Below are 60,948 nucleotides of genomic sequence, written 5' to 3'. Positions count from 1 at the left end.
TTGACGATTCTTCTGCCTCCTAATCCATCTACATCTCTCACAAGTACCATCCATCCCAGCCTGGATACATATTGAAGCTGCACCGAAATTGCTTGTGATGTCTGGCTGCCTGTTGGAAGGAGTACACGCTGTACACAGTGTACAGTATATCCGCGCCAAGCGCCGTACTCGGGCCAGCTAAGTTTTGGTTCTTATCTCACCAACGTTGCAGTTTTCCTTGCTGTATGCTTGCTTGCCTTCTCGTTCCTTACAACGCCATGACATCTATAAAGCACTCAATCCTACTGGCAGGCCTATGGAACATCAAAAAAGCGCAAGCTGTATTGCCACAGACCTACTTGGCACCCAATTCCACGCAATCTCATTTCGACTTCGAGTCGATTCCAAGTTCAGAAGATCTAGTCTGGTCCAAATGCTTCGACAAATTCGATTGCGCGCGACTGATTGTTCCTCTCGACTGGCGAAATGCGTCGAATCCCAACAATATCAGCCTTGCGCTGATTCGCCTGCCCGCAAAAGTGCCCGATTCTGATCCCAGCCATGGAGGCACAATCATCACGAATCCAGGAGGGCCAGGCGGACCCGGTACGCTTTGGGCGCTGGAGAATGCAGAAATGCTACAGGATCAGCTGGCTGGCACAAAACATTATGAAATTCTATCCTTTGATCCCAGAGGTGTCTTCAGCTCGACTCCGAATGCTTACTGCTTTGAGAATGCGATGCAAGCTGAGATATGGTATGATCAAAAGGCAGCCGTAGGGGGTTTGGGCTCTGGTGACTATGCATTGAAATACAACTGGGCAGCCGAGAAAGCTCGTGGGGAGCTATGTGCCAATTCCGGAAACGGCAAATACGAAAATGGCGACAATTTAAGGCAATATATGTCTACGGCGTACGTGGCACGCGACCTTCTGGAGATCGTCAACAAGATTGACCAGCATCAGCTCTCTGCGCTTCATTGGTCGCCTTCAGGCAGTCACGATGATGGGCAGCAGACACTGGCAACGGCAACCTCTCGCTCGCATTCAGCTGGAAAGCTTCAATATTTTGGGACTTCGTATGGGACATTTCTAGGACAAGCTTTTGCAGCCATGTTTCCTCAACATGTCGGTCGAATGGTCTTGGACGCGAACATTGATCCCGATAATTGGGTATCTCGGTATGAAGCTGGCATCGACGATCATAGCAAGATCCGGGACTACTTCTTCGACACATGCTTCGCCAGCCGGGCAAAATGCGACTTCTACAGAAAAGAGGATCACAGTCCCGAGGACGTCAGGAGACGTTTCAACGATCTCGTAAAGTCGCTCGGTGAGTTCCCGCAGTATGCCACTGGCAACGGTCGGGCTATGCCCATTACGACTGCAGAAATCCAGGACGGATTCTTGATGGCTACCTATCAGCCCTTGTTCTACTTCCAGCCTTTTGCAAAGTTCTTGAACGATGTCCTGTCCGACGTGAATCCAGGCATACCATTCTGGGAACGTGCAGTACCGACTAAGGATACTTTCACCGACAAATTGCTGCAACAGAAGTATCAGGGCGGCGAAGTTGGCCCGGCAGTGCATTGCAGCGATGGACCTGCACTTTCAGATGAGCCATTATCCGAGTTCAAAGCCTACTTGGGTAATTTAACTGAACGATTCGGTCTGGAATCCGCAGGATTACAAGCCGAGTACAAAATCTCTTGTTGGACGTGGCCACGGTCTTTGCGAACGAAGTGGCGATTCGCAGGACCATTCCAAGGCGATGCTAGGATCCTCTTTGTCAACAACCGATTCGATCCTGCCACTTCCGCCAAGAACGCCGAAAAGATGGCTGGCAGATTCAATGGCAGTGTCTATCTTGAGCAGGCCGGTGCTGGACATGGCTCGCTGTGGCCTCCAAGCGAATGTATGTGGAAACATGTGAAGAAGTACGTTGAAAGCGGAGAGCTACCTGCGAAAGGCACTGTCTGCGAACCTCTCTGCCGACCATTCGAACCATGTCAAGGCGTCGACAACAGCAAACTACCATAAAATTTGTGCATTATCACTATTCGACTACCCTAACCTAAGTTTTCCGACGAATTATGCCTGAACCCCACAGCTGCCTCCAACATACCCCAACAATCTATTCGCAATGTCCGCTGCATAGCACGGATTGGCTCCAGGCCCACTCAGCTCCCCATCTTCTGGTATCGAGTGCGGTCCACTATTATACATTCTCGCGGCGATGTAGTACTTGCTGACATCGCTCTTCCCACTGGCGGCTATAAGATCCTTCAAGTTCACTCCAGCTTCATTACTAGCTGTCCCGTCACTCAACATTTGGGCAATCTCTGCGTAAGGACAAGGTCTCTGGACGACGGGATCAGAACACGATCCTTTGCCTTCGTAGCTCTGCATCAATCCTGGATTCTGCACTGCGAGACTCGTGCTCTGCACACGAACGCAGCCTCGAGACTCTTCGATTATGACCGCGAGAATGAAGCGCGGGTCGACGCTTGTGCTGATCGAGACTTGATGTATGGCGCCTAGTAACCAGCCAGTCTCTGTTTCCGTGTTGTCGCAGGTTCGAGAAATTATGGCCTGTTGATTTATGAACCAGAGTTGTTGAAATGGCATCCAGGAGCTCTGTGAAGGCCAACCGGATGCTTCGGAGCCATCACCTTTGTATGGCGTGTATGGAATGCGGATCGGGTTGATGAAGTACTGGAGGAAGTGTGGTAATTGTCGACGGGAGATGTCTCTTACGCTGGGCGAAGGGATTGACGCAGTCACGGCCAGGCTGAAGAGGGCCATAACGCTGAAGAGTATCGCGGAGGACTGGCCATGTTCAGTCTGTCTTCGCGATTCTGGAGTTTGATTCTCACTTACGACATCGAATCGCATTCTGATGATGGCTTTCGTAACAGTCGAGTGTACAATCCTGCTTTTGAGGCTGCTTGAAGATTGGAGATGGTAATGAAATGCTACTTACGTCTGTCGACATCTTTCATATATACATACTGTCTGTAGTATGGATGCTGCAACGAACGGTCCCCATGTTTGACCAAGCAACCTCGTCATGACGACGAGCCAGAGACAATTGTTATGAGCTTCTCTATAGCCATCATTAGTCTTGAACTCAGGTGTAATGGCAAAAGGACGAGCGAAGGGTTGGTTGAGCGTTGTTGTATAAGGCAACGTGCCAAAGATTGCGTAAAATAAGCCGACGGCGAAAGATTCGTGGTTCCGAGAACGAATTCGCGTCCATATGAGATGAACGATCTCACCATTGCCATAACGTTCTTCACCAGTAGTACTGCTCAGCATCGTCAAGATCATGATACTGACCATTGCTGGACGTGTCGATCAACTCGGACATGGGTGGATGCTGCGACATAGTATGTCGGCGGTGAAATTGGACAGAGCACTGTCAACTCGCAATGGCCAAATCTGCACCATGATTTCTGAACTGAACGGGAATGGCCCTACTCTAGAGTATTCACCTTACTGTGAATCGTCTCAGTAGAGTACCCGATACTCCCTGCTATCTGCCGGGCCTGACAGGATCCCTTGCTGAGGAGAGACCGGATGTGCTCGCTCCGGTCCGGTCCGCACATTGAGGCTGTTCTCCCTATATCACGGTTATCACCAGTGGTGTACGTGTCTGTCTGAAAGCATCCTGCAATCGACTCTTTCGCGAAAGATTTGAGATCCGAAGCTTGCGCAATAGTGGACTTCCCGACCCTGTCACCATGGCTACGCAGAACGTTACCATCACCAAAGCCTCATCGGTGGTACCCTGGATCGGCCGGTTCCTTATCACGACTCTGGAGCCACTGTTTGCCGTTGGAGGCGTTGTCCTTTGCCTCACAAAGCCGGGAGATTATCTGTCTAGCCTCACGCGAGAGACCGTTACCAGCATTGATCCCCTCACCAAGTTTGTGTACACTGAGCTCGGCGGCGGATGGCTGGTCATCATCTTCGCCGAGGCCGTCATCATGAGGGCCGTCGACGACATACGTGTGTGGAGACTGCTTTGCGCTGCCATCTTGCTCTCGGACATCCTGTACACTCATTCTCTTGCGGAGGCCGTTGGCGGGTGGGCATCGTGGGCAGCAGTGAAGGACTGGACGGCGATGGATTGGGTTGCGACGGCGACGACGTGGCCTTTCATGTTGATCCGAGTCGCGATCGTCAGCGGGCTGTGGGGTGGTGGTGGTGGTGGTCAGAAAGCGAAGACGAGGTGAGAGCGAGGGCTGCGAGGCTGTGAATGTGTCGTTCTTCTACAGTCATGCCTCAGGTTTCTGCGGGCTCAGGCGATGCGAGAGCGACGGCCGGCGACCAGGGTGCGGAGCTTAGCTTCTTCTTCTCATGTACTGTATCGGTATCCATCCCACATCCGCGCTGCCTCTACCTCTCGTCTACAATACAACGCCGGCGCTTACTGTACTGGCCGCCACCATCCCGTCTCAACGTCACGTTCCAGAAAGTCGTCACTTGGCTCCGCCGAGCTGCGCAATGAACAAAGAATGTTGCGCTTCACATGCGTCGAACGCTTTTGGGTCTTAGCCGCTGCACTGCGCAGTGGTCTGGCTGCCGTGGTCTGACGGCCGTGGGCTCCGCGTGTACAGCACGAATCATCTGTGGAGCAGCAATTGCCAGGCGATGGGCGAAGTAATGGCCCAAGAGCGAGATGCCGCCGATGGAGCTGGAGGGGAGGGAGCGCTGCGCCTCGCTTGGTGTCACATCATCTGCAAGCAGGTGGCCACACACACACGATGCCTTCGTGCTCAAAGACTCTCCAGCAGGCCGCCGTTCAAGAGATCCATCGATATCCTAATGCAGCCTTAAGGCACGACTTCTTGAACAACTGCATAGCCGAAAAGAAAGAGGTCGTGTAACCATGGCGGGAAATCCTTCCTTCTTACGCATCGACGTGGACCTCGCCGGAGACGATGAGAATGAAATAACACCTACCACTCCCAAGAACAGTCGGAACACACCTGGATCACCGAATATGCTTGCAACTCCAACATGGAACGGACGAGACCGATCCTTAAGCGGTAGCACTCAGTCCTCGACATTGAAAGTGCCCAATTCATCGTACGGCGAGAAGGGGAGCAGCGCTTCGAGCAATTTTAGCGATCTGGAACTGGAGGATGCTCTGGAGCCGGATCCAGGCCACGAGCAGGACTTTCAAGTCAAGGAAAACAAATTCGCTTTCTCGCCAGGACAGCTCAACAAGCTCCTCAATCCCAAGTCGCTCGCAGCTTACAAGGCTCTTGGTGGTATCAGAGGTATTGAGCGTGGACTGCGAACCGACCTGCAATCCGGTCTAAGCGCCGACGAAACGACTCTCGACGGTCGAGTAACCTTTGAAGAAGCAACACAATACGGGGAGAAGACAAAGCATCTGGGATGGGACGAGGTTCCTCTCAACCCTACTGCTCACCAGGCTGCGACCGAGACTGGCCAGGGCTTGTTCACTGATCGATTGAGGGTATACAGCAACAATGCTCTACCCGAAAAGAAGGCAACGCCACTGTGGAAGCTCATGTGGATGGCGTACAACGACAAAGTCCTGATTCTGCTTACTGTTGCCGCCGCCATTTCACTCGCGTTGGGATTGTACGAAACGTTCGGTGTCGACCACCCGCCTGCTTCACCGCCACCGGTTGACTGGATAGAGGGGTGCGCCATCTGTATCGCCATCATCATTGTTGTCCTTGTCGGCTCACTCAACGACTACCAAAAGGAACGCGCTTTCGTCAAGCTCAACGCAAAGAAAGAGAATCGGGAGGTCAAAGTCATCCGATCTGGCAAATCTGTCATGATTAGTGTGCATGATGTGCTAGCAGGAGACATCATCCACCTTGAACCTGGTGATATGATTCCTGTTGACGGCATCTTTATCGGCGGACACAATGTCAAGTGCGACGAGTCTTCGGCGACCGGCGAGTCCGACGCCCTTAAGAAGGTCGGAGGAGAGCAAGTAATGCGCATGTTTGAAGAGGGCCACACGGATCTCAAGACTATGGACTGCTTCATCATCTCTGGTAGCAAGGTTCTCGAAGGCCTCGGTACCTATATGGCAACTTCTGTCGGTGTCAACTCAAGCTACGGCAAGATTTTGATGGCAATGCGTGTCGACATGCAGCCAACTCCTCTTCAGGTCAAATTGGACGGCCTTGCGACTGCAATCGCCAAGCTCGGTACTGTCAGTGCCCTGCTTCTGTTCTTCGTCTTGCTTTTCCGCTTTGTTGCTCAACTGAGTAGCGATCCGAGAACGAGCGAGCAGAAGGCGTCGGCATTTCTTGACATCCTTATTGTCGCAGTCACAGTCATTGTCGTGGCCGTTCCTGAGGGTCTGCCTCTGGCTGTCACTCTGGCACTTGCCTTCGCGACAACTCGACTTGTAAAGCTGAACAATCTGGTTCGTATTCTGAAGTCTTGCGAAACAATGGGCAACGCAACGACTGTCTGCTCCGACAAAACTGGTACTCTTACCACAAACGTCATGACCGTGGTCACTGGAACTTTCGGCGAGCGCTCCTTCGATGATAAGAACAAGACGGGCAGCGAGACCACCACTCAGGCATTTGCTCAGCAGCTCAGCAACGAAGAACGTCGTGCTTTGGCTGAAGCTATTGCAGTGAACTCGACAGCTTTTGAAAGCGACGATGGTGGCTTTGTTGGCTCCAAGACTGAGACTGCTCTACTTGCTTTCGCTCGAGTCCTCGGAATGGGACCAGTAGCAGAGGAGCGTGCCAATGCTCGCATTGTTCAGCTCATGCCCTTCGACTCTGCTCGCAAATGCATGGGTGCAGTCGTGAAGCTTGCCGATGGTTCATACAAGCTGTTCATCAAGGGTGCTTCTGAGATCCTTCTTGGCCACAGCACTCAAATTGCTCACTTCGCTGCCGTCCTTGAGCTTACAGCCGAAGACCGGGAACGTCTCGAATCTGTTATCGACTCGTACGCTCAACAGTCGCTTCGAACCATCGCTCTCATCTCCCGCAACTTTTCGCAGTGGCCACCGGTCGGTTGCGCAGTCGAGAATGACCCGAGCTCCGCTGATTTGGATCTCTGCCTCAAGGACATGACTTTCGATGGTTTGGTTGGTATTCAGGATCCAGTTCGCCCTGGTGTTCCAGAAGCTGTTGCTAAATGCCACCACGCCGGTGTGTCAGTCCGTATGGTTACTGGCGACAATGTCACTACCGCAAAGGCCATTGCTATGGAGTGTGGAATCTACACTGGAGGTGTTGTCATGGAAGGTCCCATCTTCCGTACCTTGGACGAGCAGCACATGAACGACATCCTTCCTAAGCTTCAAGTACTCGCCCGATCATCTCCTGAGGACAAACGAATCCTTGTCACAGCACTTCGCGCACAAGGAGAAATCGTCGCAGTTACGGGAGACGGGACGAACGATGGTCCTGCCCTCAAAGCTGCCGATATTGGTTTCTCTATGGGTGTCGCCGGAACTGAAGTCGCCAAAGAAGCCTCTGCAATTATCCTAATGGACGACAACTTTGCATCGATTCTAACAGCTTTGATGTGGGGTCGTGCTGTGAATGATGCTGTTCGCAAGTTCCTACAGTTCCAGATCACTGTGAATATTACGGCTGTTATTATCACTTTCGTCAGTGCGGTCGCAAATGCCGACATGAAGAGTGTCTTGACGGCAGTTCAGCTCCTCTGGATCAATCTTATCATGTACGTGTATATGTGAACGACACTGCCTAATTGATGCTGACTGTGCCAACAGGGACTCTATGGCAGCTCTTGCTTTGGCATCCGACGCACCTATTGAGGAGATCTTGGATCGCAAGCCTGAGAAACGTTCAGCTCCTCTCATCAGTGTCATCATGTGGAAGATGATCATCGGACAAGCCATCTATCAGCTTGTGGTCACTTTCATTCTTTACTACGCTGGACCAAGCATCCTGAACTACCCGGCCGATGGCTCGGAAATCCGATCCGTGGTCTTCAACACATTCGTCTGGTTCCAGGTTTTCAACATGCTCAACAACCGTCGTCTGGACAACAAGTTCAATGTCTTCGTCGGGGCGCACAGGAATTACTTCTTCCTGGGCATTCTTGCCATCATGATCGGATGCCAAGTCATGATCATGTACGTTGGTGGCCGTGCCTTCTCGATTCAGCGCCTCGATGGCCAAGACTGGGCGATCTCGATCATCCTGGGTCTGATGTCTCTCCCGTGGGCTGTGCTCGTTCGCCTCTTCCCCGATAGCTGGTTTGCGGCAATTGCGAAAGTTGTTGGCTGGCCTGTTGTTCAGACTTACCGCCCTCTCAGCCGCTGGACCCACGCGGCCTCAAGGAAGATTCGCAGTCTACGACGAAAGCGCAAGGCAAGCGAAGATGTGGCCTCTGTGGCTGAGCAGGATGAGAAGGAGGCTGGGGCCAGGGAGAAGGCCGATGTGGAGAGCAGATGAAATATCTTATATGTTTATCAGTGCGTCTTGTGCTTGGTGATAACTTAGCGGCATGGTTGGAGCGGATACGATAGAGATAGACATGATACCCATGGGTAATGGACAAGCACAAATTCACGATTTTACCGTGTGTCGCCATGCTTTCCGGATGCAGAGAGTCTACAGTCTTGCTTGCGAACGGTTTCGGTTTGCAACCCGTCGATGGCTAATCGACCTGCCCTTTCATTTGGAGGAGAACAGGTTTGCGATCGCGCAGATGTGCTCTCCGGTCGCGGTCATCAGGTGGTCCCGACCCGAGTGGGCACCGCCGACCTCTTCTCTCGCAGACCAGACCACAACAACAACAACAACATTAGCCTAGGGGCATGTGTCTATGAGGTCCAGTGTCTGTGGTTCAACGTCCAACGTCCAACGTCCGCTCCAACCTCATCTGCCGTGGAATCACGCCTTCTATTTTCCGTCGCCTCAGACATACTTCAACCTTCGATCCGTACACACCGACACATGTCTCAGGCCACAGAAGCAACTGTGTAAGCACGCAAAAGGCTCTAGAGAATGGAGCATTGTTTACATCCGAGACAAACAAAAGACGGCCACACGTTCCCGCATTGCAACGAGGTCTCATGTGAACATTCACGGGTCGCACCAGTTCGCATGCCAACGTGAATGGCCTTGTCTGGTTATTCGGCGGCGGCCTCCAGAACTAGACCGGTCGAGGCAGGGAGCGCCGAGCTCTGGAAATACTGGTCGGAGCGTTGTCAAGAAGACAACTGCTACCCATCCCACCCATACGCTGCTTTGTACTGCGAGCTTCCTTTGCTCTAGTAATCGGACACTGATTCGTGATGGCCAACAAAGGAGCAAGCGTCCAAATCGGCTAGAGATACTGAGCCAAGATTGCGTGCCAGGCTGATCAATAATAGAGCCCAGAGGTTCTCACAGCCCCATAAACATCAAATCTGGTTCTTTCTTGCCATCTTACCCCTCGTGGACCGACCACACTCAAACCACCACCGAGCGCTTGCTCAAGACCTAGCAAAGTCCCTGCCACTCTAGAAGCGTCGCTCATCTACATAACCGCGGCCTGCAAACGTTCAAACGTGAGTGGAAACCTACCTCGAATACATCCCGTTCATTGCTAACTATGTACAACCTTGTCATTATACACATTTTGTTCCTTCTGCTCCGGCAGGCCACAGCAATGCCACTGATTGTCTACCCTGGCAGCAGAATAGAAGACGTCTGGGTCAGAGATTGCAACACATTGAACGCGACTTCATGGGGAAACGAAACCCTTGCAGGAAATGCGCCTTCTAATCACAGCAACACCACGCCCGTGACGACTCCAGGTCCAGCAACCAGGATCTGGCCTAACATAACAGCCTCTGACTACTCTCAAGCACCGGCAGACTATGCCGGGGTTGAAGCTACTAGTGGAGGACGCCTGGCGATCGACATCGTCAACAAGTTGCCAAGCTCAGGAGGAAACGTATATGTATCAGGACTGGACCCGAATGGCAGACTTGTTATGCTAGGGCGGGACGGTAGTTATAAGTATCCATCGACGAGCTCAGGTACCCCGACTGCGATCACCGATCAGATCGCGATTCCGTTGGGCAAGTCGAATACGACATTATCACTCACCCTACCCGGCTATCTGGAGAGCTCGAGAATATGGATTGTGGATGGAACTCTGAAATTCTACGTTGTCGCAACACCGAACGGACCAGGTCTCGTAGAGCCTGCGTCTGTCAATGCGAATGATCCTAATTCAGCAGTCAACTATGGCTTTGCAGAATTATCATGGGCCGCTGCCTACGGATTGTACGCAGATATCACGGCTGTGGACTTCGTTGGTCTACCCCTTGGAATTGAGCTTGAAGGGCAGAACGGGCAGAAGCATACGGTGCTCGGAACTCCCGCTGATGCAGCGCCTCGTCTGTGTAAGCTGCTTAAGGCCCAGGCGCAAAAGGACGGTCGTCGATGGGATGACCTTTGCGTCTACCGGAGCAGCAACAGCCAATTGATCAGAGTCATCGCGCCATCGAACCTGATTTCGCAAAACCCGACCGCCTTTGGCGACTACTTCTCGCAATACGTCAACCGAGTCTGGACACATTACACAACGCACGACTTGATCATTAACACGCAAACGACCCCCGGCAACGTCACCTGCCGCGTATCTGGCTCTCAGCTCAAATGCGATGGCGATAATCGCAGCTACAACAAACCCAACGCCGCCGACATCTTTGGTTGCAACACAGGACCCTTCGCGGTTCAAACCGGAGACAACGCAGTCCATCTCGCTGTCGTGCCCCGATTATGCGCTGCTTTCAATCGCGCGACATTTTTCTTGGCGGGAGGAAACTTGCAACCTGGACTCCCTTCCGCCAAATACTATACTAACCCTACTTCTGGACCTAAGAATTGGTATTCGAAATTTGTGCATGAGATGGAAGTCGATGGGCGGGGATATGCTTTTTCTTACGATGATGTTGCCCCGGATTATGGGGATGATCAGAGCGGATTGGTGTCTAGTCCTAGTCCGAAGAAGTTGTCGATTTTTGTGGGAGGTTCTTAGATTTTGGAAATGTATAGCATCGGGATGTCGGGATGGGATGGGATGGGATAGGCTGTTTGGGGTTGAATTTTGGTGTTTGGGATGGGATGGAAAGGACGTGTTCATGATCTGATGGAATTTATGAGGGATGCGATATGGATTCATGGGGTTGTAATGAGTGTGATGATGAACGAAGGATTTTTGATGGATCTTGCTGCAGCTACTCTGCCTGACTGAGAAATTTTATTTGGCACTGTCTAGTTCTAATTTCATTTTCGATCATTGACCTGCTCTAAATGATGTGCCTTCAACACTTTGATGACTGCCGCTGTTGCAAAGTAGCTCTGATGGAATCAAGATCCTGCACTTGCTGGCCTTGGTCATTGAAGTTCTCCTTCGCTACTGGGGTTCCGGAAATAGCTGTCATTTCCGGTTGGAGGAGCCGCTAAGCAGTAAGGAGCAGCTTTACACCGTAATTTCACTAATTCTTGCTCTTCCAAGCTGCTTCTTTCCTCTGCCTTATAGCTCCTAGTATTCTAGTCCATTTTGAAGCTAAAGTCGTCGCTATAGGACAGTAGTATAGCTATTTTAAGGGTATAATAACTATATAACTAGGAAAAGAGCTTTCTCTAGAGCATTAGTAGCTAATTAAAGACTGCTTTGCGAAGGGCGACAATGTAGACTAAACTATCGAGAATTCGAGGCTTCTAATTAATCGGCAGACAATATATCGACTACTTAACAACTAGAAGCTATTTAGCGAGTTATATCTACCTCGTATAATAAAGCGCGGCCGACTAACGATCTTAAGCTATACTTAAGAGACCTTTATTCTTGCCTACCTAGGCTCTCGACCTAATACTTATTTTGCGGAGATAATAGAGGTTCTAATCGACGAATAGCTAGAGCTCGAGGAAACGTTAAAATATAAGCACTTGTCGATAGTACTAAAGAAGTATAACTAGACTCGTAAAGCGTATTATAGAATCGCGAAGGAGCGTAACCCGCTACTAAGGGCTCTATAGATGTTTAGGTGCGCTAAATAGCCGGTAGATAGGTTAATATTTATTAACGAGACGGCCTACAATTAGAAGACTAGTTAGCGCAAGTATAGATAGTCTCTAAAGGGTATAGATTGCCGCGACTTTAGGTACGCTTAGCGTAAGGTCCGCTAGTCGATATTGCCGGCTTTTACTATTAATAGATACCTGCCTTATACGATAAGTCGATAAGGCTTAATTACTCGAGAGATCTTTGTTAACTAGATAACCGAGAGAGTTATACCTACGCTCGAAGGCTATCCGCCTATAATCTTTGTAATAGACAATGCTAGTATATACTATAGTACAGAGGTTAGAAATGCGATATTGTTAGCTAGGTACTAACTCGAGTACTTGCCGCCGTACTTACCGGATCTTAATCCTATCGAACAGACCTTTAACTGTTTAAAAGCCTTTATTAAAAAGCATATCCGAGACGCAGATTGCTTTAAGAACTTCGGCGACTTCTTATATTATTGCCTCTAGCGATACAACGGTCTACGAGCGTAGAAACTCTTCGAGCATGCTAGATATAACGTATACTATCGCGATTTCGAGTTTTCGGAGGAGGACTTTATTAGTGCAGCCGGCTACGTACAAGATCTTATAGGTCTCGATCTAGATAAGGCCGTATAGTACGCGTAGGCTCTATCTACGCTAGCGGCGATAATAAATAAGTAGTTTAAGGATATAGATAGCGAGGAAGAATCTAAAGAAGAATAGATCTAGATACTAGAAGCTTGTTAGGCAGTAAGGCGCCTACGCTAATGTATACTAACTTTATTAGTGTAGATAGCCTAGAGAAATAATATGAATATTCGAATAGCTAGCTTATAGATACTACAAGTTTCTTAATATACAACGCATTTAAATACTAGTAATTAGATATATAAGATATATTTAGTCTTATATAGCGCCGCCGCTTGTAATTATAAAGAATAATAGTGTTAACGTTGTATAATAAATGCAAGAATTGAAGCCAAATTCGTTCCTTTACGTAGCTTCTTTAGCTCCGGCTAGCTCCGCCGCTATAATCTTATTAGCCTTTAGTAGTAAGAACTTCTCGATTGTTTCCTTAACCTTAAACCGTATTCTACTCGCTAACTAAGTCTCTTCCTTCTAGGTCTTCTTATCTATATTAGCGATAGTAATAAGATCGAAGTCCTTATCGATATACAGCTTCTAAAGGGACCGTATTAGCGCTAAATCGACAAAAGGCGGTGTCTGCAATACCTACTAGAAATACCCTACCCGAAGCTCCTTACCCTCTAACCTATCTTTTAACCCTTCTAGTAATACTATAGGTAAAGAGATATCCTTCGGAAGGCCCGGCCTTAGAAGAGAACGAGTAGGAGTCTTAGATAGTATTACTAGTATAAAACCTAGACCTACGGCTGCTTAGAAACTTGCCGCCGCCTTGTCTCTAAAGATAATATTAATAGGAGCCTAGACCTTAGAGCGGGCTTCCGCTAGAGTCGACTCGCTATAACCTATTATTAGGGCTAAAGAGGCTACACGTAATTGGCATGTAACTAGGCCGAGTAAAGCTAGGGTCTTAATGCCTTAGGCAGGGCTTGGCGCTTAGCGTTAGGCCAACTCTCCTGCCTTCCTCCCTCTCCTCCTAGCTCCTTATCGAATACTACTCGTACCTACTACTACCCTATCTACCTGCTAACATACCCTTCTTATATAGTATTCGATCTACCCTTTAAGGGCAGCAGCTAGATAGTCCTTATTTCAAGCTTTTAGCGGTGTAGCTATAATAACTAATCTAACTATATTGCGCCCGAAGAACGGGACCTATACGTACTATTCTATCGAAACAACCGTACCAATTATTAAGCAAGGCCTTCTATACGGCCCATTACACCGAGTTAATCGCACTAAGCCGATATCTACTAATTCCGCTATATCCGCATCTTAGGGGCTATAATACATTATTAGTGTTACCCCTTATAATAGCCGGCTTATTACGAAGCAATAACAACCGTGCTACCGCTAGCAGCGCTAGCAATAACAACGCTAGCAGCACAGTTCCTGCTAAAGTGCCTGCTAAAGTGCCTTCTACTAAAGAGCCTACCGGAGAGCCTATTAAAGAAGAACCTATAATTCTAGGTAATAATCTAGAATTGCCTGTTAACGACATTCTTAACAACATTATCAACCGACGATATAGCTAGCTAGCCTTTGGCCCCTAACTAGTAGGGAGACTCTAAGAAGCCACCTAAAACAGGCTTACTGCCCTACGTTAAGAATAATAGCTAAAGGATAACCTCCTCGAAATTCGCCGCCTTTAGGAGGCCCTAACAACTAACACTAAGCCGATAGTAGGCCCTTCCTTACTATTAGTCCCAATCTAGAAGAAGGATGCTAAACTTAAGGACTATACCGTATTTAACGGCTCTAGTCGAAAGCAATACAACGACTATATCCGTAACTGTAAGCTTAACTAACGAAACGCACTAAGGGCTCTACTAAATGACTATTCACTAGTCGTCTATGCTATATAGTACATTAACGGCGACCTAAAACGCACCTAGGATAACTATTTTGACTCCCTTAATAACTAGACTGCTGTTTAGTAGTAGACCTACAAAACCATTATGCTAGACACCCTTAGAAACCCTATACTAAGGCAATAACACGCTTAGGACTAGTACCTTCGAGCTAAGCAAAAGACTAATTAATCGGCTCGCTTATTTAAGGCCTATTTAAAGACCCTCGAAGACGACCTCCCGACTAAAACTAATTCTATCTAGATCTCCGAAATACGCCCTAAATTGAGATAGGAATTAGTCCTTAAGTTAGACCGCCGCCGTATGTTTGAACAGGCCAATCTTATACGCATTTAGTTTATAGTTAAAGTCGAAACTGCCGAACGAGCTATCTAGCTCTAGTAACGACTAGAATTAAGGATCCGACCTACTAGCAACCGTAGCAACCGTAGCCGCGGAGGAAACCAAGGTTCCTACTAAGACAACAATGCTAACAATAGGAATAGTAACGATCGTAGAAGAAGCCGTAGCCGGCGGCTATATAGAGGAGGCCGCGATAGGGGCCGTAGAAGGGGCTCGTATCCCTATAGTACTAATCGCTCGGCTAACAATAGCGGCAATAGCTATAGCAATCCCCTAACCGGACTAAAGTGCTTTAATTATAACAGCACTAGCTATCTACTAGGCTAATACGACAAACCTAAGGACTAGGCCCAAATCGACCGTGCTACCGCCGAACACCGAAAGCACCTTTTAGCAGCTAACGCTACCCCTATAGGCTAACCTTCTTATTAGTCGAAAAAAGAGTAAGCGCCGCACTAACTGTTAGCCTTGTACGGCGTAAGACTATCGACATTATACTAGCTATTATACGTACCTATCTTGTATCGGAGGCAAACTATATAATACCTAAAGCGCTAGGATACGCTACGCCGGCAAGTTCCTGCCGCAGCGGACTCGGCAAGATATAGAAGTCCGCGCCGTAGTGTGCGTAACTATAGAAAACGTAATCTCGTCGTCGCTACGCGTCGTAGTTACTAGGTCGACCGTAGTAGTAGTAGTGCGATTTCCGCTAGCATACTAAAGGTCGATAGTAAGAGGTCGTATAGTCGCAATTTAATAGATTTCGCACTGTTTTAAAAGACTTTAACGACCCCGCATTCTCTGCTAATAGATACTAGGTATATTACTAGAAATGAAGCTAAAGTTTGTTAGCAAAATAGCGGTATAGCCAAATCCGAGGTATTGTTTATATTATAGTAGAAATACGTATAGAAGTATTGCTTGTAGACTATAGACTTAATAGATCTGTATAGTAGGCGCGCCTATTAACACCCTAGTAGCATATAATGCTATAGTTGTCGTAGAACAAGCCTATAGGTAGAGGTGCGAGCTAGCACTGCTACTGCTACTGTTAGTTAGAGGGCGGCGCAATACTATATAGAACACTAGGCGCGATTTGAGTCGCGTTTCTATACAAATTTGTATAGATATTGCTATTAACTAGCGCGAGTAGTATTCGCTAAGGTATTGTCGCGTTCTCTATCGCAATCTTAGGCTCCTACCTCGCGTTCTTGCTCTTCCTCTTACTACTACTACTACCCTACGCCCTCCGCTTGTTCTTACTCTTGCCGACTATCGCGTCTACGGCGGTCGCGTTAATAGTAATGTTTTAGTTAATAATCGGACGGCAGAAGGACGATAGTATCTCTAGAGGTATAGGAAGTTGTAACGGTATAGGATTCGCGCGCGCGGTAAGGTTGATCTTAGCGCCGGTCGTAGTGTTATTATAGTCGTCTACTAATAGCAACAAGGCGCGTTGTCTTAACTCGCCGCTAATATTGCGGACAAGACTAATAAAGTTGTTAATAACGCGGTCGCGACGAGGACTATCGAGCGGCTTACCTTTAGTAGTTAGTCGCTCTTCAATCTTATATAGCAGTTGTCGTATATTATTATAAAGCTTACGGAATTGAAGCCGGTAAGCAGGTACGGTCGTACGGTCGCAATTTAAGGGCGCAGTTAGCGTACGAAGGTTGTTATAATAGTTAAGTCTACCGTCGTTAAATATAGCTATCTAGCGGTCGTAATTATGTGTCTTAATTAGCCTATATTCTATTACTTTGTAAGCGGACTAAATATAGCGACAAAGGACACTGTTTTAACGGAAGAATTTGCAGTCGCAGGTTAGGTCGTCGGATATAGGCTTCTACTTATAATATACCTCCGGATCTTCGGCGTAGTTGATCTTAGCGCTAATTGCCTACTAAAGCTTCTACGGAAGTCGTAGAAAGAAGTAGGCAATCTCGTTACTATCAGTTGTCCGTAGATAGACCTTTATACGCGCCGCGAAGGTATCGTTATCGGCTCGAAGGTCGTATTTAGCTAACTTCTTAATCACTCGCATTGCCGTTCCTTTAAGTGTGTAATCGCGCTTTATAATAGCCTTAAACTCGCTGTATTTAAGTACTAAATGCTAGCCTTCGAGCTAGTTAGTATTTAATATCTGTTCGACGACGGTAGGCGCGCTAGAGACAGCGCAACGATAGTGCTTGCAAATTAGCGCTATATTGTCTTTAAGCTCTTTCTGTAAATAGCGGAGGTCTGACTAATAGTCGTCGTCGTCGCTCTCTAGTACGAGGGTGCTATCTTTACGCATAGCGCGTAGAAGACTCGCCCTTACTAAATTAAGTAACTCGAGAGCGCCTTTACGGCTTCTTCTCGAGAAGGCGAAGGCATATAGGTGCCGCTTCGTGTCTGTATATTTCTCGCTCTTAAATCGCTTATCTAACGTCCGTTTAATATATATATAGTAAAGAAGGTGCTTTATAGTAGGAAACGCGATTGTAATAGTACGCCGCTCTACTGCCGAGTCGTCTATAAGAAAGAAGATTGCTATCTAACTATAGTCGTTTGGATTAGTAGCATCGACCGTCTAGGCTTGTATTTGCTTTAGCGCCGCGGCGACAATATTACCGTCGTTAGTCTTCGTAAGGAAGAACGCGACCTATCGTAGAGAGCCGTATTTGTCGCGTACTATAAGGGTATAGAGCTGCTAGCCTAGATAGTTAGAATTATACGTCGCGTCTATCTGTACTAAAACACGACTATGTAAAATTCCTAAGCTATATTTTAATGCAAATACGAGTGTAGTAGTATCCTCGCCGTCGATCTGTCTTTTTACGTATACTTTAGCGCAAAAGAAGCCTTCTATTTAGCAGTATTAGTACGTTGTTTGTATAATCAAAACAATAGAATTCTAGGAATTCTAGGAATTCCGGGGTTCGGGGATTCGAGCGGGGTTTGCCGACGGGCTAATCTGTATAAAGCGGAGATCCGTAGTTAGCTAAAATCGTGCCTCGGCTATACGGAAGCTCCCGATTTCGAACTTCGAGCAGTAAACAACACTAACTTAGCAATGTAAATATACCTTCTTCGAGCTATTTCCGACACTCCGCTATCTATTGCTCCTATATCAACGTGCTTCTACTAAGCCTACTATTCTTAAACACTTTGCGGTACTGTCGGCCGCAGTTAATAACGTCGTCGCGCGACATCTGCTCGCCGCTAGCGGCTTAGAAGGTCTCGTACGCGACTTTGCAGTCCTTACTACGCATTCGATCCTATACTTAGTACGGCCGCTAGCTAGTATACACCTGCTAACTAACCGCGTTCTAAAGAGCGCTATATAGGCGATATATATCTATTTTTTGCAAGTAACAGCCTAGATAGTGCTCGACTAGGCGCCGATTGTTACAGAAGATAGTATAGCTAACTACTACGCGATTGCCGTCCGGTTTATCTTCATTCTCGAGCGCTGTATTCTTATTAACGCGTATAGTTAGCGGACACGCTACGGCTTCTTCTATCTTCTTTTCCTTCTTCTTCTTATATCTACTATAGTGCTTCTGCCTCTACTAATGCGCTTTAAAGCCAAATCGACACTTATACAATGTATACTAGCGACTAAGTTTATCCGCTCGGCGCGCTATATATACCTAGAAGTTGTTAATATATAGCTAAATTACATTAAACTCCGCCGCCGTTACGGTAAAGCCCTTCTCGCTATTATTATTGTTAGGGTCGTCTAGAACAGCTAACCACTTCTTACGTAGCGCTCTTAGATTAGCAGGCGCGCGTAGAATAGTATATCTATCTTCGACAACCGTTACTTTAATGCGCTTTCCGCGGCGACGAGGTATCGGCGCGCTATCGACTTTACTACTACCGCCGTTACTATCGACCTTACTACTACTGCCGTTACTACCTTCCTCGTCGCGTTCTTTAGCGCCTTCTTTACTACGGCCGCTATCCTTACTATCCTCTAACGCCTAGTCCTTATTACTAGTATTTAGTAACTAAACACGCTCGACCGGAGGAGGCTTCGACGCGTTACGGTTGTTAACGAGATAGTCGATAATATCGTCGCGTTCCGCCGGATTTAATAGGCTCGAAATAGACAGCCGCTCGGTCGTAGAAGCAACGATTAACGCGACTCTTGTAGTACTAGGCGGCGGCGGCGGCGACAACAAGGTCTCGGAAGCTATAATATAATAGAGATAGTGCTATTTTAATAAGAGCGAGTAAGTACAAGGCGGCGACAATAATACCTCCTACAAAGCGTATACTACTACGAGCGTATACTACTACGAGCGATAGCAAGGGCGACAATATAGGAAACAACAAACAACGCGTCTACGCGCCGGACGGCTACGGCAGTAGAAACTACCGCTCCGTATCTTAGTTAGCGATGTTCTATTTCGGGTTGACCTAGGGTAGCTAACTGCTAGCGCTTTAGGTATTATACTAGCAGGCGTATCGGATACGTATAGGACTAACTACAAGACTAAGGTTACACTAGATCTAGGAAATTCAGTTAGTGCCCTTATTAGCTATCGCCTAGCTAAGCAATTAGACCTTCGATAACTGCCTAGGACTAACCTGCCAACCCTTGCTTGGTTTAATAACGCTCGGCACTTGACCTATAGGGCCTACTATGTCTATATAGCCCTAAAGGACGACCTCGGCAATAAGCGCCTACTAAACTTTACTACCTACGCGGTAGACATAGATAGCCTCCTATCTAACATTGTTATTAGCAACCCTGTTCTTAAGTACTATGCTATAGTTATAGACTTAGGCAGCTAGCAATAGCGATTTAGAATCGCTCGGAAAGAGGACATTAAACACATCGACATTAGCGAGTATCCTAATAATATTAGGGTCCTATTTATTAGTAACCTAATACTAGCCTCCGCCTTAGCTAATCTAACTGCCGACCTACTCGGTAGTAATAACGATAAACCTATGCCCCCTAATAGTATAGACCCTAAACAGCTTAAGCGTATACCGGAGCCTATTCGAGAGACCTATATTAATGTGTTTAAACACCACTTAGCATCGACGTTGCCTATGTTTAAGGAGACGGATTATAAGATTAACATTATAGAGGGTAAGGAGGTTCCTTTTAGCCCCCTCTACAACCTTAGTAAACGAGAGCTTGCTATATTGCGTAAGTACCTAGAGGAAAACCTAGCTAATAGCCGGATACGGTACAGTAACAGCCCTACTAGTGCCCCTATCCTGTTCGTACTAAAGAAGGATAGTAGCCTACGCCTCTATATCGATTATCGTAGGCTTAATACTATTACTATTAAAGATCGCTATCCACTTCCTCTTATTAATAAGACCCTCGATCGCCTTTCTAGTGCTTACTACTACACTATATTAGACATTAAGGATGCATACTATCGCATCCGCATCCGTAAGGGTAATAAATAGAAAACAGCCTTCTATATCCGCTATAGCTATTTCGAGTATCTAGTTATGCTATTTAGGCTAGCAAACGCCCCTATAACATTCTAGTCCTATATTAATCGGGCCCTATTAGGCCTATTAGATCACCTCTGTATAGTTTACCTAGATAATATCCTAGTTTATACGCACTTACCTAACATTGCAGAACACTAGGCTATAGTACGAAAGGTCCTCGACCGCCTACAGGCCTATAGCCTATATTACAAGCCTTCTAAATGTACCTTTGCTACTAAAGAGGTGTCCTTCCTTAGCTTCCTCGTATTAACCGAGGGTGTTAAGGCTAATCCTAATCGGATTAAGACTATTACTAAGTAGCCGACGCCTACTAGTATTAAAGAGCTTCAATTATTCCTAGGTTTTGCTAACTTCTACCGTCGATTTATCGAAGGTTACTCGCGGCACGTAATGCTACTAACTAAGCTTACTAAAACTAAGGCTAACCCGACTAGAGAATTCAAATAAACTAATAGAGTATAAGCCGCTTTTAACGGTCTGAAGCGACGCTTTACTAAAGTCCCCTTGTTATACTATTTCGTGCTAAACAAGCAGATCCGAATTGAGACTAACGCTTTACAGTTCGCTATATCGGCTATTATATCCTAGCAATTAGATAATAACTATTACTAGCACCCGATTGCCTTCTTCTCGAGGAAGATGATTAATATAGAGCGTCGCTACGAGACATATAAGCAAGAGCTCCTAGCTATTGTCGAGGCCTTTAAGCACTAGCGCTACTATCTCGATAGTGCTTAGTATACTATTTAGGTCTATACAGACTATAACAACCTCCGTAGCATTACTAAGATTACTAGGGTTATAGGTCGATAGGCTAGATAGGCCGTCTACCTCGCCGGGTTTGATTTTAATGTGTTATACCGGCTAGGCGTAAGTAACCCTACCGATAGCCTATCGAGGCGACCTAATTACGATAGCGAAACCTAACACATTAATTCTTTGTTTCTAACCCTATAGTATAAGATTGCTATAGCCCGTATTATTAATAAGCAAGCGTAGGATAAGCGGCTTACCGGACTCCGCGACGGCTTAAAGTATGTTAATGCTCTTGCTATATTAATAGTGCGTGTTAAGGCAAGAGCTAAGGACATAGACAGGAGAAGTTATAATAACTCCCTAGTCGATATCGCTATATATAGTAACAGCGATTAAAGCACTAATGCAGTTAATCCGGCTACTAGTGCTATTAGATGTATACAATGCGTACCTCGTTTAATAGCGAGGGTGCTATTAAATAACCTTATAAATAGGGATAGTCAATCGTTTATAGATAAGCTATTACGGGCTTAGTAGAGGGACGCCTTTGCTGCTAAACGTATAGACAAGCTTGTAAGTAGGCGAAAGACTCGATCTAGTAAGAGTAATAACTAGTCGATCGATAACAAAGGTTATTTAAAGTTCAAGGGCAGATACTATGTCCCCGCTAAACATTCGATCTAATAAGAGCTTCTTAAGCGACACTATAATAGTGAGCTTGCCGGTTACTATAGTATAGAGAGGTCGCACGAGCTACTATCGCGCACATACTACTAGCTAAATAGTAAGCGGGACATAAAGGACTACGTAAACACGTATACCGTATATTAACGAGTTAAAGCACTAAAGCACTTACTATTTAGCGAGTTGTCTTCACTCCCTATTCTAAAGAAGCCATTTGCTAAGCTTATAATGGATTTTATTACAGGCCTCCTGCCTACTAAGCGTAGGGGTAGCAAGGATATATATAATGCTATCCTAGTTGTCGTAGATCGGTTCACTAAGGGCGCTCGTTATATTCCTACCCGAAAGGATTAGACGGCTATTAACCTAGCTAAGTCGTTGTAGAACAACATCTTCTATAGCTATTAGGGAACCCCTAAGGGGATAGTCTCCGACCGGGGCTCGACATTTATATCTTACTATTAGAGTAAGATTTGCCTATAGCTAAGACTCAAGCATCGCCTGTCTATAGTATTCTATCTACAAACAGATAGTTAGACTAAAAGGCAGAATGCTACCCTGCAGTAGTACCTACGCAGTTACATTAACGAGAACCCTAACGACTAGGTCAACCTCCTATAGCTAGCTAAATTCGTATACAATAATAGTGTCTACTTATTAACCAAGGTGTTACTATATATAGCTATAATAGGCTAGAACGCAGCTATGCTATAAGATCCCCTATCGCTCGAGGCCGAGCGCAAGGAAAGGGAAGCGTGTTAAGTACTAACACCTAAGACACTAGCGGCTATTAAGAGGGTTCAAAAGATGCGAGAGATTCACGCTAAGATAGCTAACAAACTAGCAAAGGCCTAGGCCTATTAGAAGGCCTACTATAACAAACACTATACGCTAATAACCTTCAAACAAGGCGATATAGTTATGCTTAGTACGAAGAACCTCCGCATCCGTAAACACCTATTACCTAATAGCAAAACACGCCCTAAACTGGCACTAAGGTACATTAGTCTATTCCGTATTCGAGAAGTTAAGGGCTCCTCCGCATAGGCCTATTAGTTATAGCTTCCTCCTTATTACACTATCTATAATACCTTCTATATATCCCTCCTTAAGCTATATTACCTACGCGAGGGGGATAAAGCCCCTGCTAAACACGAAGATATACTAGCGGATAGTAAAGAGCTATAGTCTATAGAACGTATCCTAGATTATCGGACTAGGCGAGGCAAGAAGGAGTACCTCCTAAGATAGCAAGGCTATTTACCTAAATAGGACTTATAGGAGGCCGAAGACTCGTTTAAGGATATAACTAAGTTATTAGATGAGTATTGGACTAGTATAAAGAACAAGAAGAAGGCTAAGGGCCTATAATGTCGCCTAGGAACAATGCTACCCCCGGGGTGCTATTAGCTAACTAATTAGAGGCCGATAAACTAGGACAATAAGACTATACTAGGCGCGCTACGACGCGTCTATTAATCAATCGTATACTCTTTTAAGGACTCTACCTCTTTACTAACGCGCCCTACAGGTCCCCCTCTTGTTCCCTTATTCTATCGGGGCCTCGAGGCCTAGGCAATCGGCGAAGACGACACGGCCGGCGCGGCTATATTAGTAATAGTGTTGCGAAGTATGTTGTTAGTCGAAGAAGGAAATCGAAAGCAAGGTAAAGTTAGCGCTAAGACGACTAGTACTACTATTGTTAATATTACTTGCTATTGTCGCTACGCCTATAGATACAACCTCACCTACACTACGAGCCTAAGGCACCCTTAATCAAAACTTTAATTAAAGCCTTAAGCCTGTTAAAGGTTTAATCAAAACTTTAAGGCTAAGTTAAAACTTTAACTAAGTTAAAAGATTGAGCGACTAATAGACTAACTAAGGGCAAAACTATAGAGCTAAGCTAGCCGGGGTCGATCTTGCGGACAATAGGTTACTCCTCGATCTATCTAACCCTTTAAGCGAGGCGAACCTCTACTACTGCACTTATAATAGCCTTTACCTATAGAAACTAGACGAGCTGTGTTTTTTAAAAAGATAAGATAAGATTGACACTTAAAGGCTACTAAACCTAGCTAATTAGGGCTAGCGAAACTACGAATAATAAGAATAATAACCCTCGGAACGGACAAACCCTCGGAAGCGGATATTACTAGGTCTTTTAAGAGTAGACGCAAAGAACTCGATACGATATTACTTAGAACGGAGGCAGTGCTACAATACCTCGTACGTCTACCTATTATAGTAAGGAAGACGCGCTCGTATTATAATTAGTCGAAGGCCTTTAATTCTTATAGATATATATCACTTTATAGTTTATTATATATAGAGATAGCGCAGTTGGAGTTGTATATTATATTGTTAGAGGTAAGGTTTAATATAGTTATATAATTAGGTAGTTAAGTGTTTAATTTAGCGCGGGCTAAGTAGCTTATTAGATCTACTAAGTTAGTAGCAATAGAGGTTGAGACTAGGACAAAGACCGGCTACGAGGGCGCGGCCTTTAGAAGGGAAGCGTATATTAGGGCTAAAGAGGCTATACGTGATTGGCATATAACTAGGCCGAGTGAAGCTAGGGTCTTAATGCCTTAGGCAGGGCTTGGCGCTTGGCGTTAGGCCAACTCTCCTGCCTTCCTCCCTCTCCTCCTAGCTCCTTATCGAATACTACTCGTACCTACTACTACCCTATCTACCTACTAACATACCCTTCTTACACCTATAGCAACACCCTTCTTCCTAAGCTACTTAGCAACCTTCTTAGTAACGTCTCTTTCGAAGTAGAGCTTTATTATTAAGACGAGCACCTCTAGGTACATTAGATCGCTAAATTTCTACTCCTAAGTAGCAATCTTCCTCGCTAGCAGCTTAATTACCTTACTAGTTATTAACTAGTGCTCGTCGGGTACGTCTTGCTTAGTAGGATTGCGCTAGTAGCAAGTCTTTAGATCTTTGATCTTTATATTACGATAACCTACTAGATTATAGGCAAACTCGGCTCGAATATTGACCTTGAAGTTACTAGCGGTATTTAATTCTATTACTTATATATCCGCTAAGGCGAGCTATTACTAACTAGGAGTCCCCTTCCTTGCCTTACTACCTTATCGTTAAGGTAAAGCAAGTAGACCTACGCCTACTAGACGAGGCTTCGTATAGAAGTATATATCTATACGAGGATTAGTTAACCCTTCTTCTAACTATTCGAATAAGCGGTCGTAGGTACGGCTATACGCTCTATCTTCTTTAGAAGCCTTATTATTATCGTCGATCGGTTATAGCTAGCTCTCCTAATAATAGTCCTTCTCTTTAACCTCCTTATAATAAGCGACTAGGTTAACCCTTAAATAACGCTCGAGATTGAACTTCTTAGTTACCTTGCCTACCTACTTATAGCCGCTCTATCCTTCGGCTAGATCGCAGACGTCGTATATATACTGCTTTATAGCAACCTATTTCTTATCCTTAGTCTTCTTCGAGGTATTACGTTACGAAAACTTCTTTTCCGATCGCGACGATCCTATCGATCCTAGCGATCGCGAGCGATCGCGAGCGATCCCGAGCGATCCCGAGCGATCCCGAGCGATCCTAAGCTATCCTAGAACGATAAATAGGTAACTTATAAAAGTTAGACTTTTGCCTAATACTACACTAAAAATAGAACATTTTTGTTATATATTACTAAGCCGTAAACCTTCTAGATAAAAAGATATAAAGGAAAGAAAATCACTTTTCTAGACATTTTGCTTCTAATTTATCTTTTTTTCTAGTAGGTTTATAGCTTAGTAATATAGTAAAAAGGTACTCTATTTTTAGTATATTATTATAAAAAAATATAAAATTTATAGTTTTTCTACGAAACTAAAGCTAGGGAACAGAAATAAGCAATATAGTATTTTGGCTTTTCTAAGTTATACTTTACTATTTTTAGAAATTTAAAAAATAGAACTTAAAGTTCTACCTACTAATGAGAGTATTATAAATTTTGAAGTCTTAATACCTAGTAATTATCCTAGAATCTAGAAAAGAATCTCGAGTGTTTCGAGTATACTTTTTTTCAAAGTTCTGCTTATTAAGCGTCGGCTTTTAAAAGAAACCTTAACGAAATATCGGCTGCATTTAACGAAACCTTAACGAAAAAAATTTATTTATAAAAAAAACCTGCGAAACCGCTAAATTTGACCTATATTAGTGCGCAATACCCCGAAATACCTCCTCGTAGTAGTAGTATACGGAGTAGTAGTAGTCGGGCTCTAACTTGCCCCGCGTCCTTTGCGTTCCTAGGCCTCGAATTTCGGGACGGCCCGTCCCGAAATTTCGATTGCGAGGATCCTATCGATAGGATCGCGGCCCCGCGATCTCGAGCGATCCTATCCGACAAGATCTTTAACGTACGATCCCGAGGATCCTAAGGATCCTAAGGATCCTAAGCGATCCTATCGATAGGATCGTCGCGATCGGAAAAAAAGTTTTCGTAACGTAATAATAAACTAGGTGCCCTTATAGTCTAATAAGCGCAACCCCTTCTTATTTGTAAGCCGCTCGCGAGTATAAGACTCTAGCGTAAGAGCGACAGCTCTACGACTAAGAGCTCGAAGTCTAGTAGAAGCGGAAGAGTCGAAGGACGAGGTTGTAGTTATAGAAGCCTCCTTACCGCTAACGTTACTACTAGTAGGGCAATTCTTAGTACCGAGAGCCGCCGCGGTAGATACCTTAGTTATTAGCGGTATAGTCTTATCCGCCTGTTTCTTATTACCGGCACTTCCTAGCTTCCTCTTTAATAGCGGTAGCGTTATCGCCTTCTCGAGGGTCTTTAAAATAGGCTTCTTCTTAACCGCAGCGGTCTCCTTAACTAGACTAGTATCTAGTCTATCTAGCGGCTTGCCGGCAGTTGCACGAGTCGTACGACTCGCTATTAGAAGGCCTCGTTCTTAACCTAAATCGATACTACGGCGAAGACTAACTCTAACTAAGAGTCTAAGATAATTAAGAACTCCTTAAGCTATTCTACGAGCATCTATATACTGTATTTGCTAGCTAATCCGCTCTTTGTACCCCTAAGACTGTCTTCTAAGGTCGCGGCTCTACGGACCGAGAGTAATAGCTATTTCCGGAACCCTAGTAACTACGTTTCTAACGCAGCTTTAACTACCGACTACTTATCGTCGATAATACCTAGAGAAAGTTAGGCTGTATTCGGTAAAGCAAAAGCGTGCGATATACTTAGTAGGGAGGCCTATATATACTAGATTATTAATAGAGGTTCTTACCGCCTCTACTAACCTACCTCTACGACTAACTAACTATTTTATATTTGTCCTCGTACTATACTTGCTATCGACTCGTAAAATATCTCTATATATCGATCTCTTACTATAAAGGGCTTAGATACCCTCTTAAGCTAATAGCGGCACTATATAAAGCGAAATCCTATAGTATCTTATATAAAAGACTAGTTACTAGATAGCTCTTTCTATACTTTATCGAAAGCCTAAGAAATAGGGAATTAATTATAGCTACTACGCTTCAAGTTACTATAATTAAGATAATAATATCGAGGTATAAAAGATCCGAGTCGTATATATCTTCTCTACTTTACGCCTAACTAATAAAGAGGCGGTTAGAGTACTAGGGATAGATAGATTTAATATTAGCTAGCGGAGATATTAACGGATACGCTAAGAGCTTAGATTAAAGAAGGCATTATTGCGAGATAAATAGATAGAGGTAGAATAGGGAATAGTAGAGATCTTATAAGAAGAGCTTAAGAAGTCTATAGTAGCGTCCTTTAGCTAATAGTATCTATATACCTATATTAGGTCTAGATATAGAATTATTAGTAGATATAGGCTATATTATATAGCTTGCTTACTAAATCCTAAAGGATTACGAGTCCGCTATAGGTAGGTACTACGAGAGTACTATAGAGCGATTATTATACTAGGCCCTTACTATATAGTATTAATAGATACTTACTATAAATTCGAGTATTAGGAAATATAGATCTACGTAGCTATTAATATCTACTCGCGTTATATTATCTAGGTCTATATAGGGATTACTAGCCGAATAGCTATATCTATACTCGCTTAATATATTATAACGATTAAGAATAGTAGTATAATACTATAGATTGTCCGATTAGACTATAGGGCGGAAACGATTCTAGCCGCGGACTTATACGAAGCGAAGCGCGAAGTTATAGCGAGTCTAAGTAGGGTTTATAGCGATAATAGATATAGTAGGGTTGCTAGGCAAGGGTAATAGGAAGCGATAGTAGACTAGGGTAAAGCTAAGCCTCTATTAACAATCTTATATATATAGAGCTCCGTCGCTTATTCTTAGGGATAAAAACCCCGGGCTTTTAAGCCGCAACCCCTTAGCTTTACTTTCTATACTAATTAGTTAGTAAATAAAGCATTCTTGTCCGCTATAGGCAGTTAGTCGTTCTAATAATCGGTATTGTTACTAGTTGTTACTATTGCTATCGCTCTACCGAGTTTATACCGTATACTATCGCTACCGCCGTCGTAATACCGTCGCAATACCTCGCTATCGCATCCGCTACGTACCTAAATTCGAGCCTTCCGAGTCTTCTAGTAAAGGACGGAAACTAACACTACTACTACTACTAGCAGCAATAGTATAGGCAACCGAGGGTAATATAACCTATAGTAATATAGGCAGCTATGTTTAGTAAGATAGGATAACGAGACTGCCGCTTAGGCTAGTAACTAGAGCCCTACAATATAGGCATTATAGAAGTGTAATATAAACAATGTACTATACGAGGTTAATAATCTGTCTACTCTATAGAAGGAGGCCTCTTATATAGGCTTAAAACTAGCCTATAGGTATGGGGCCGGTTACTAGCTAATATCCCTCCCTTTCTTCGTATCTAACTAGACACGTTTTATATAGCGCGCTTAAAACAAATATATATGCATCCTTAACGCTCTTAGCTAAGGCTATTTCTAGAACTCCGTAATAATACCCCTAGGGTAACATTAATCCTAGATACTATAATTATACAAAAACAACTTCCTAGACAACTAACTACTATACAGACTTACTATTGCTTTAGTGCACCGTAATCCTCGCTAGCAATAACCTTATCTACTAGTCGGCTCTCGAAATCTCCTCCGGAGGCATAGAAGCTATTAGCACCGAAGTACTATCCCTTATAGAGAGCTTAATTAACGAGGAGGTTAGTAGCCTTTTCCTTCGTAGCATTCTCCTAATCGTATAGATATTCCTTAAGCCCCTCGTTATTAAGCTAGAGGATCTGTTTAACTTCGTTCTAAACAACGTAACTTAACTAAGGAATCCTACTAACTAGGGCGTCGGAGATATAGCCGAGGCCTTCGACTAAGATAGCCGTAGGGAAAGCGAATAGTACGAAGGAGTTAGAGGCTAGGAGAGCGGTTAGATTGCGGTACGCTTTAGTAACCTAAGAGACTATTAAGTTCTCGTAGCCCTTAACCTTAGTGCCGTTAATAACGCGAGAGTAGCCTAGGTTAATTAATATACGGTTGCTCTTAGTCTTTAGATTACTATATAGTAGGTATAGTATCTAAATAGAGACTTCGTACTCCTTTAGAGGGTTAAGGATCTACTCCGCTTTACGCCCCTTACTATTAGGCTAACTATCGAATATATAGTCGAGGTCGTCGTCGGTAAGGTACTTATTAGTAAGCTTGCCGATCTTGTTTAGTAGGACTAGGCTACGAGCCTTAAGCTTCTTAACCTAGTTCGTAAAGACCTCGGGCTAGTATATACCTTCGATAATAGTAGAGTAGCTAGTCTTATCCTTAGATATAAGGCAGACCTTAATACGCAGGTAACTAGCACTCTCGCTAGCTACGAGCTTAACTATATCTTATCCGAGACGAGTAGACTCCTTAGAAGGACAGTTTTTATAAGTACCGCTAACTTTAAAGAACTTAGTAGGCTTAGGGACGGAGATAAGCTCGTATATATAATTAGGTCGAAGGGCGACGGCTAAGAGCTATAGGGCAGGGTACTAGCGGACGATTTAGTTGCTTATACTATAAGTTTAAAGGGTATTGCGGCCTTCTTGCTTAGACTTAGGCATCGTATATATATACTAAAGGTACATTTTAAACTCCTCCTATATTAGATCGATAAGGAAAGGAAGATATACTCTACGAGGCTCTTATAACTAACCGAAGACTCGAGGGAAGATAATATTGCTAGTCTAACGAAAGCGATCGAAGGAGGTGCCTTAGCTAAGAATGCTAGTAACGAACTTGCTCTAGCGATCTGTTAGCGTAAGGGCGCGAGTAATAGTACTAGTAGGGTTGAACGTATAGAGTCCTAGAGATATTAGGGCGGTAAGAGAGCGTCTAGGAAACTAGTTAGTATAGGCCTAATTAGCCTTAAGGGTAGCGAAGGCATCCTAATTAGCGATATTACGTCTAATCTTTAATAGGCGGCTAATAAGGGCACTCGTCTTAGCGCTAGTATAGAGACTATACGCCTTAGCGGCCTTCTTAATATAGCTAGTATATATAGTAAACGGCTCTTCGCCTAGCTTGCTAAGGTCGTCGTACTACTAATAGATAGATAGGGCGATAGATGCTTTGCCTATATCGCCCTTAGGAACTATATCGATCTCGGTAATAAGATATGCGATAGAGTTACCCTTATAAGATCTATAGATATTCTTAGTTAATAGTATCGGCGAGAGGCCTCTATGCCTACGCTTACTAAAAGAGCCCTCGGAGGAAATAGTATCTTCTAGTAGCGTATCCGGTATATTAATATTAGAGTCGCTATAGTTAGTACTAGAAGGTATAGTAGACTTCTTAGCGGCCTTCTAGAATGCCTAGCGAGCCTATAGTGCCTTCTAACGCGCTGCTTCTACCTTAGCGCGCTTATTTTAAACTTCTTAGGGAACCTTACGGTTATAGGTCGAGCGACGATCTTATATCTATATCTCTATAGCGAGCGCTAGACTAGTAGCCGTATCGGCTTCTATCTTAAGACGAAGGACCTTACGTTCGAGAACATCTACGATAGGAGCCTCTTAACCCTTAACAATAAAACCTATACTATTAATACAATAGCCCTTCTCTTTTAGTAGATCTTTAGTAGACTAGGCGTTAAGATCTACTTCGGCGATAGCATTCTTATACCGCTTCTAGTAGGCTATCGTAAAGTCGTTAAGTACGAAGGTTAAGTTAACTAATTGCTTGCCGTACTTCTTACTAGTAGTAGAGACTCGATAGATTATAGTATAGGAAAGGTGCTCTACGCCTTCGCGACGGACCGGATACTTATTAACGAACGACGCAACCTGCTTAGCACGCTCTTATCTATCGTAGGCGAAGTTAATAAGGCTCTTTAGGAGACTGCTCGGACCTCCCTACTACTCGAAGGCTTAATTAAGGTTCGTAAAGCGTATACGAATCGTAGTACCCGCCGTCTCGAGGCTATAGATAATAGGAAAGGCTTAATAAAGCTCTATATCTTAAAGAACGTCCCGCTTAAAAATGCGCTTACTAATGTCCTAGCGTAAGTTGTTTATACCGTGCGATACTAAGATAGTAGCCTTCTTAATGTTTCTATCGATAACGCGTAGTAAGGTACGAGCGGTCTTAATCTTCTTTTAGAGGTCGTCGATAGCGGTAACGATCTAGAAACAGTGCTCGAGGCTAGTTATAGCGACTAAGGCGCTATTAGAGGGGGCTTCGATCGGGACTAGTATGCCTAGGTTTAGAGCTAGTAGGTTGCTACTACTACTAGCGCCTAGCGGATTTAGGGCACTAGAAGATATCTTAGTCGACCGGAGCGGAAAGGAGTTAGTAACGAGTTTGCAAAAAAAACGTTCGTAGCTTATTAATAATAATTAAAGGGTTTAGATAGAAGAAGGAGGAGGAGAGGGGGGGGGTAGTAAGTTAGTTAGTGTTTAAGTAGAAGAAAGAGCTTAGAAAGCTCGCCTTAAATAGGGTGCGAAGGTAGCGTAGTCCGTATATTCCGGTAAAGCAAACAGATAACGACTATATATAGACCCTAAAAAGTAAAGCTATATACGAGACTCCTTTATTAGTAGGGTAGGCTAAAGTTTAATAATCGATCTAGCTAATTGCTAGTAGCGACTACGCGCCTTTATTAACCTCTAGCTTTCGTAGATTCTCGCGCACTCGAAATATAACTAGTTAGTTCGAGTACCTAGTAGTAATCTATAGTAGTAAGGCTAGCGGGACTAATAACACCCCCGGGGTAGTATTAGCTTTTCTCTAGAGATACTCGGCAACTAGGAGCAAATCGCCTAGGCCTAGCGTAGCTTATATTAGCCTATAGCACTATCGTTATAGATGCAGTATTACCTTTTATAGTAGTAGGCATATAAACGTAGCCTATGCGTTCTTCTTTCTTCTAGATACTAAGCTTAGCGGCCTAAGGTCCCTATTCTTAGAGGCTATAGGCCTAAGTTACTACGTCTATCTAAGAGCTAGAAAGGGAAAGGGATCCTCCCTTTCTTAGTGTCCTACGTAACTAACACTAATTAGGGTAGGAACAATTTTCTCTAGCGGGGTATCTTATTACCGTTACTACCTAAGGGTAGTTGCTAGAGACTAGGTAACTAGAGGGAAGTAGTCCTAGAAGGGTAGGGGTTAGGTTCGGCTAGCTTCCGAATGCTACCCCCGGGGTATTATTCGGAAGTTATACCTCGTATAGTTCTTTCTAAGGAAACATAAAAGGAGTAAAGCTATAGTAATATCAATCGAGGGCAAAAGACAAAAGAGCAAAACAATAGACAAGGTAAAAGCAATAGAGGGCAATAACTAAGAGTATTAATATTCGTAGGAATAGGTAGTAAGGACTAAAGCTAAAGGGTAGCGCTCTATATTAACAGCGCGGAGAATAGTTAATAGGCAAGGAAAAGCAACGTAGCGGAAAGGACAAGTAATTATTTAGTCTCGGGGTCGTCTAGCTATAATTCTAGGCGGTCTTTATCGCTAGACTAGTTAGGTTCCTCGGAGTTAGAGTTAGATAGCTAGAAATCTAGTTTACTATTAGAATCGGAATTAATATCGGAAACGCTCTATATATAGTTAATCCGTATATAACCCTCCCTTTATTCTTAAGTTATTCCTAATAGCTTACTAAGACGAATCTAGGGATAGGCATAGTTCTTAGGTAGAATAGGATCTAGAATAGCGGTAGGATCCTCCTCCCGATAGGCATCTAAGGTCGGTAGAGGGTCTATAGAGGCACTAACTTCCTCCTCGGTCGGCAGAGGGCGGGCAGGTTCTCGTAACTTAACGATCTTCTTTAGATTAGCCCGAGGGTAAGTATACTTTAAGGTAGCACTATCTAGCTCCTAAAGAAGGTATACGGAACCCGAGTAAAGGACCTCCTTTACTCTATAAGGACCCTTCTACTTAAAGGCTAGCTTATAGAAGTAACTATACTCTAGTTCGGACCGGTATAGAAGGACTATATCGCTAATCTTTAGAGGTTCCTAATTAACAGCATTATAGTTATTAAAATACTGCTTAGCCTCTTCCCGAAGGCGACGTTATCGAGTAAGACCCTCTTAAGAAGTCGTAGTTATATCCTTAAGAGCCTTAGCCCGTAGGGTAAGAAGATCTACCCTAGTACGAATAGACCCCTAATCGTAAACGCCGTACGTACGATAGGACAATTTAATAGGAAGAACGGCGTCCCTCCTAATTATAAGCTCCGCTAGTATAAGTCTAGTCGTATCGACAATAGTAGTTCGGTCCGCCTAGAGAAGGGCTAGGACGTAGGTAGAGATAGGAACTAATCTATCTCTACTATTAGTTATCTTAGATAAGGCATTAATTAAAGACCGATAGCCGCGTTTAACAATAGTATTCGACTAGGGATAGTACCGGGAGATGCGAACGTTCTTCGCCTTATACGAAGTAAGTAGCGCTTAGACTTCTTTAGCTATATTGTTTATAGCGTTGTCTAAGATAATCTCGTAAGGCGTTCCCTAGCAGTAGAACAGATCCTTAAATAGGAAGGTAGCTATATCCCGGGCATTAATAGCACCGCAGGCCTTATAGAAATAATAGGCCTCCGGCTATCGAGAAAGACCCTCTCGAATAATATATAAGCTATTATTACGGCTAAGATAAACCCTATCGCTATACTACTACTCCCCGACCGATTAGGTAGTAGGAATACGTAGCTCTCCTAGACGTCGGTAGCTATTCCTAAAATTGCACTTAGGATAGCTCTTATAGTAGCGGGATATATTAGCCTATACGCCGTCCTACTAGTAGCGTCGACGAAGGATATCGAAGGTGCCCTCCGCCGCCCGGTAGCCGAGCTTATCGTAAACGGAACGAAGGATTTCTTATCGGGCTACTAGATCGTTAATAATACGCTAGAGCGGCGTATTAATTATAGCCTGCCGCTAAAGGATACGATCCTTAATAAGGAACCTCCGAGAATAGCGAATAATATAACGGTATTAACTCTTTAACAGACTAGGAGCTCTCTTCGTATAGGTAAGGAAGTAGGCGATATTATAGGAGTCGTCGGAGTAGACCCTATTAAGGATATTATCCCTATCTAGTTCGTCCGCCTTAGTATTGCCCTAGTCCTCGCCGTTAGTAGTAGGGTCTTCGTTAGGCTAGTTACTAGGTTAGCCGTCGGTAGTAGGCCTAGTAATTACCGGTATAGCGTTAATATAGAAGGTAGTAAAGAAGGTACGGTTAATAACCGCGTCGATATCCTCTTCTTCTATTATCTCGGCGATATCTTCTTCTATAGTAGGCCTTCTAGAAAGGCTATCCGGTCTAGTATGCTTCTTACTAGGAATATAGAAGATATCGAAATCAAACAAATAGATCTAGGCAACCTACCGAGCTATCGTAGAGTTAGGTAGGTCGGAGGCTATACGGTTAAGTTAATAGACTAGCGTCTAAGCATCGACTTCTAGGCGAAAGAATACTCTAAAGAGCTAAGGTCGGAACTTCTTAAGAGCCTTATAGATACTAAGGCATTCTCGCTTGCTAGTATTATATCGGGCCTCGATAGGTTTCTATAGACTAGACTCGTACCGGATAGAGTAACGTAAGGAGGGCTCCTTACGGTTATACTATATTAGTATCTTGCTATAGCCTTCCCCGCTCGAGTCGATAGCAACAATTAGTAGACCTACGCCTTCCGAGTAGTTAATAGAGGTAAGCGTAGGCGCGCTAATAAGTGCCTCCGTAACCTTGTCCTTAGCGGCTTAGTAAACGGAGGTCTATTTAAACTCTGCATCCTTCTTAAGTAAGGCGTATAGAGGCTTATATACTAACGCAAAGTTTTCGACCTAGATACGGAAGTAGGAGACTACTCTAAGCTAGATCCGGACATCTTTCTAATAGGTAGGGTCTAGCTAGGATATAATCTTTAGGACCCGTATATTATTAGGATAGCGGCCGTTCTTATTAGTAACAAACCCGACAATGTTTATACGCTTATATAGGAGCTAAAGCTTTTCCCTATATACTATTAAGTTAGCCCGCTTTAAGTCGCAGAGGACACTATCGAGGTTCTAGATATATTTAAGAAAGAACCTCCGAATACTAGGCTCTACTTCTTCGTTATTATACCTAGTTTTAGGGCCTTTAATACCGATGTCGTCGAGGAAAGGCATCGTAGTATAAGAAATATAAGCCGCGAGGACTTAGTTTATAATACGTACGAACTAGGCTACTAAAGGACAGAAACCAAAACTACTACTACTACTAGTAGTAATAGTATAGGCTACCGAGGGTAATATGACCTATAGCAATATAGGCAGCTATGTTTAGCATAATAGGATAACAAGACGGTTGCTTAGGCTAATAACTAGAGCCCTGCAATATAGGTATTGCAGAAGTGTAATATAAATAATATGCTATACGAGGTTAGTACTCTATCTACAATATAGAAGGAGGCCTCTTATATAGGCTTAAAACTCAGCCTAGGTGTGTATAGAAGTGTAATATAAACAATGTGCTATACGAGGTTAGTGCTCTATCTACAATATAGAAGGAGGCCTCTTATATAGGCTTAAAACTCAGCCTAGGTGTGTAGGGCCGGTTACTAGCTAATATCCCTCCCTTTCTTCGTATCTAACTAGACACGCTTTATATTACGCGCTGAAAACAAACAAACAGTTATATAGGGCACCTTAGGCATCTTAGCTAAGGCTATTTTCTAGAAACTCCGCAATAATATCCCCGGGGTAGCATTGTTCCTAGATTCTATTAATATGCAAAAAAAACAACTTCCTAAGTAACTAATCTACTACGCTGTCTTACTGCTTTAATGCACCGTAATCCTTACTAGTAATAACCTTATTAGCTAGTCGATTCTCCTAAACTCCTCCGCAGGTATTAAAGCTATTAGTACTAAAGTACTCTACCTCGAAGTAAGCTTAATTAACGAGGAGGTTAGTAGCCTTGTCCTATATAGACTTCTCCTACTCGCGTAGATAGTCCTTAAGCTCCTCTTTACTAAACTAGAGGATTTGCTTAACTTCGTTCTAAACAACGTAACTTAACTAAGGAATTCTACCGACTAGGGCATCGGAAATGCAACTAAGGCCTTCGACTAAGATAGCGGCAGGGAAGGCGAAAGGTACGAAGGTATTAGAACCTAGAAGGGCGGTTAGATTGCGATACGCCTTAGCAACCTTAGCGACGGTTAAGTTATCGTAGCCCTTAATCTTAGTACTGTCGATAATACGAGAGTAGCCTAGGTCGATTAATATACGGTCGCTCTCGGGCTTTAGATTACTATACGGAAGGTATAGTATCTAAATAGAGACCTCGTATTCCTTTAGAGGGTTAAGGATCTACTAAGCTGCCTCGCCTTCGTTAGGCTAACTATCGAATATATAACCGAGTTCGTCGTTAGTAAGGTGCTTATTAGTAAGCTTGCTAATCTTGTTTAGTAGAACTAGGCTACGGGCATTAAGCTTCTTAACCTAGTTCTCGAAGACTTCTAGCTCGTATATGCCCTCGATAATAGTTAAATAGGCGGTCTTATCTTTAGATATAAGAGAAACCTTAATACGCAGATAGCTAGCACCCTTACTAGCTACGAGCTTAACTATATCTTGTCCGAGACGAGAAGTCTCCTTAGTAGGGCAGTTCTTATAACCGCTATTACCTACCTTAAAGTACTTAGTAGGCTTAGGGACGGAGATAAGCTTGTACGCGTAATTAGGTCGAAGGGCAACGGCTAAGAGCTATAAGGCGGGATACTAACGGACGATTTAGTTGCTTACTCTATAGGTTTAAAGGGCATTGCGGCCTTCCTACTTAGACTTAGGCAGTTTACGCATATGCTAAAAGAATATACGAAACTCTTCCTATATTAGGTCGACGATAAGGGGAAGGTACGCTCTACGAGGCGACTATATCTAACCGAAGACTCGAGGGAAGATAGTATTACTAGTCTAACGAAAGCGGTCGAAGGAAGTGCCTTAGCCGAGAATGCTAGTAATTAACTTATACCGACGCTTAGTTAGCGTAAGATCGCGAGTAATAGTACTAGTAGGGTTGAATACGTAGAGTCCTAGGGAGGTCGGGGCGGTAGTAGGGCGTCTAGGAAACTAGTTAGTATAACTAGTCTTAAGGGCAGTAAAGGCATCCTAATTAGCAACCTCGCGACTAATCTTTAATAGGCGACCGACGAGGACACTCGCCTTAGTACTAGTATAGAGACTATAGACCTTAGTAGCCTTCTTAATATAGATAGATAGATAGATATTTCATTTGCCTATTGTAGTGCCTTTCGGCCTATGCAGGTCTGTTTCTATATATTGTTTTAGGTAGGAAACCAACTTAGTTAGTAAAAACCTCCCTCCTGTCCTATTTATAAGTGTTAATCTTCCTCGTTTCCTTGTTTTCCTTCCTCTAGGGTATACTAGTGTTATAGTTGTTACCCTCTAACTACCTTGCCTGCTGCCCTGCCCTTCTTTTCCCCCTCTTCTTCCCTCCTTCTTATCTACTCCTTAGTTTCCCTTACTAGTGCGAATTGTTGTATAAATCCCTGTTTAATAATCCACTTTACTATTCTCTTTAGGTCTTCTTTGCTCTAGATTAGTTTATCGTATTCCCTTTCTATTGCTTTTAGTCTCTAATTACTTCTGCCTTCTAACTATTAAGGGCAGACTAGCAGTATATGCTTAGGGTTCTAAGATTGGTAGCTATATTAGTAAGCTCTGCTTTCAATTCCTAGGACGTTTCTTCTAAATAGGTAAGATCTGAGTCTAATGTGTTTAGATCTGATTTGGATAGCTAGGCTTGCCTCGGCCCTATTTAGGTCCTTATAGAGCTAGTAGTTATATTAACTAAATTTGATTAGTGCCTTTAGGGTTCCTAGTCTAACTTGTGTTTTGTTCTATTCCTGCTCCTATAGGTGTCTAGCAATTGATTCTACTAGGCTTTGTTTCTCTCCCTTTAGCTTGTCTTCCTTTAGCCTTATATTTAGTCCCTAAAGCTCTTTCTCTAGTATTTCTCTTATTAAGACTCTATATTGCTCTAGGTCTTTAACTTTCTAGGGAGTTATTTGTAGTCTGTCTCGCCTCCTAGTCCTAATATACTAGGCTTTTATCTTGTCTAGTGCCTTTTAGATAGTCTATTAGGCTAAGTATTCCATTATCTTTACTATATATTAGTGTCTTAGTCCCTTGAAGTATTGTTTAACTAGTAGGATCCCTAATTCCATTTCTACTACCCTTATTAGTGTAGTTTTATATGCTTCTAGGATTTTCTTTAGGCTTTAGGTTTAGGACCTGCTAACTAGTTGCTTAATCCTCTTTAGTATTTTCTCCTAGGCTGTCTATATCTGTACTCTATATAGCATTGCTAGCTTGACAATTGCTTTGTATATAACTTTAGCTTTCTCGAATGTAGCCCCTTATATAGAGGCTATAAGCCTATTAATAGATTGTATATTAGCATCTGCCCTCTACTTTACCTTCTTTATTTATAGTCCCTAATTTAGTTTTGGATCTAGCTAGATCCCTAGTACCCTAAGCTCTGTTAATAGTTGGGTTTCAAAGCCTTAGATAGTAATTAATTGCTTTATATTATAGGTTAATTTAGCCTTGCTAAAGTAGATAAGCTAGTACTTTTCTAGGGCGAATTTTGCTCTATACCTCCTTACCTATTTTTCATACTCCTAGTGCTTCTCTTCTAGGATCTTGCAGTTAGTTTCTATTGTCTTAGACTAGGCTAGGATGTTTGTATCATCTATAAACCCTAATGCTAATGTGTTTTTTAATTCTAGGAGTAGGAGTAGGTCTACTATAAAGATAAGGAAGAGGATTAGGGAGAGTGTTAATCCTTAGGGGATTCCCTTTTTAGTTAGCATTAGGTCTAATTTGAATTTGCCTAGAATAAGCTGTATTGATCTTTCCTATAGGAAGGACTAGATAAATTGGACTATCTAGTTTAGTATAGCTTTCTGTTTAAGTATATATAGGAGCCTTTTATAGGAGACATTATTAAAGGCTCCTAAGATATTAAGGGAGAGGAGGGTTGCTACCTAGTTTTAACTATAGTGCTAGATATGCTTAATCTGTTCTATAATTAGTTCTATAGCTATTAGTATTAACCTCTTCTTTCTTCCTCCTATCTAGCCTTTAGGAAGGATGTTCCTTTCCTCGGCAAAGGTTATTAGCCTTTTAGCGACAATTTTTTCTAGTACCTTGCCTATTGTATTAAGTAGGGCTATTAGTCTGTAGGCCTTAAGCTATATATAGTCTTCCTTCTAGGGCTTCCTTAGTACTACTGTTAGGGACTTCCTAAATAGTCTTAGGTAGTGTCCTAGTGCTAGGCTTTATAAAAAGATATTAGCTAGTACTAGGGCTAGCCCCTTCCTATATGCTTTTAGAAGTTTGTTATAGATCTTGTCTTCTCCTAGTGCCTTATTGCCTAGAATTTTCTTTAGGATCCTTTTAATAGTTTCGGGTTTGACCTAGGTGTCTCTTAGTATACCTAGTAGTAGAGTCTCTTGTTCTTTCTCCTTTATGTCTAATAGGTCTGCTTGTACTTTTCTATAGAAGAAGTGTTAGCCTAGGGCTCTTGCTTTCCCTTCTATTATAGTCTGCATTTGTCCTTATTGGTCTATAATGTCCGGGAATTGTAGTAGTATATCCTTATCCTATTTAGGTCTCCTTGCCTATTTAGCTATCCTCTATATCTCCTCTAGTTTCTTTGTAATTATTCCTATTATAGATCTCTATTCTTGTATCTTATCTTTCTTGATCTAGATCTTCTTTTCCTAATAGGCTTTATTATAGTTGTCCTATGCTTCCTAGATATAGGTTTGTGTCTACTGCCTCCTAGCCTTCCTTGCTACTTTAACCTTCCTTATATACTCGCTAGTCTAGTATAGTTGCTAGTATAGTAAATGTTTCTTTACTAGGGTATGCTTTCTAGCTACCTGTTTTAGGATTCCTATTAGTTCTTCTACTGCCTTATTAATGTCCTCTAGCCTTAGTAGGTACTTTGTTAAGAGTTCCTCTAGTTTTAGGTCCCTTTCTAGTTCCTCCCTAATCCTACCCTATTAGGCACCTTTCTAGTTAAGCTTCTCCTCTAGTTCCCTTTCCTAATTAGCTTAGACATTTAGCTTAATCTGCACCGGGAAGTGGTCTAATAATTCTTCTAGTTCCTAGTTGACCCTGTATCTTATAATCCTGTTCCTAATCTAATATAATACAAAGTATAGGTCTAGTATACTGCTGCTTCCTCTTGCCTCCTAAGTAATTAGTCCCTTTAGGGTAACAATTTCTATTCCTTCCCTCTCTAATATATCAATTAGTCTTCCTACTAGGAAGTAGTAAGCTAGGGTAAAGTCTAAGCCCTAGAGGGGGTAGTAGAGGTTGAAATCCCTAAGTAGGATTTAGTAGGTATTCCCCTAGATAACTCTAGGTAGTCTTTCTAGGGTTTTCAGTTAGGTGCTACTTCTTAAGTCTAGTAGTAGGTTGTATATACAGTGGATTTAGAGTATACCTTAGGATGTCTCTACTTGAACTAATATTAGGTCCCTATCCTCCTATAGTATAGCCTGCTAGGTTTCTGTATCTATCTCCTTACTAATATAGATATATATCCTTAGGGCTCCCTAGTTATAGATAATTAGGTAGTATCTTAGGTCTTTGACTGTTGCTAGTCTCTTTATATATAGGTTGAGCTAGGGCTCTTAGATTGCAATAATGTAATGTTCTTTTAGGTTTAGTGCTTAAAGGAAGCTCCTCTATACCTTGTCTTTGCTCTTGTTAACATTGTACTATATAATATTTAGTAATGTTGCAATATTTATTAGGTTTTATCTATATTATTTCCCTATAAGTTTTCCTTTAGTCTTCCCTCACTTTAGACTAATATTTGACTAAGCTTTGTCTGCCCTACTTCCTTTCCTATAATGTTAAGGTATCTTAGTCTCCCTAGTTGCTAGTGACTCTCTTATGCTAGTAAGGCCCTGAATATAAACCTATTATCTTATCTAGACCTCTTTTGTAGCACTTAGCTAGGTTGCTTCTATACCTAGCTGCCCTAGCTTGTTGTATATCTTTTTAGTATATTAATTCTAGCTTCCTTTGCCTTCCTAGCTGCCTGTATTCTTACTAGGCATTCCTTCGCCTAAGAGGGGTGTCTTTTAGTATAGTATGTATATCTTACTTCTCCCTTGTATACTTTGCATTCTTTAACCTAGTAATCCCCTATATAATAGGAGTAGGTGTTAGTTATCTTTATGCACTTAGCTGCTAAGTGTCTATAGTGTTGATATTTGAAGTACTACATTATCCTATAGTTGCTTCTATATATCTCTGTTTCTAATCTTTTAAAGTCCTAGAATAACCCCTAGTCTAGCACTATATTAGCTTGCTCTATACTCCCTACCTAGATAATTAGGGAAGACTGCTTCTTAGTCTCTTCGATTTTCCTTTTAATCTATGCCACTTTTGTAATCTTTAGGCCTAGGCATATAGCTTAGTTTTGTCTCTATAGGCTCTTAATATCCTGTTCTTCCTTAAAGCTTCTTGTTATACTATAGGCTATAATTATGAATTGCTATTAGGAGACCTTTGCTGTTTTCCCTATCTTAGTTGTCTATTCTTTTTGTGTTTCTAGCTTCTTTTTGTCCTGCTCTTATACTATAAACAGCTTAATTACCCCTTTCCCTTCGTTCCTAGCCCTAATTACCTCTTTAACTGTAATTCTTTCTACAATCTCTTTCCCTATAAGTCCTTGGATTTCCTTTTGCTCCTATAGGTCCGTAATATAGACTCTAACTACTATCCTCGGGGGTTTTAGCGCCTCCTAACTAGCTACTACTGCCTAGGTGCGGTAATTTGGGCTTATCTCCTATTGTTTCTTCGTAATCTTTACTGCGACTGTATTAGCTACCTTTGTAATTACGTAGCTTGCCTAGTTGTAGATTGCTTTCAGTCCTCTAAGGAGTTCTAAGATTATTATCCTATATACCCTCTTAGGGGTTCTTCTATCTTCCGCCTTTAGCACCTCCTCTGCCCTAGTATATAGTGCTTTCTATTCGTCCTCCCTTCCTTCTTAACTGTCTTCCCTTCGTCTCTAATTATTCGCTACTATTTTTTAACGATTTTGCTAACGAAGGTATATGCCTTCTTAATATAGTTAGCATATATAGTAAACCGCTCTTTACCTAGCTTACTAAGGTCGTCGAGCTATTAATAGATAGATAGGGCGGTAGGAGCTTTGCCTATATCGGCTTTAGGAACTATATCGATGTTAGTAATAAGGTACGTAATAGAGTCGCCCTTGTAAGAACTATAGATATTCTTAGTTAATAGGATCGGCGAGAGGCCTCTATCTCTACGCTCGCTAAAGGAGCCTTCGGAGGAGACATCTTCTAGTAGTATATCTAGTATATTAATATCCGAATTACTATAGTTAGTACTATAGTTAGTACTATAGTCGGTACTAGAAGGAGTGCTATACTTCTTAGTAGCCTTACGGAGGGCCTAGCGAGCATACAATACCTTCTTGCGCGCTGCTTCGGCCTTAGCGCGCTCGTCTTAAACTTCTTAAGGGACCTTACGGTTGCGGGTCGAGCGACGATCTTTAGCCTACATTTCTATAGCGAGCGTAAGACTAGTAGCCGTATCGGCCTCGGTTTCTAGGCAAAGAGCCTTACGTTTAAGGACATTAACGATAGGAGCCTCTTAACCTTTAATAATAAAGCCTATACTATTAATGCGATAGCCCTTCTCTTTTAGTAGATCCTTAGTTGTCTATATACTAAGATCTACCTAGACGATTGCATCGTAGTGCTTCTTCTAGTAGGCTATCGTAAAGTCGTTAAGTGTAAAGGACAAGTTAAGTAACTGCTTGCCTACCTTCTTACTAGCGGTAGATACGCGATAGATTATAGTACGGGAAAGGTACTCGGCGCCTTAACGACGGACCTTATACTTGTTAACGAACGAAGAGACCTACTTAGTACGCTCTTATCTACCGTAGGCGAAGTTAATAAGGCTCTTAGGAAGACTGCTTAGTCCTCCCTAATATTCGAAGGCCTAGTCGAGGGTCTTAAAGCGTAAACGAATCTAGGTACCGGCCGTCTCGAGGCTATAGACGATAGGAAAGGCTTATTCGATATCTATATCGTTAAGAACCTCGCGCTTAAAGATACGCTTAACGATAGACTAACGCAAGTTATTTATACTATACGTAACTAAGATAGTAGCCTTCTTAATATTCCTACTAATAACGCGTAGTAGGGTACGAGCGTTCTAGATCTTCTTTTAAAGGTCTTTAAGGGCAGTAACGATTTAGAAGCAGTGCTCGAGGCTAGTTACAGCAGCTAAGGCGCTATCGGATAGGGCTTCGATCGGAACTAGGGCGGCTAGGCTTAGGTTAATAGGGGCAGGTAGGTCGTTACTACTACTAGCACCTAGCGGATTCGAGGCGCCGGAAGACATAGTCGACCGAAGCGGAAGTAGGTTATAAACGAGTTTGCAAGTGTATTCGTTACTTAACAATAATAATTAAAGGGTTTAAATAGAAGGGGGGGATAGTTAGGCGATAGCGAGTTAGTTAGTAATCGAGTAGAAGAAGGAGCTTAGGAAGCTCGCTTTAAATATAGTGCGAAGGTAACGTAGTCCGTATATTCCGCGCTAGTAAAGCAAACGGATAACGGCTATATATAAAAGTAAAGCTATATACGAGACTCCTTTATTATTAGGGTAGGCTAAAGTTTAACAATCGATCTAGCTAATTGCTAGTAGTAACTACGCGCCTTTATTAACCTTTAGCTATCGTAGATTCTCGTATACTCGAAATATAACTAGTTAGTTCGAGTCCCTAGCAGAAATCTATAGTAGTAAGGCTAGTAGGACTAATAGCACCCCCGGGGTAGTATTAGCTTTTCTCTAGAGATGCTCGGTAACGAGGAGCAAGTCGCCTAGGCCTAGCGTAGCTAATCCGTCGATATATTAGCCTATAGTACTACCGTTGTAGGTATAGCATTACCTTTCACATTAGCAAGCACGTAAAGGTAGTCCGTACGTTTACCTTCTTTCTTCTTCTAAATACTAAGCTTAATAGCCTAAGGTCCCTATTCTTAGAGGCTATAGGCCTAGGTTACTATATTTATCTAAGCGATAGGAAGGAGGAGGGATAGGGAACCTCCCTTTCTTAGTATCCTACGCGACTAGTGCTAATTAGGGCAGGAACAGTCTCTAGTAGAGTATCTTATTATAGTTAATACCTAAGGGTAGTCGCTAGAGTCTAGAATTCTAGAGGGAAGTAGTCCTAGAAGGGCGGAGGGTTAGGTTCGGCTATTTTCCTAATGCTACCCCCGGGGTATTATTAGGAAAATACGCCTCGTATAGTTCTATCTAAGGAAACAAGAGCGAAGGAATAAAGTTATAGCAACATTAATCGAAGGTAAAGGCAAAAGCAAAAGACAATAACAAGATAAACTAAAAGCAACAAACGAGAGTATAAATATTAGTAGGAACAGATAATAGGTAAGGACTAAAGGTATAGGGCGGCACTATATTAATAGCGCGGAGAACGATTAATAAGAGTAAGGAAACAACGTAGTAGAGGTAGATAGAGGCAAGGAAGAGTAAGCAATTATTTAGTCTCGAAGTCGGGGTCGTTTAATACCTATAATTCTAGGCGGTCTTCGTCGCTAGACTAGTCGAGTTCCTCCTCGGAGTTAGAGTTAGATAGCTAGAAGTCTAGTTCCCTATTGGAATTAATATCGGAAATGCTCTACGCGCAATTAATACGTATATAACCCTCCCTTTATTTATAAGTTATTCCTAATAGCTTACTAAGACGTACTTAGGAGTGCGTATAGTTGTTAGGTAGAACAGGATCTATAATCGCGGTAGGATCCTCCTCCCGATAGGTATCTAAGGTCGATAGAGAGTCCGTAGAGGCACTAACTTCTTCCTCGGTCGGGGGAGGGCGGGTAGGTTCTCGCAACTCGACGATCTTCTTTAGGTTAGCCCGAGGGTGCGAGTGCTTTAAGGTAGCACTATTAAGTTCCTAAAGACGGTACGTAGAACTATCGTAAAGGGCCTCCTATACCCTATAAGGTCCCTTCTATTTAAAGGCTAGCTTATAAGAGTAACTATATTCTAGCTCCGACCGGTATAGGAGAACTATATCGCTAACCTTTAGAGGTTCCTAATTAATAGCATTATAGTTATCGAAATACTACTTAGCCTCTTTACGAAGGCGTCGTTACCGAGCAAGTCCCTCCTAAGAAGTAGTAGTTATATCCTTAAGAGCCTTAGCGCGTAAGGTAAGGAGATCTACTCTAGTACGAATAGACCCCTAGTCGTAAACGCTATACGTACGATAGGACAACTTAATAGGAAGAACGGCGTCCCTCCTAATTATAAGCTCTACTAGCGTAAGTCTAGTCGTATCGATAATAGTAGTTCGATCCGCCTAGAGAAGGGCTAGGACCCGGGTAGAGATAGGAACCGACCTGTCCCCTCTATTAGTTATCTTAGATAGGGCATTAATTAAAGACCGATAGCTACGTTTAATAATAGCATTCGACTAGGGATAGTATAGAGAGATACGAACGTTTTTCGCCCTATACGAAACAAGTAGTACTTAAACTTCTTTAGCTATATTGTTCGTAGCGTTGTCTAAGATAATCTCGTAAGGTATTCTCTAGCGGCAAAACAGATCCTTAAATAGGAAGGTAGCTATATTACGAGTATTAATAGCGCCGTAGCCCTTATAGAAATAATAGGCCTCCGGCTATCGAGAAAGACCCTCTCGAATAATATATAAGCTATTATTACGACTAAGATAGACCCTATCGCTATACTATCGCTCTCCGACTAATTAGGTAGTAGGAATACGCAGCTCCCCTAGACGTCGGTAGCTATTCCTAAAATTGTACTTAGGACAGCTCTTATAGTAGCGGGAGATATTAGCCTATACGCCGTCCTACTAGTAGCGCTAACGAAGGATATCGAAGGTGCCCTCCGCCGCCCGGTAGCCGAGCTTATCGTAAACGGAACGAAGGATCTCCTATCGGGCTACTAGGTCGTTAATAATACGCTAGAGAGGTACATTAACTATCGCTTATCGCTAAAGGATTCGATCCTTAACTAAGAATCGTCGAGAATAGCGAATAACCCGACGGTATTAACTCTTTAATAGGCTAGGCGCTTTCTTCGTATAGGTTAGGAAGTAGGCGATATAATAGGAGTCGTCGGAGTAGACCCTATTAAGGATATTATCCCTCTCTAGTTTACCCGCCTTAGCTTTAGCCTAGTCGTTATCGTTAGTAGTAGGGCTCTCGTCGGGCTAGTTACTAGGTTAGTCGTTAGTAGCAGGCCTAGTAATCGCTAGTATAGCATTAATATAGAAGGTAGCGAAGAAAGTGCGGTTAATTACCGTATCGATATCCTCTTCTTCTATTATCTCGGCGATGTCCTCTTCTATAGCGGGCCTTCTAGAAAGGCTATCCGGTCTAGTATACTTCTTGCTAGGAACGTAGAAGACGTCGAAATCAAACAAATAGATCTAGGCAACCTACCGAGCTATCGTAGAGTTTAGTAGGTTAGAGGCTATATAGTTAAGCTAATAGACTAGCGTCTAAGTATCGATTTCTAAGCGAAAGAATATACTAAAGAGCTAGGGCCGGAACTTCTTTAGAGCCTTGTAGACTCTAAGGCATTCTCGCTTGCTAGCATCGTATCGGGCCTCGATTAGTTTCTATAGCCCTAAGTCGTACCGGATAGGGTGTCGTAAAGATAGTTCTTTACGATTATACTACATTAGTATCTCGCTATAGCCTTCCCCGCTCGAGTTAATAGTAACAATTATTAAACTCGTACCCTCTAAGTAGTTAATAGATGTTAGTATAGGTGCGCTAACGAGTGCCTTAGTTACCGTATCCTTAGCCGCTTAGTAAACGGAGGTCTATTCGAATTTAGTATCCTTCTTAAGTAAGGCGTATAAGGGCTTATATACTAATGTAAAATTCTCGACCTAGATACGGAAGTAGGAGACTACTCTAAGCTAGGTTCGGACATCCTTCTAATAGGTAGGATCCGGCTAGGATACTATCTTTAGGACCCGTATATTATTAGGATAGCGGCCGTTCTTATTAGTTACAAACCCGACAATGTTTATTCGTTTATATAGGAGCTAAAGCTTCTCCCTATATACCGTTAGGTTAGCTCGCTCTAGGTCGTAGAGGATACTATCGAGGTTCTAAATATATTCGAGAAAGAACCTGCGGATGCTAGGCTCTACTTCTTTATTATCGTACCTAGTTTTAGGGCCCTTAATGCCGATATCGTCGAGGAAAGGCATCGCTATATAGGAGATATAGGCCGCGAGGACTTAGTTTATAATGCGAACGAACTAGGCTACGGAGTTAGTTGCCCCTTAGAGAAGGGTAGTTTGTCTATATAGACTAAGAGATATCTCGAAACTAGTAAGGTCCCGACTATTAGGATAGAGAGGAATTTAGTCGTAGCCCGAGAAAACGTTAACTAGTAAGGCTATAATATAGTTAGCAAAAGCTTCCGAGAACCTATTAGTCTCCGGAGGAAGGTTAGTATCTCTAATCGTAACCGTATTAAACTTTTGTATAGCGTTAATTAGGCGGTACTTCTTTAGTTCCCTAGGAGCTATCTTCTTCTAAACTAGGAAGTATAGATTGCGATATAAGGCATAGGAAGGTTCTAAGGTGCTAGCCTTTATACGCTGTCGTATTATATCCTTAACTATACCTCGTAGGCTTAGGTTTAGCTTGAAACCTAGGTAGGCCTAAGGCTTATATTCGATCGTTCGGATCCTCTACGGAGGGGCAACCTCCGGATTTATTCTACCTAGGTAAGTAAAGTTATATACTAATACGGCCTCGCGATTGTATAGAAGCTCGTATAGTAACTCTAGTTTACGATCCGAAAGCTCGATGCTAGGTTTAATTTTCGCAAGCCTCTCCTCTATTAGCCTTAACCCCCTAGGGATAGTAGAAAACTTTTTAGTAATGTATTTCTAATCGTACGGACTATCCCTAGGTAGTAGTGTCGCCTCCTAATTAAGGCACTTTTGTCGCTAGTTAGGATTTCCGCTAGGATTAGACCTATCGGTAATATATACGCTACCCTTTACGGGCTTAATCTTGTCGGCTACTCTCTTATATAGGGTATATACGCTAATCGATTATCGAACCCGAGCTCTCTCTCTTTATCGCTAAGCCTAGAGATTAGCGCAATAAAACAGCGCGTAAACCTCTTTAGAAGTTTCCTTAAGTCGATAGGTATATAACTAGTAGTCCTGATTTATAACGCCGGCGAAAACGTTAGATTCGTAATAACACCCCCGGGGTAGCATTAGACTCGCGCTCTAATTAGTTAGTTTAGGTAGACCCGCGTCTAGTAGTAATGCCTCCGGCGACGACGTATAAGATAGTATTATTACCTTAACTCGTATAGCAGGTATAGGTAGTCGTTATATTATACTCGCTATCGCTTCGAGCACTCGTCTTCTTAGTATAGAACCTAGAAACTTGCCTTAACGTACAGAGCGGCGTACTTCTAGAAATAACCTATTTAAGCTATACTAACTTATAGCGCAGATTGCCGGTCTTATAACCGCGCCGTAGCGTTTCCCGAAGACCGTCTAGAAGTAGCAAGGATATCCTTGTAGGACTTATAGCTAGTATTGCCGATATAACTAGTAAATACGACTCGTTTACCCTTCTAGTTAGTAATAGTTCCCTCCTAGGAGCTATCGTCGTAGTTGCGCTAAACACCTCGGGTTATACGAGACTATAGTCGACCTAGAATAATTAGCGTGTTTAGGTCGGCGGCAATCTAGAAGGTAAAGGAAAAGCATATGCCGAAGGCGTCTACTATAACATTATAGCAAGTACCTACTAGCGCAACCTCCCTATTTACTCCCTATATACCGAGGGAAATGTCTCTGTTTATTAGTAGCCTAAGTTGTTTAGCCTAACGCTTACTTATAATAAGTAACTCCGAGCTATTATTAAGTATTGCTAGCATCTGTTAACTATAGCTCCCGATAGTAACTTAAATATAGATAGCGGGAACGACGGCGAAGGAACGGGTAACTACGGAAAGGTCTATATTATTAGGGATAGAATAAAGTTCCTTAGGTCGAGGAGGTCCTACTCGACCGATTTATTAGCTAGTAAACCGGATAGCCTTAATAGAGACTAAAACTAGAGTAGGGTCGGGATTATTACTATCCCTTCGGCCTATCTCCTTAACTCCCTCTTCGTTAGTATTATCGATAGTCTCTTAGTTCTCGTAGGTTACCGATTCGCCTTCTACTAACTCTTAGGTATCTGAAAATTTAGGAAGGAACTATAGGGAAGAGACGTCGATATAGTTTTCTTGTCCCTATTTCCTTCGGAGGGTAGCGAGGTCTTTTATAAAGGTAGTATCGTTAGGGATTCGGCTCTAGAACAGGTTAGCAGGCAAACCGTATACTAGCAGCTCTCCTATAGACACATTAGACTTAAGGTCTAGGAACTATAAAGCCTAGAAGAGAGCGTTTGCCTTTGTGTCTAAGGAGTTAGCCGGGCTAGTACTATACTTTTTTATATACCTATTAAAGCGAAAGCTCTTTAGATCGGATAACTTTCGCTTGTAGGCCGGTAGGTTAGCTAGACCTAGGGTACTACTAATATCGGTAGCAACATCCTCTATATCGACCTCTAGAGTCTCTAGGACGACTAGGCTTTCTATAGGTAGGGTACTAGGTGCGGTACTAGGTACGGTACTAGATCGGGTAGCACGGTCTATAGCTATCTAGAGAGTCTTAGTTTTAGCGGTTAACTCTCGCTATTACTTAGCCTTATCGGCCGCCTTGTTCTTTAGTACCCTAGTAGGGGCTGCTATACTAAGGCGAGTAGGGTTCTAAGGGCTCTTGTCCTTGTTTTAGGACTAGGTCTAAGACCGTATAGTAGCGTAGACATCTATACTATTCTTAGTAACCGCGTAAACATTAGTAACTGCGTCCGGATCCTAAGAAACAAAGTTAACCTTAACAGGCTTAGTAGTACTATTACTACTCCGCTCCTTAACCTGTTTTGCCCTAACCTTTTAAGTTTCTCGTTTAGCAATAGCGGCGAGGGTACTGTTCCTAGTGTCCTTAAACTCGATCTTGCCGCTATACTTCTTTTTTAGAAGGGTCTTTAGCTAAGGCAGCTTCGGGGCTCTCCGATCCTATTCGAAATCAATCTTGTCGCCGGTATTTATATAGTAGAATCGGCTATTTACTTGTATAATAAGCTTCCTTTTAAGAAGCTCTTTCTAGATAGGGTAGGACGATTAGATATGTTTAAACCCGCTATATATCTAGCACTTGCTATCTAAGTTAGAATAGATCTTCCGTATAGCGTAGACATCTACTAAAGGGGCTTTAGGGTAGTTAGGATCTGAAACCTAGTAGACTAGTAGTATATCGCCTAGTATAGTAGCATTAATAACCTCCCTAACTCGCTATAATACTTTCGCATTTAGGTTTAGCTAGGCTAGGGATTCGGCTAAGTCCGCGATATCCTAAGAGTGCTTAGTAATAGTAGGAGTTACGGTCTTAGGACTACTTTGCGATTTAGGAAGGAACTTAGGTCCCTTACTTCCTAAGGCTTCTTTCCTAACTTACGCTAGGTTATTCCGGTCTTCGCCGTAGATAAACTTCCTCGTATCGGCTATACTATTAATATCGGCCTTAATATATACTAGGACCTCTTTATATTTCCTAAAGCTCTTAGGATCGGCCTCGCTAAGCTTATAGCGACGGAAGATACGCTAAGCTATAGGCTACGGCAATCCCTAGAGGAGTAGCCTCGTTCTCTAAGAGTTTTCGAGGTTACTCTACTCGATGCTGTCCGCTAACTCGACAAATTCGCGGACGTATCCCTTTAGGTCGTTATCCTTAGTGCGCCTTACCGAGTAGAGGGATTCGAGCTACGCGCGACTACCTTTAATACGACGGCTATCGCGCTCCCGATACTCCCTTAGAAAGGCTAACTTAAAGGTCTCCTAGTTAGTATTAGACTTATTGTCCTTTTCTAAGTAGCTAACTAGGGTTCTAAGGGTTCGGTAAAGCTTAGTGCTAGTAGTCCTCGTAAGGGACCGGATCTTGTACTAGTCGGACTCTCTATCGAGCTTGTACTTAATTAGGCCTTCCTTAAAACGCTCTATATATGCTATAGCGTTCTACCCTTCGAACAAGGGATTTGTACTACTCCCTAGTTCTAGCGGTCGACGTTTGTTTTAATAGAGAAGCTTAGTTTACTTCTCTATTATCTTTATAAGGATAGTATAGAGCGCCTCTAGCGTAGAGGGCGTAGGAGGCTTACTTATATTAACTAGTCGCCGCCTGATTTCTTCGTTAATAGGATTAGAGGCGTTCTCGGATTTAGAGGATTCCGCTAATTCTTAATACTCGTTTTCGCTAGAGCTAGAGCTTATTCGATTATTGTAAAATAGTTAAAATAGTTAAAATAGTTAAAATAGAATACTATATAAAGTTGAAATAGAATGCTATATAAATGTATTTTTAGTAACTTTAGTCTGTTTAGTTTATTATAATATTACTATGCGAGAGAGTAGTATATTAGGCTGTTTCTCCTAGTATTACCCCCGGGATAGCATTAGGATTTAGCCTCTTAGGGGTCGCCTAACTACCTCTAGGAGCTTAGTTTAGTAGATTTTAGACAAAAGCCGCTCGGAGGGAGAGACTGCAATCTCTGTTTACTCCTAGATCCTAGAAACTAGCTCGTATCTCCTTTAGCTAGGCGGGGGGGCGGTAGCCTTCTTTTTCTAGTAGAAGGCTAAGCACTGTCTAAGCGAGGCTACGAATCTAGGAACGCCCTATCCGATTAATAGGGGACTCCCCGGCTATCCGACCTACAATCCGTATTTGCTATTAATTAATAGTCTTAGCAAACTAAGCAAGGCCGATAGGTAATTAGTCTATCTCCTCCTTAGGCGGGGCTTATCTCGAGCAAGCGGTACTAAATAGGTCTTCGACCCGGAGCCGAGTCCTTAGAAGCTAGCTATAGCTATAGACTAGGCCCTAAGCTATAACAGTCCTAAGGGTTTATAGCTTTTCGGGGTTAAAGCGATGCCCTCGTTAAGAGGTTTCTCTACTTGTCGTAATAGCCCCTTAAGATACTTCGGTATCGTCCGTATCGTAGGCTCTTATCGTACCCTCGCTTCGGTTATAGCTATTCGTACCTAGAGACTACCTTTAATATACCCGAACCTATTAGATATAAAGAGATAGCCCTACCTTCGGCTCTAATAAAGGACGGAAACTAAAACTACTACTACTACTAGTAGTAATAGTATAGGCTACCGAGGGTAATATAACCTATAGCAATATAGGCAGCTATGTTTAGTATAATAGGATAATAAGACGGTTGCTTAGGCTGATAACTAGAGCCCTATAATATAGGCATTGTAGAAGTGTAATATAAACAATATACTATACGAGGTTAGTACTCTATCTACAATATAGAAGGAGGCCTCTTATATAGGCTCAAAACTCAGCCTAGGTGTGTAGGGCCGGTTACTAGCTAATACTACTAAGTTAGTCGCCCCTTAGGGAAGGGTAGTTTGTCTATATAGTCTAAGAGGCGTTTCGAAACTAGTTAGGTCTCTACTATTAGGGTAGAGAGGTATCTAGTTATAGCCCGAGAACATATTAACTAGTAAGGCTACTATATAGTTAGTAAAGGCTTCTAAGAACCTATTAGTCTCCGGAGGAAGATTAGCATCTCTAATCGTAACTATATTAAACTTCTAGGTAGCGTTAATTAGCCGATACTTCTTTAGTTCCCTAGGAGCTATCTTCTTCTAAACTAGGAAGTATAGATTGCGATACGAGGCATAGGAGGGCTCTAAGGTGCTAGCCTTTACACGCTACCGTATTATATCCTTAACTATACCTCTTAGGCTCGGGTTTAGCTTAAACCCTAGGTAAGCCTAAGGCTTATACTCGATCGTTCGGATCCTCTATAGAGGGGCAACCTCCGGGTTAATCCTACCTAGATACGTAAAGTTATATACTAATACGGCTTCGCGGTTATATAGAAGCTCGTATAGCAAATCTAGTTCAAGATCCGAAAGCTCGATACTAGGTTTAATATTCGCTAGTCTCTCCGGCGTTAGCCTCGATCCCCTAGGAATAGTAGAGAACTTTTTAGTAATATACCTCTAGTTATATAGACTATCCCTAGGTGTTAATATCGCTTCGCGGTTAAGGCACTTTTATCGCTAGTTAGGATTTCCGCTAGGATTAGACCTATCGGTTATATATACACTACCCTTTACGGGCTTAATCTTATTAGCTACCCTCTTATATAGGGTATATATACTAACCGCTCGTAATACCCGAGCCCTCTCTCTTTAACGTTAGGCCCGGAGATTAGCGCAATAGAACAGCGTATAAACTTTATTAGAAGTCTCCTTAAGTCGGTAGGTATATAGCTAGTAATCCTAATTTATAATTCCGGCGAAAACGTTAGATTCCTAATAATATCCCTAGGGTATTATTCGATCGGCGCTCTAATTAGTTAGTTCGGATTCGGGCTTAGGTAGATCCGCTTCTAGCGGCGATAATTGCGATAGCATTATTACCGAGATTCGTATACTAGGTTGTCGTTGCCGTATTATTATACTCGCTATCGCTTCGAGCATTCGTCTCCTTAGTATAGAGCCTAGAAACTTGCCTTAACGTATAGAGCGGCGCACCTCTAGATATAACCTATTTAAGCTATACTAACTTATAGCGCAGATTGCCGGTCTTATAACCGCGCTATAGCGTTTCCCGAAGAGCGCTTAGAAGTAGTAAGGATATCCTCGTAGGACTTGTAGCTAGTATTTCCGATATAACTAGTAAATACGACTCGGTTACTCTTCTAGTTAGCGATAGTTCCTTCCTAGGAGCTATCGTCGTAGTTGCGCTAGATACCCCGAGTTATATAAGACTATAGTCGACCTAGAATAATTAGCGTATTCGGGTTAGCGGTAATCTAGAAGGTAAAGGAGAAGCATATACTAAAAGCGTCTACTATAACATTATAGTAGGCACCTACTAGCGTAACCTCCCTATTTACTCCCTATATACTAAGGGAAATATCTCTATTTATTAGCAGTCGGAGCTGTTTAGCCTAGCGCTTACTTATAATAAGTAACTCTAAACCATTATTAAGCATTGCTAGTAACTACTAACTATAGCTTCCGATAGTAACTTAAATATAGATAGCGGGAACGACGGCGAAGGAACGGGTAACTACGGAAAGGTCTATATTATTAGGGATAGAGTAAAGTTCCTTAGGTCGAGGAGGTCCTACTCGACTAATTTGTTAGCTAGTAAATCGGACAGCCTTAATAGAAACTAAAACCGAAGTAGGGTCGGTATTATTACTATCCCCTTAGCCTATCTCCTTAACCCCCTCTTCGTTAGCATTATCGATAGTCTCCTAGCTCTCGTAGGTTACTAATTCGCCTTCTGCTAACTCTTAGGTACTTGAAAATTTAGGAAGGAACTATAGGGAAGAGACGTCGATATAGTCCTCTCGCCCCTATTTATGTCGGAGGGCTATAAGGTCTTTTATAAAAGTAGTATCGTTAGGAATCTAGCTCTAGAACAGGTTAGTAGGCAAACCGTATACTAGAAGCTCTCCTATAGATACGTTAGACTTAAGGTCTAGGAACTATAAAGCCTAGAAGAGAGCATTTGCCTTTATATCGTAAGAGTTAGTAGGCCCGGCACCGTACTTCTTTATATACCTATTAAAGCGAAAGCTCTTTAGATCGGATAACTTCCGCTTATAAGCAGGTAGGTTAGCTAGACCTAGGGTACTACTAAGGTCGGTAGTATCGTCCTCTATATCGATATCGGGAGTCTCTAGTACCTCCGGAGTAGCTATACTAGCTCGAGTCGTACGGTCTTTAGCTATCTAGAGTGTCTTAGTCTTAGCGACTAATTCTCGCTATTTCTTAGCCTTATTAGCTGCCTATTTCTTAAGTATCCTAGTAGGGGCTGCCGTACTAGCGCAGGTAGGGTTCTACGGGCTCTTGCCCTTGCCCTAGGACTAGGTTTAGGACGACTAAGTTTAGGACCTTATAGTAGCGTAGATATCTACGCTATTCTTAGTAACCGCGTAAACATTAGTAACTGCGTCCGGGTTCTAAGAAACAAAGTTGACTTTAATAGGCTTAGTAGTACCGTTACTACTCCGCTTCTTAACCTATTTTACCCTAACCTTCTAAGTTTCTCGTTTAGTAATAGCGGCGAGGGTACTATTCCTAGTGTCCTTAAACTCGATCTTACTACTATACTTCTTTTCTAGAAGATTCCTAAGTTAAGGCAGCTTCGGGGCTCTACGATCCTACTCGAAGTTAATCTTATCGCTAGTATCGGTATAGTAGAACCGACTATTTACTTATATAACGAGCTTCCTCTTAAGAAGCTCTTTCTAGATAGGGCAGTCTAATTAAATATATTTGAAACCGCCGTATATCTAGCACTTACTATCTAAGTTAGAATAGATCTTTCGTATAGCGTAGACGTTAACTAAAGGGGCCTTAGGGTAGTTAGGATCGGAACCCTAGTAGACCGGTAGTATATCCTTTAGTATACTAGTATTAATAACCTCCCTAACTCGCTATAGTACTTTCGTATTAAGGTTGAGCTAGGCTAGGGATTTAGCTAAGTCCGTAACGTCCTAAGAGTGCTTAGTAATAGTAGGAGTTACGGTCTTAGGACCGCTCTACGACTTAGGAAGGAACTTAGGTCCTCTACTTCCCGAGGCGTCGCTCTTTACCTAAGCTAGGTTATTCCTATCCTCGCCGTAAATGAACTTCTTCGCGTCGGCGGAGCTATTAATATCGTCCTTAATAGCCTCTAGGACCTCTTTATACTTCCTAAAGGTCTTAGGATTAGCTTCGCTAAGCTTATAGCGACGGAAGATACGCTTAGCCGTAGACTATAGTAACCCTTTAAGGAGTAGCCTCGTTCTTTAAGAGTTCTCGAGGTCCTACTAGTTAATACCGTCCGCTAACTTAACAAACTCGCGGATATACTCCTTTAGGTCGTTATCTTCGGTGCGCCTCTCTATATAGAGGTTCTTAAGCTACGTACGACTACCTTTAATACGACGGCTATCGCGATCCCGATACTCCCTTATAAAGGCCTACTTAAAGACCTCCTAGTTAGTATTAGACTTGTCGTCCTTTTCTAGGTAGCTAACTAGGGTTCTAAGGGTTCGGTAAAGCTTAGTAATAGTAGTCCTCGTAAGGGACCGGACCTTATACTAGTCCGACTCCTCTTCGAGCCCGTACTCGGCTAAGTTGTCCTTAAAGCGTTCTACGTACGCCGTAGCGTTCTATCCTTCGAATAAAGGGTTTCTACCGCTTCCTAGCTCTAGTAGGCGACGCCTATTTTAATAGAGAAGCTTAGTTTGTCCTTAGATTATTTTTATAACGATATTATAAAGAGCCTCGGGCGTAGAAGGCTTAATAGCCCCTAGGTCGACGGCGCTTATAACAACTAGTCGTCGCCTAATTTCTTCGTTAATAGGGTTAGGTATGTTTTTAGATTCCGAAGATTCCGCTAATTCGTAATGCTCGCTTTCGCTAGAGCTTATTCGATTATTGTAAAGTAGTTAAAATAAAATGCTATAGGAAAGTGTTTTTAGTATATATTGTAGGTTTAGTTTGTTTCGATATTGCTATACGAGAAAATAGTATACTAGGCTGTTTTCTTCTAATATTACCCCCGGGGTAGTATTAGAATTTAGCCTCCTAGGGGTCGCCTAGATACTACTAGGAGCTTTAAATTAGTAAACTTTAGATAAAAGCCGCTCGGAGGAAGGAACTGCAATCTCTATCTATACCTAGATCCTAGAAACTAGCCCCTTTACTAACCCTCGTTATTTCCTTTAGCTAGGCGGGGGGGCGGGAACCTTCTTTTTCTAGTAGAAGGCTAAGCACTGTCCGTACGAGGCTACGAATCCTAAAACAATCTATCCTAATTAATAGGGAAACTGTCTAGGTATCCGACCTATAATCTAGAAATAGCTATCGTATTAATAGTCTTAGCGGGGCCTGCTAAGGTCGATAGGTAATTAATCTATCTCCCCTTTAGGCTTAGCGGTAGCTTATCTCGAGCAAGCGGTGCTAAATAGGTCTTCGACCCGGAGCCGAGTCCTTAGAAACTAGCTATAGTTATAGACTAGGCCCTAAGCTATAACAGTCCTAAGGGTTTGTAGCTTTTCGGAGTTAAAGCAATGCCCTCGTTAAGAGGTTTCTCTACTTATCGTAATGGCCCCTTAAGATACTTCGGTATCGTCCGTATCGTAGGCTCTTATCGTGCCCTCGCTTTAGTTATAGCTATTCGTGCCTAGAGACTACCTTTAATATACCTAAGCCTATTAGATATAAAGAGATAGCCCTACCTTCGGCTCTAATAAAGGACGGAAACTAAAACTACTACTACTACTAGTAGTAATAGTATAGGCTACCGAGGGTAATATAACCTATAGCAATATAGGCAGCTATGTTTAGTATAATAGGATAATAAGACGGTTGCTTAGGCTAATAACTAGAGCCCTATAATATAGGTATTATAGAAGTGTAATATAAACAATATACTATACGAGGTTGATAATCTATCTACTCTATAGAAGGAGGCCTCTTATATAGGCTTAAAACTAGCCTATAGGTATAGGGCCGGTTACTAGCTAATACTAGTTAATATAGCGCCTCTTAACTAGCAAGATAAGGTTATTATTAGACAGCTATTAGCCGATAGAATGTCGGTAAAGGATATATAGTTATCGTAGCGCAAAGAATACGCGAGGGGGTCCTTTATAGCGATTAAGCGCCTTAGTACGAATATAAGGAAATATAGCTTAGTAGATAGCTGTCTAGGCAAACTAGGGCAGCCGAAGAGGATATTGCCGCATATAAGGGACTTTATAATCGACATTCTTGCTGCTAAAGGTACGACCTAGTAAAGGACGGAAACTATAACTACTACTACTACCTATAGTAATAGTATAGGCCACCGAGGGTAACACGACCTATAGCAATATAGGCAGCTATGTTTAGTATAATAGGATAACAAGACGGTTGCTTAGGCTAATAACTAGAGCCCTGCAACATAGGCATTATAGAAGTGTGATATAAACAATGTGCTATACGAGGTTAGTGCTCTATCTATAATGCAGAAGGAGGCCTCTTATATAGGCTCAATACTTAGCCTAGGTATATAGGGCCGGTTACTAGCTAATATCCCTCCCTTTCTTCGTGTCTAACTAGACACGCTTTATATTGTGCGCTTAAAACAAACAGTTATATAGTAACCTTAGGCATCTTAGCTAAGGCTATCTTTTAGAGACTCCGTAATAACACCCCCGGGGTAGCATTGTTCCTAGATTCTATTAACATGCAAAAACAACTTCCTAAGCACCTAATCCACTACGCTAACTTACTACTGCTTCAATATACCGTAATCTTTACTAGCAATAACCTTATCTGCTAGTCGGCTCTCGAAATCTCCTCCGTATACGTTAAAGCTATTAGCACCGAAGTACTGTCCCTTATAGAAAGCTTAATTAACGAGGAGGTTAATAGCCTTTTCCGTCGTAGCATTCTCCTAATTGTATAGATATTCCTTAAGTCCCTCGTTATTAAGCTAGAGGATCTATTCAACTTCGTTCTAAATAACGTAACTTAACTAAGGAATCCTACTAACTAGAGCGTCGGAGATATAGCCGAGGCCTTCGACTAAGATCGCCGTAGGGAAAGCGAATAGTACGAAGGAGTTAGAGGCCGGGAGGGCGGTTAGATTGCGGTACGCTTTAGCAACCTAGGAGACTATTAAGTTCTCGTAACCCTTAACCTTAGTACTATTAATAACGCGAGAGTAGCCTAGGTTAATTAATATACGGTTGCTCTCGGTCTTTAGATTACTATATAGTAGGTACGGTATCTAAATAGAGACCTCGCACTCCTTTAGAGGGTTGAGGATCTACTCCGCCTTACGCCCCTTACTATTAGGCTAACTATCGAACATATAGTCGAGGTCGTCGTCGGTAAGGTGCTTATTAGTAAGCTTGCCGATCTTGCTTAGTAGGACTAGGCTACGAGCCTTAAGCTTCTCAACCTAGTTCGTAAAGACCTCGGGCTAATATATGCCTTCGATAACCGTAGAGTAGCTAGTCTTATCCTTAGACATAAGACAGACCTTAATGCGTAGGTAACTAGTACCCTCGCTAGCTGCGAGCTTAACTATATCTTGTCCGAGACGAGCAGACTCCTTAGAAGGACAGTTTTCGTAAGTACCGCTAACCTTAAAGAACTTAGTAGGCTTAGGGACGGAGATAAGCTTATATACGTAATTAGGTCGAAGGGCGATAGCTAAGAGCTATAGGGCAGGGTGCTAGCGGACGATTTAGTTGCTTATACTATAAGTTTAAAGGGCATTGCGGCCTTCTTACTTAGACTTAGGCATATTACGCATATGCTAAAGGTATATCTTAAACTCTTCCTATATTAGGTCGATAAGGAAAGGAAGATATACTCTACGAGGCTCTTATAACTAACTAAAGACTTAAGGGAAGATAGCATTGCTAGTCTAGCGAAAGCGATCGAAGGAGGTGCCTTAGCTAAGAATGCCGGTAACGAACTTGCTCTAGCGATCCGTTAGCGTAAGGGCGCGAGTAATAGTACTAGTAGGGTTAAACGCGTAGAGTCCTAGAGATGTTAGGGCGGCAACAGGGCGTCTAGGAAACTAGTTAGCATAGGCCTAATTAGCCTTAAGGGCAGCGAAGGCGTCTTAATTAGGAACCTCGCGACCAATCTTTAATAGGCGACCGACGAGGATACTCGCCTTAGCACTAGTATAGAGACTACAGACCTTAGCGGCCTTCTTAACATAGTTAGTATATATAGAGAACGGCTCTTCTCCTAGCTTGCTAAGGTCGTCGAGCTATTAATAAATAGAGAGGGCAGTAGGGGCTTCGCCTATTGCGGCTTTAGGAACTATATCGATATCGGTAATAAGGTGCGCGATAGAGTCGCCCTTATAAGAACCGCAAATGTTCTTAGTTAATAGGATCGGCGAGAGGCCTCTATTTCTACGCTCGCTAAAGGAGCCTTCGGAGGAGACATCTTCTAGTAGTACATCTAGTATATTAATATCCGAGTTACTATAGTTAGTACTATAGTTAGTACTATAGTCGGTACTAAAAGGAGCGCTATATTTCTTAGTAGCCTTACGGAGGGCTTAGCGAGTATGCAATGCCTTCTTACGCGCTACTTCGGCCTTAGCGCGCTCGTCTTGAACTTCTTAAGGGACCTTACGGTTACGGGTCGAGCGACGATCCTTAGCCTATATCTCCGTAGCGAGCGCGAGACTAGTAGCCGTATCGGCCTCCGTTTCTAGGCGAAGAGCCTTACGTTTAAGAACATTAACGATAGGCGCCTCTTAACCTTTAATAATAAAGCCTACACTATTAATGCGATAGCCCTTCTCTTTTAGTAGATCCTTAGTTATCTATACGTTAAGATCGACCTAGACAATCGTATCGTAGTGCTTCTTCTAGTAGGCTATCGTAAAGTCGTTAAGCGTAAAG

General features: G+C 42.9%; 5 protein-coding genes across 5 annotated transcripts; 4 read left to right on the top strand and 1 right to left on the bottom strand.

Annotated features, from left to right (window-relative positions):
- Positions 1–257: 257 nt before the first annotated feature.
- MYCFIDRAFT_202301 (uncharacterized protein) lies at positions 258–2,018 on the top strand (the record flags this gene model as incomplete). The annotated part of the gene is made up of 1 exon (XM_007925148.1): positions 258–2,018. One exon carries the CDS (start codon positions 258–260, stop codon positions 2,016–2,018), a length of 1,761 nt encoding a protein of 586 aa, XP_007923339.1.
- Positions 2,019–2,069: 51 nt separating this feature from the next.
- Positions 2,070–2,969, bottom strand: MYCFIDRAFT_150910 (uncharacterized protein; the record flags this gene model as incomplete). The annotated part of the gene is made up of 1 exon (XM_007925147.1): positions 2,070–2,969. The coding sequence occupies exon 1, from the start codon at positions 2,871–2,873 to the stop codon at positions 2,070–2,072; it is 804 nt and encodes a 267-aa protein (XP_007923338.1). The 5' UTR covers positions 2,874–2,969.
- Positions 2,970–3,660: 691 nt separating this feature from the next.
- On the top strand, positions 3,661–4,373 carry MYCFIDRAFT_150908 (uncharacterized protein). Its single transcript, XM_007925146.1, has one exon. The coding sequence runs from the start codon at positions 3,722–3,724 to the stop codon at positions 4,214–4,216; it is 495 nt and encodes a 164-aa protein (XP_007923337.1). The 5' UTR covers positions 3,661–3,721; the 3' UTR covers positions 4,217–4,373.
- Positions 4,374–4,872: 499 nt separating this feature from the next.
- MYCFIDRAFT_131057 (uncharacterized protein) lies at positions 4,873–8,428 on the top strand (the record flags this gene model as incomplete). Its single annotated transcript, XM_007925145.1, has 3 exons — positions 4,873–5,337; positions 5,437–7,688; positions 7,741–8,428. 3 exons carry the CDS (start codon positions 4,873–4,875, stop codon positions 8,426–8,428), a joined length of 3,405 nt encoding a protein of 1,134 aa, XP_007923336.1.
- A 1,201-nt stretch (positions 8,429–9,629) lies between these two features.
- MYCFIDRAFT_39795 (glycoside hydrolase family 64 protein) lies at positions 9,630–11,009 on the top strand (the record flags this gene model as incomplete). The annotated part of the gene is made up of 1 exon (XM_007924222.1): positions 9,630–11,009. The coding sequence occupies one exon, from the start codon at positions 9,630–9,632 to the stop codon at positions 11,007–11,009; it is 1,380 nt and encodes a 459-aa protein (XP_007922413.1).
- Positions 11,010–60,948: the final 49,939 nt, after the last annotated feature.

This window comes from Pseudocercospora fijiensis, assembly GCF_000340215.1.
Source record: "Pseudocercospora fijiensis CIRAD86 unplaced genomic scaffold MYCFIscaffold_2, whole genome shotgun sequence".
NCBI classification, from domain to species: Eukaryota; Fungi; Ascomycota; class Dothideomycetes; order Mycosphaerellales; family Mycosphaerellaceae; genus Pseudocercospora; species Pseudocercospora fijiensis.
Note: the sequence above shows the minus strand (reverse complement) of the source record. Positions and strands in the feature narration are given on the sequence as shown.

What these genes read in the sequence shown, in the direction of transcription:
- MYCFIDRAFT_150908 (XM_007925146.1), top strand. Translation starts at nt 3,722, where the DNA reads ATGGCTACGCAGAACGTTACCATCACCAAAGCCTCATCGGTGGTACCC.